General features: G+C 41.3%; 4 protein-coding genes across 6 annotated transcripts; 2 read left to right on the top strand and 2 right to left on the bottom strand.

The window, feature by feature from the left end:
* The first annotated feature begins 5491 nt into the window (after window positions 1-5491).
* On the top strand, window positions 5492-8052 carry LOC123447297 (2'-deoxymugineic-acid 2'-dioxygenase-like). The gene is made up of 4 exons (XM_045123886.1): window positions 5492-5744; window positions 5833-6083; window positions 7183-7504; window positions 7581-8052. The coding sequence occupies exons 1-4, from the start codon at window positions 5559-5561 to the stop codon at window positions 7839-7841; spliced, it is 1020 nt and encodes a 339-aa protein (XP_044979821.1). The 5' UTR covers window positions 5492-5558; the 3' UTR covers window positions 7842-8052.
* A 4694-nt stretch (window positions 8053-12746) lies between these two features.
* On the bottom strand, window positions 12747-19700 carry LOC123449762 (protein ZINC INDUCED FACILITATOR-LIKE 1-like). 2 transcript variants are annotated; one of them, XM_045127083.1, is made up of 17 exons: window positions 19449-19700; window positions 18945-18985; window positions 17589-17649; window positions 17151-17253; window positions 16967-17069; window positions 16804-16857; window positions 16451-16513; window positions 16309-16358; window positions 16154-16229; window positions 15336-15518; window positions 15173-15260; window positions 14296-14381; window positions 14107-14214; window positions 13816-13860; window positions 13648-13736; window positions 13234-13277; window positions 12747-13045 (listed from the first exon to the last, which is right to left on the bottom strand). In XM_045127083.1, the coding sequence occupies exons 1-17, from the start codon at window positions 19630-19632 to the stop codon at window positions 12942-12944; spliced, it is 1482 nt and encodes a 493-aa protein (XP_044983018.1). In that variant the 5' UTR covers window positions 19633-19700; the 3' UTR covers window positions 12747-12941. The 2 variants fall into 2 exon arrangements, with proteins under 2 accessions (XP_044983018.1, XP_044983019.1); XM_045127084.1 differs by lacking the exon at window positions 13648-13736 and having other exon boundaries at window positions 19449-19675.
* Window positions 19701-19798: 98 nt separating this feature from the next.
* LOC123450837 (2'-deoxymugineic-acid 2'-dioxygenase-like) lies at window positions 19799-30520 on the top strand. The gene is made up of 4 exons (XM_045127907.1): window positions 19799-19875; window positions 28474-28551; window positions 29651-29972; window positions 30049-30520. Exons 1-4 carry the CDS (start codon window positions 19799-19801, stop codon window positions 30307-30309), a joined length of 738 nt encoding a protein of 245 aa, XP_044983842.1. The 3' UTR covers window positions 30310-30520.
* A 4714-nt stretch (window positions 30521-35234) lies between these two features.
* LOC123449763 (protein ZINC INDUCED FACILITATOR-LIKE 1-like) lies at window positions 35235-42153 on the bottom strand. Of its 2 annotated transcripts, XM_045127086.1 has the most exons (17): window positions 41917-42153; window positions 41413-41453; window positions 40057-40117; window positions 39619-39721; window positions 39435-39537; window positions 39272-39325; window positions 38919-38981; window positions 38777-38826; window positions 38622-38697; window positions 37804-37986; window positions 37641-37728; window positions 36764-36849; window positions 36575-36682; window positions 36284-36328; window positions 36116-36204; window positions 35702-35745; window positions 35235-35513 (listed from the first exon to the last, which is right to left on the bottom strand). In XM_045127086.1, exons 1-17 carry the CDS (start codon window positions 42098-42100, stop codon window positions 35410-35412), a joined length of 1482 nt encoding a protein of 493 aa, XP_044983021.1. In that variant the 5' UTR covers window positions 42101-42153; the 3' UTR covers window positions 35235-35409. The 2 variants fall into 2 exon arrangements, with proteins under 2 accessions (XP_044983021.1, XP_044983022.1); XM_045127087.1 differs by lacking the exon at window positions 36116-36204 and having other exon boundaries at window positions 41917-42143.
* Window positions 42154-71900: the final 29747 nt, after the last annotated feature.

A 71900-nucleotide genomic window follows, 5' to 3' on the forward strand; every position in this document is an offset into this window, starting at 1 on the left:
CGACCTCGGAGGTCGGGTGTATGTGTTGTACTGTTGGCCCTGTCCGTGGCCACCTCATCCGCCACGCCCACGTCTGCAAACAGAACCCAGTCCGTGGCTGCTAGGGCCGGTATTGAGCCGCCGACGGGGAGCGCCCACATCCCTCGAGAGGTTCCTTGAGCGCGGCAGTGGGCACATGAGGGCGGCCTCTTCCTCTCGCCAGACGCGGTGCGCCTGCTCCCTCTTCACTGCTTTCTCCTTTTCGGCGGCAGAGGATATCTTCACTAGTGTCATCGCTGCAGCGACGACAACCAATAACGAAGAGCAAGGATGAGGAGGTTGGCGTAGGAGACCTTTCCCCTTGACCTTATATGGAGTCTCCAAGTGGGTGTTCAACTCGCGCCTCCTTGCCCGCATTCAACGGGCGGAAGGTTAATGGGGGCGATGATGGCTCGGTGCCACGCGCAGGCTTTATGCTAGCACCGAACGGTTGCTGAGGCATCACGGGGAAGCGGGAGCACCCCGCGCGCCACGTGTTGCGCTTGACACTCACACGGAGGGGCCCGCGCCATCCCGATTCCCCTCACTAGATGAACCGCCCCCATTGCATGCCCGCGGGCTGCTCCGTTGGGCCCGTGGGCCTGAAGAAGCCCAGGAATGTCTGCTTGCAACCTCGCGACGCGTGCCATGGCCGGGGATCTTTCTATCGCCAAGCTGCGAAGACAAGGCCCGCGCGAGGGCACCAGCCTCACGAGGCTCGCACAAGCAACCATCATCACGGGCTTTGTGGCCCCCCCGCAGGGCTGCGCCGAGATGCTTCCCTCGAGGGCTTCGTGGGGTAGGATGGCCAAGGGAACGTGAGGCAACAGCCTAGCCACGTAAGGGCACGTACTAAGAAGCGCTCGGGGGTTGTCGCCCCGAGGCCCCCCGTCGCGCGTCAGAAGTGAGTACTAAGAAGCGCTCGAGACGCTCGTGCTCCTCCTCCTGATCGTAGGCGGTCCGGGCGGTTTCCGGCTCGCACAGAGCCATGTCCACCTCCCGATCGATGATGTCCGCCTCCCTCAGGCCGGGTCCGCCTCGCACCCGGCGTTCCGAGAGGCAGATGTGGAGGATTGGGCCGCGCACCCTAAGGCCTTGTCGTCGCCCCAAAGTGTGTTGCGGGTCCTCCGAGCCTTGTCAAGCCAAGCGCAGAGACGGAGGCTCACCAAGAAGCAGCACACGAGAAGATGGCCCCGGTAGGGTATCCCGGCGCCTCTTGGGTGTTGGCGCCTGGAAATTTCGGTGATTAGATTCGTCGGGCCACACAAGGCACGCAAAAAAAGGAATGGCGACGACGCACTTACTCATCGCTGGCAGCCCAGCGCCGTCCCGTTGGGGTCCGCCGTGGCTCCGAAGGCCCCATGCATGCCTGATCTTGAGGCATCCCTCCTAGTCCCCATGGGAAGAGAAAAAGGAGAAATAAGGCGACCTTTATAGAAGAATGGTGGAGCAGCGCAGGAGGAAGGCAGAAGGGAGAAGCAGTGTGATGGCAGCTCCGCCCCATGGGTGTGGTTGTTTTATAGGCGAGACCGTACTCTGCGAGGCTTCATGAGAAGTGTAGGCCACATGTGCTTCATTGTGCGCCACTTGTCGTGCCTATCCCATGGACGGTTATGGCTCGCGTCGCTCGTTCCCCCAACAGACCGCTTTGCGTGTGTCGAGGGCCCAGGAGCAATCTTACGCGGCAAGGAAGGCGCAAGTGCATGGCTTTCGTCAAGGAAGAGCAATGATGGCTGACGCTGCACAGAGACTTTATGTCATCTCAATCAGGGCGGTTCTCGGAGCGTTGCAGGAAGAAGAAGAGCCCCACGACCTGTCGGGTGCCCCACGTCGAGCCTGGCCCACGCGCGGTTGGGGCACACGGTTGGGGTCATGCATGGCGCAGTCTCGGGGGTTACTATCGGTCCCCTTGGACCGGGGTACCCAGGTCCATCGGCCTGCGGGCCCACGTGCTACATTGGCTTTGTTCGGCCAATCGGCAAGCCTAGCAAAGGAATACCCTCGCGAGGGCGCTCGCCTTGCGAGGCAAGTGTCAGAGGATCGTCGCCAAGGACCACGAGAGGTCACACTCTGCAAGGACGCGTCCTGAGGCCACCCCTAAGGCTCTCGTGGGGCGGGCTCGTCGAAGGCGAGCAAGCAGGGTCTCATGACCCTGTGTCTCCACATGGGTGATGGAGGTGGTGCCAACGGGCACGGACAAGGAGGTTTTCCACTTTTGTGCTAAGGAAATGGGGCCAGCTGGTGGGCTCTGAAAGCAACCCCTAAAGGCTCCCCATTTGGTGCAAGAGGACTAAGGCTGGGGGCTGTCAGGACGAAGGTCATCCTCGAGCCCACCGGTGCGTCACGACGAAGAGCTTTGGCAGGTGAAGACCCATTTTTGTCAGGGTGGACTGCATTCCTGTGCCCTTTCGAAATGGCCATTGTGGCAACCCTTCCCAACAAGTGTTTTCAGGGGAAGAGGAACGAGGCCAATATAGAAGAGAGGTTCGGCCTCCGTAGCAAGGATCACATCGTCTCTAAGAGGGCAAGAACCCTCCTTTGTACTCGTCTTCCACCTCAAGCAATCCAGACAAGCAGGAGAAGGGTTTTACACCACAAATTGGTCTGAACCTAGGTAAACTACTCGTGTGTTCTTGTTCGCCTTCCTTAGCTCGAGCTATAGGAGAGTCGCAGTGAAGTTGAGAGGTAGAACAGGTTATGAGAGTGTGCGCACCCCAGAGTTCGAACCTTTCTGGGTCTGCGGAGCCCTAATTCCGTCAGTTGCCTTGGAATTCTTGACCTGCAAGTCAAGAATGAGGCCCTACTTAGTAAGTGGTTGTTTAAACTTCTTACTTAGGATGGTGTTTGGCAAACCATGCTGCACAACAAGTATCTAGGCCAAAAGGCGGTGTCTCGAGCATATTGGAAACCTGGCGACTCGCACTGTTGGGTTGGCCTAATGGCGCCAAAGAAACATCTCTTTCACTTTGGGTCTTTCGCGGTAAGAGACGGGTCAGAGATTCGTTACTAGCAAGACATCTGACCACGCAATGTCAGTCTCCGAGAACAAAATCCAGCCATGTACAACATTGCTCACGATAAGAATAAAACAATTGTGCAGGTCCTCAGTTCATTCCCCGTCCAATATTTCGTTTAGGCGGGGTTTGATTGGCCTCCGACTTATGTCATGGCATAATCTTTTATCCCTGCGGGATTTGATCAATTTGACACATGGTCGGGATATGTTTCGCTGGAACGTTACTACATCGGGGTCTTCTACACTAGACTCTATGTATCATGTGCTCACGCATTCTGAGGTACCAATGAATAATAACAGAAAATTCTGGAAGTCAAATATTCCACTAAAAGTTAAAATCTTCATGTGTTGTTTTCGTAGGGGATTTATCCTAACCAAAGACAACCTCGCACGAGCAACTGGCTAGGGAGTAAGAAGTATTGTTTTTGTACTGATGAAGAGACAATCAAACATCTCTTCTTCCAAAGCAAGTTTGCACGTTCTACGTGGTCAGTCATCCAAATAGCGTCAAATTTGTTTCCGCCCACAAGTGTAGCCAATATTTTTGGTCACTGGTTGGACGGTATTCCAAATAGGTTCAAAATGCTAATAAGGGTGGGAGTGTATGCCTTACTATGGTCGCTTTAGCTATGTAGAAATAATTTAATTTTCAATAACAAAAATGCTTCTCCTTTGCATGTTATTTTCCGCACTCGCTTAATACGTGGTCTACGCTACAACGAGTGGAGTACCAACCGGTGTTTAACTTGTGTACGCGGTTGAAGCAACTGTCTACATAAGTTTTTACCCAACATAGGTGGCAACATAATCTCCGGATTGATCCATCATCCCTTTTGACATAGGCATAGTATCGGTCTATATGACTCTACTCTCGCGATTTGTCGTTTTTTTTTCCTTTTTGTGAGACTTTACGTGTTCGGCTGTGCGCATCGTAGTTATGCAGAGGCCGGATGTTACTCGTAATGACTTGTATTTGCTTGATGATATATTTAAAGATAATAAAAACACCCTTTATCAAAGAAAAGGAACTAATCAAGTGTCCCCTATCTGCCTGTTACCAAATGACTACATGAATTAGAACCATATAATACATCAAACAATTTTTAATACATGCAGGTAGTTGGCGAGTCTAGCAGCAAGAAGTTTGCCGCTCTGGATAAATGACTATTTTTTTTCTTCAGTAAAAGAAAATGTCTATTTTAGATTGGAATGTCGTCGTCAGCAAACTTTGCCCTGCCATAATTCGTGCTCTTTTTCTACTAGGGTCAACAGCCCATCCCGGTAAAAAAAAAGTGTTGCAGTTCTTTGTTTTGTTTGTTAGATTATAATCGTAACAAGTTAAAGGTAAATGCTTGGAAACGGCGCGCCGGCCGAACGACGCGCCGCTCGTCTCCACACACACGCGCTATCCCCTTCTCAGACAGCCACGTGGCATGCGTTATGGTCATGCAACAATTTTTTCTGAAATTTGCTACATTCGTTCATTAAAAAGTTGCATACATGTTTGGTTTGAACCTCAGTTCGTCGGATTTTTTGCTACAGCCGGTATTGTTTTGCTACAACCGTGTTAACTTTTGCTACAACCGGCATTATTTTTTGCTGCAACCGTTCATTAAAAAAGTTGCATACACGTTCACGTAGATATTTGTCAAAACCGGCGTTTGACTTTTGCTACCACCCACCATCAGCTTCGTTTTTTGCTACGATCACGTAGATAGTGTCTTTGCTACAAATTTTGTTTTTTGTTGCAACCGTTGAAAAATTTGCTGCATCGCGTCGAAATTTTGCTGTATCGAAAAGAAAAATGTTGCATGAAGATCCAACGGTGCGGACGCGCGGGGGTTGGTGGATCATGCGGTCCGCGCGCGGCCGGTCGAAAGTTTCGGTCGGTGCGACGACGCAGAGCACTGCGCCAAGTTAAAGTACTAGTTTGCGTAGGTTTTCCTAGTTGACTGGCGTTAGAATTAGTAACTGTGATCAGGCTTTCCGGGTGATTAATTAGTTTTCGGAAATTTCCTGCATGGCTTGGCATGTGGGCAGCGGAATTTTGTCTGTGGCCTTGTGGCCAGAAAGAATCTTGCGCTTATGCATTGTATTATGCTCGAACGAAGCCACTGCAACTGGATAATACTTAATTAATTATTCCCTCTCAAACCAGCTTGTTGAAAAATTAACTAACCATTTCGTTAGTTAGGACAAATGCTGATCTCTTTACACCAGATAGCCAACCTGTGCTCTGTCTCGGAAGTGATAAAACAAACTTTGTCTTAGTTTAAACCCGGGGGTCTATTTATTTCAAATAAAAGGAATAATCTATCTTGATGGATGATGGCGTGAATCAGGCCTCTAGTTTGGAGTAGCAATTCTGTCTTGGCCTGGAAAGCAAGCATGATCAACGGTGGCAATGCCAACATGATTTGTACACTATATATATAAATCAGATCATGATAACCTCCCCAGTCCCCACAACAGTGTAGTGCACTGCTTTCCGCATCCCATCTTCCATCCTCCCCCTGATTTTACCATGGAGAACATCCTTCATGCAACCCCAGCTCATGTGTCCCTCCCGGAAAGCTTCGTCTTCGCTTCCGACAAGGTCCCGCCGGCCACCAAGGCTGTCGTCTCGCTGCCCATCATCGATCTCTCATGTGGTCGTGATGAGGTCCGCCGTTCGATCCTCGAGGCCGGCAAGGAGCTCGGATTCTTCCAGGCTAGTACAAACCAACCGATCCGTTGTCATCTTTGAATGCATGTTAAAATCAGTCTAAGACTTTTTTTTGGGTTGTCATGTAAAGCAGGTCGTCAACCATGGCGTCTCCAAACAGGTCATGCGGGACATGGAGGGCATGTGCGAGCAGTTCTTCCATTTGCCGGCAGCAGTCAAGGCATCGTTGTACTCGGAAGAGCGACACAAGCCAAACAGGCTCTTCTCCGGTGCTACCTATGACACGGGGGGCGAGAGATACTGGCGGGACTGCCTCCGCCTCGCCTGCCCCTTCCCAGTTGACGACAGCATCAACGAATGGCCCGATACTCCCAAAGGGCTCCGGTAAAGAATGACATATAATATCTACAATCAATATTTATCAAACTGTATCCCCTCAAAAACGGAAAAAAATTGTATGTCACATTCTTGTGGGATGCCAAGTCACCGTCAATTCATGATAGGAAATATTTTTCTTTTCATGAAACTTTCCTTATTTTTAAAAATTCATAAACAACATTACCGGCTTTTGAAAATGCTTTGCTCAACATTGAGAATTTAAAACATTAGAATTTCAATTTTCTACAGTTTATTTTATTTTTAAATTTTGAACTTCTAAAGTTTTGGACTTCAGAAATTTTAGGCGTGTAAACATGTGATATATCTTATTTATTTTCAGAAAAATATGCATTGAGAGAATATCTAGAAAGAAACTTATTGAGCATATTCCCATGGACATGCGTAAACGCGCGATATATCTTGGTTATTCTCTTTTTACAGATCTTACATCTAGGGGCCATATATTTAGCATGCACATTTCTTTAAATATTAGTATGAGAAGGATCGCTCTAGGTTAGCATTTTTCAATTTAATATAGATTTTACACTACTATGAATCATTAGTACTTCACCACATACATATATAATCTTTCATTTGAATATGTATCTGTTTCTATATTTAAAATATTATTATCCACTATGTATCTGAGATGTATATGTCTTAGAAAATTAGGGAAAATGCGCTTTTAAATTATGTCAATGCTAGCCAACGTGAGTTCGTAGCCAAGATTGATATGTGATGCATGCACATCTGTATTTCTTTTACGCATTTATTTGATACATAGAGATTTCTTTTTGGAAAAGATAACACAACAGTTTACATACTTATGTTAACCACATCAACCATACGTTGCATATATTATAGAAAGGAGGGTAATACTAATAGGCACCTCATGCATGCGTACATCTCCTTTTTTCTGGGATGTGAAGTGACATTGGTATAATGGACAAGTTTAGACAAGAATGAGTCTTTTGACCCATAATGCTAGACAAATGTTGATTGAACTCAAAACTAACATGACTTCATGCTTCACGAAATCTTAGTCACACAATTGATGTCACAAGGTTATTTTTATTACTAATTTTGGTGTTGTGGCGCACCATAGGGACGTTATCGAAAAGTTCACCAGCCAAACCAGAGATGTAGGGAAGGAATTGTTGCGCCTCTTGTGTGAGGGTATGGGGATCCGGGCTGACTACTTTGAGGGAGACCTTAGCGGGGGTAATGTGATCCTCAACATCAACCACTATCCATCTTGCCCGAATCCAGACAAAGCGCTTGGACAGCCGCCACATTGTGACCGAAATGTCATCACCCTCCTACTCCCTGGCGCTGTCAATGGCCTCGAGGTCTCCTACAAGGGGGACTGGATCAAGGTTGACCCTGCACCTAACGCATTTGTCGTCAACTTCGGCCAACAACTCGAGGTAATTGATTGTTTGAGCATTGTTTGCTCAGGTAAACATCACCAAGCTGATTGATTGGCTATTCATGTGGACGCAGGTTGTGACAAATGGGTTGTTAAGGAGCATAGAGCATCGTGCGATGACAAACTCGGTGCTTGCACGCACATCGGTGGCTACCTTTATTATGCCTACTCAAGAATGTATTATTGGTCCCGCGAAGGAGTTCCTTAGTGAAGAAAACCCACCGTGCTACCGCACCATCATGTTTCGTGACTTCATGCGCATCTACAATGTTGTCAAGCTTGGGTCATCGCTCAATCTCACAACCAATCTCAAGAACGTTCAGAAGGAGATATAAATCAAATCTACAAGGCTCCTTCAAGATCTGGAATTATCCTATTCCCACTTGTTATGTTTCTTACGTATGCCACAGATCTCAGTTGTGTCCAATTGTTGCTATGCAACAACTACATGCACTTTGATGATTTGTAGCAACAAAAGTAATAAATGCCTGATGAGTATAAGACGTTAATCGTCTTAATGCTCATTTGTTGTGTTTTGTTTGTAAATTATCTTTTTTAACACAGTATAGACGCAAATGTTCATATATATACGCGCATACACTTACCCCTATAAATGCATTCACACGTTCCCCTATGATCATCTTTAAAAGATTGAGCCGGCATATCATCTTAAGATTTATGAAGTCATCATAGTCGTTTCGTCGTCGACGAAAACGTCTCCTCCCACTGAATGCGCATCGCCGGAAATCGTAAAATAAATTCAGAAATACTGCAAGCATCATGATTCAAATCCTGATGGACTGTGGATACCACTGTCACTCTAAGCATCAAACCACATGTTGGTTTTCTATTTGTAAATTATCTTATTTTACAAGAAACTGGGCACCTTCTCGTTCGTGCGTGCTTGCTACTACTAAAGACAACTTAATATCTTATGTTCTTATCTTATACTTTCTCTGTATCTAAATACTTGTAGTTATAGAAAACTAGTCTAGTTCTTCCCAACTATAAATATATATTTACTAATTGAACACATCTCTTAGACCTTTTCATTAATTCACATCATCAAAATTACTTATACCGTTGGATTGTAAAATTTAAACGTAAAGATAAAAGAAAACTTGTGTAGCACCCATCCCAAAGAAAATGTATCGGACACATCCAACGTTAGTGAAACAAAATAAAGAAAGAGCTAAAAAAGCAAGAAAGTATAGATCCGTTCCGTCCTTAAAAACTCCGATGATGATCCACAAAATTACAAGATCCCATGATCAAAAGCGCTCCGTGGCCTACTAGCGTGGCCATGCTGACTCTAGCGATTGTGTGATCTCCTGGTTACCGGGGCCTCGGAAGGCTCCCGGTTATCTACTCCCGTGGGTTGCTTCGCGGAATACCCTCGATTGAGCTATGTGGTCGTCATCGTCGTCTTCGTTTCACGTTCTCCATGCATGATGATGAGGTGTGTGTGGGCGGTGGTAGAGCCCATGTCCTCGTCGGTACACGTGACGCAAGTAGTGTGGCCTTTGCGATGGCTGCGCCCGCCCTCGTCGTCGAGCCTCATCTGTCTTGGCAGCGAGCGTTGGGGTAGTCATTGTTGGGATAGCATGGATCGTGCTCAGGTTGGACTTCTTGACGACTAGCAGCTTCATTGGGGTATGCAAGGAGCTAGGCCTCGTGGGAGTAATTGTTGGTGGAGTTTGGCGTCCTTGTAAGACCATCGCGTTGCTTGCATCGACATGGTCGATGTGGTCGACGCCTCGTCTCGACCGAACGCCGAGTTTGTGGCAGTCGGCGTAGTCAAGGGGTCGTCTCACGGGCTCGTAGAGGAGCGGTGTTGTTGTTGAAGTCGTTGTTGAAGTCATGTCGTGTCGCCTCGCCGTCGCGCCTTACCTTCGTGTGGCGTCGCCTTGCTCAGCTCTGACCTCCAATGAGCGTGACATGGGTGGCATCATGACGGGACGTCATCCTTCTTGATCGGGGCACGGGCATATTGCTGGGATGGCGTCATTTTCATGGATCTACGCCAAGCGGGCGCGGTGCACGGATGTATGCACTAGTAGAAAACGGGGCTATAGCCCAGTTCATTTGGGCCATTTGCCCCGGTTCAAGAACCGGGACTAACAAAGCGGGACTAATGCTAGCCCCGGTTCGGTCCCGAACCGGGGCTAATGGTCCTCCATGTGGCGAGGCTGGGAGCGAGGGGGAGGGATATTAGTCTCGGTTCTTATTACGAACCGGGTCTATTGCTTCACTGTCTTTTTTTAGTATTTTTAGGGTTTAAGGTTTTGCACTAAATTGGATGGGGCTATTTTGCTGCCCCCTATCTTTTCATTTATTTGTTTTGGGCATTTTTTAATTCTTGTTTTGCACTAAATTGGATGGTACATACACAGTAATAGAGGAACAACTATATGCACATCATCGTCACGAATATATTACACCATCTCATCCATCGTGCTTTGCCAAACATATTACAAAATGTAGACACAGGTTACGTGCACATATGCATCTTTTTTACACTTTAATATTGCATCTGAATTGCATCAACGGGCAATAGTATTCTCCCTTCACATCTAGGACCACTGCATCTAAGAATCCGGCAATTTTCTCTTGAATTGCTCGTACACGTTCCTGTGGTAGAAGACCGTCCCGCAACCGTTCGATCTGATTTAAAGAAGGGTTCAATATATATCAATGAAACCGAACACAGTTGACGGTAATAAAATAAAGTTGTGAGTATTGTTTATCGTACTTCATTTTTTTATGTGCCGGTTTTTGCCTATCTCATGGGTCGTCTGGCGAATAAACTCGCAAACATAGTATACACATAAATTGTTCCCATGTTCCTGCCTCAAGCACTTTACGAGAACATAGTTCAATCAAAAACATAATCAAGAATGATAATGTATTGAAACTAGAATAAAGAGATGCACGGATCTAGCTAGTAGTTACTTACATCCATTTGTCTAAATGTAAGCTCTGACTTCCAAACACCCCGAACTTGATGGTGAACCGTTTTCAAGCCCTGCCAAGAAAAGGAAATGAATAAAGAGTTCTATATAAATTACTTGTTATTAGGAAATGAACAAAGTTGCCGATATAGTGTCATAATGATTGAAATTACCTCTCGAGGCATTCTGCATGTTCCCTCAATCAGCGAGGGGTGTGCGTTTCGGGTCCATGACTTTTACTAGTCCCTCGTGAGGTAAAATTATTAATAGAATAAAGTGGAAGATGTGCACGCATAACGAGTCCAGTTCCATATTCTTCTTCTCAGTTATTTTCAATTTTTTCTTCAAGTAATTGTTTTCTTTTTCAACCAAATTTAACTTCTCGACAACAATTTCTATGTCGGATGAAATTTCCGGTTCACATACCTCGTAGATAAAAAAATATATCACGTTGGTCATTATAATTATCATAAACACTAAATAAAACAGATAGTTATAAAAGATATTATATACCACATCCGAATCATAGACAGGACGTGGGCCGACGGAGGCGGATACCAAAACCATCGGACTATATAATAATAAAAAAATAAAAGTAAGTTTTATACAAGTATCTATCTAAATCATACAAGTAATAAAAAAATTCATTTAAAAAGGAGATAAGAACAAGAGGCTCACCATGGTGGTGTTGGCGACGAGATCGGCGAGGGCGATCGACAACAGTGAGGACGGACATGGGACGGCACCCTACACATGTGAAGACTCTAAGAAGTTAATTTAAGCTCAAATTTTGCATCTAAATCAAAAGAACTCCCGCATACACTCTTACACTAAAACCCACAAACTAGTCTACTTCTAGAGCATTTGAAATGAGCTAAACTAGCAGTGAGAGATGAAAGGATGAAGTAGCTAACCTTTAGAACACTTGTGTAGTTGGTGCACCGTCAAACATAGACAAATCTTGAGGAAAATGGAGCTTGGAGATGTCGAGCTTAGAGAGGAGAAAGCTTAAGTGTGGCTCGGGCATTTCATCGAACACCTCATGTGCATGCATAGAAGGGTGGCAAGAGCATGGCATGCACACCTCACACAACCAAAAAACAGAGGAGAGGGTGGGCAGGTATATATAGACATCTCTTTAGTCCCGGTTCCAACCCCAACCGGGACTAATGCTCCGCGTCATGCCACGTGTCAGTCGCTGGATCTTTAGTCCCGGTTTTTGGCACGAGCCGGGACTAATGCATCGAACCAAACCGGGACTTATCCCTGCAAGGCCCTGACAGCTCGAACCGGGACCAATGCGTGGCATTGGTCTCGGTTTTATTTCGACCCGGGGCTAATGTGATTTGGAGCTACGGCTGAAAGCCTCATTTTCTACTAGTGACGACATTGTAGCGAGTTCCAACCCTTCGTCTTTGATGGTGTATGATGCGTTGGTGATCATCGCGGCCAACGTGGCCTTCGGATGGTAGTCTTCTTTCCATCAGCCGGCCAAAAGGTACGTGCACCAGGTACGTGCACTAGTACTCCTTGCATCATTCGTTGTGTTCGATCTTCCTACCTTACCCTTTTACTTTATACTTGTATGTTTTACTTTACGCTGCAATACTATTTGAATTGGTGTATTTGACATGTTATAACTGCTCTAGTTGCCTCTTAAGTAAAACTGAGAAAAGACAAAAAAAAATATCTTGTCAAGTAGTCTAATCACCCCCCCTGACATACTTCCAATCCTACACATACATTCAGTAAGTATTGTTGCAACTATACACACTCAAATATAATAATTCATCTGTATTTTTAATTTTGGTTCTCATGTTATCAACCTAAATTTTCATCAACTAATCCCTACTGCAACACATGTGGTATCCTCTAGTTTTATTTATGTCAAGGTTGTAATGAGTTGAAAGACAAGGCAATGTGGTAGCTTCATTTTGACGGAAAAGGGTGTTGATAGGCATCCGAATTGGTATACCTAAGCATGGGTGGTTTGTGAAGGCTTCCTTCAGTCATGGTATTTTCTTGAGCTTACATGTTTTGCAAAATACTAGTTTTCGTCATTCTTATTTTGTGATTGTCATTTCCATACCCGATAGGATGTTTTCTTGGGTACTTATGCCGAATTTTCTTGCTTTTTGCATAATTATCACACCTCCGCCTTGATTAAATAAAATGAGTAGGTGTTGTTACGGTTTCACATATTTACTTAGGATGGAAAATGTGAACAATTTATGCTTAGTGAAAGTGGGCAAGGGCACGTGATGCGGGCAAGTAAAATAGTCCTCCGTATGGGAAAAAGTTACACGATATCTCACAATTCAAGGTATTACATTAAGGATGGATAGCGGGTATATGTATATTCCTTATTTTTATTATTTTACATGGACTGAGGATTGTATGGGACTTGTACACATTTTTGCAAGCTAAAACATCGTTTTAACTTTTCACATCATCCATTGTTCCACTGCTTTGGGGGTTCGAGAGCTACTTGAAATCATAATGTTTTGGAACTGCTAGGAATGGCTTGAAGGTTAGCACAAGCCCAATTACTTCGACTATATTCAAAATCAGAAATATCATTTGATCCCCTGCATGATTAAAGAAAATCATACATTAGTTTTGGCAATTGCACATACCCATACTTATTAATTAATTACACATGTTGCAGTTGCACATACCCATACTAGTTAATTACATGTTAGTCTTTGCAAGTTATATTTAACAAATAGTTGATGTTGCTAAAGTTAAGAATGTAAATAATAAATTAATAACATACCTGGAAAGAAAGCAGCATGTTGGCGCTTTTGGGCCCATGAGAACCTACATTTGAAATTTCCAAAACAAAATGTTATAGATAATATATGCATACATTACGTGCATATCAACCTAACAAGTATTGATCATATAAAAGATGGTGTTGGTAGGCTTACTAGTGACCGTATGGTTTTGTTTTAGCTTTGTGCTTTATTTATTTTTTACGGGACGCGGTTGTGGACTTTATCGTTCTTAGTATTAATTGCCCATGCGTTACTAAATTTGAGAGTCCACTATGGTGTTTAGTCTGATAAAGGAACTAGTTTTTTGAGAAACTCCATCTAGCTTCTGTAGGGTTCACATGCTATAGGACTTTTACATGTTAGCACATTGATTGAGTTCAAAAGAGATTTGGATGGTTCGCAACGATACTCACAAGACACCTGCTCCAGCTGGAGCAATAGCCTTGAAGAGGGACATTGCAGTCGTAGATATTCCATTTGCAGCACCTCTTTGATTTTGTGACTGTTGTTTCAGTAAAGCGAGTTATCTTACTTCAGAATCAATTAAGAATATAAAATTCACAAATTGGTTTGATACTTACCACAGCACTGTTTTGCAGAATACAAGTACCAGTTAAGATAGTCGTCTGATCAAAAAATAAAAAGATGTAATGTTAGAAAGAATGACACCGTTGCATAAAAAAATAACTTCTATGATGGTATTTCTTTTATAATGATCAATTATATATATATCCAGAACCATAATGTAAACCTTATGGGACTTCTCAATGTTTATAATCCCATTGCTCATAATCAATACATCATGTATGGTGTTTTGTTCGAAAGAAATAAAGTCATGTTTGAGATGAGGAGATGGAATTGTTGGCACTTACGGCAAAAGTACCCTTCATAACGGCAGCGGAATAAATAGCTAGTCCAAGTGTCGTCCCAGATAAGTGTGTCATGAAGGGGTATGTAGCAAGAAGTGGTATGGATAGAACCTACATGGACATGTGGTATTGTTAAGAAAAAGGATAGGTATAAGAGATGTGAGTTTTGTAGAAAATAACTGAGTTACTCACAGCTGCAATACGAGATGAAATGATAGACCCAAGATATTTGTGGACATATCTATACACAAGTATTTGATACAAAAGAAGACCAGCACCTGATATCAAATGTGAAATTAAAAGTCAAGATTTTTTATCATTGTAATACATCACAAATAGTTATTACTACAATTTAACAATTATAACTGTGAGAAATAATGGTCTAGAATGGGCAACGTGTAGTAGTAGAACTAGTTTTGTTCAAAGGGAAGACTACATTTTGGACCCTTAACTTTGCCCAAGTGCATTTTGGAAACTTTCAAACAGCCCACAATGAACCACCGGTACTTAGAAAATAGTTCACTTATGAAACCTTGTCCGGTTTCTGCATGGTTCCATTTTCCTAAACGGTTCCTATGCATATGGCCAGTACATGCCATAATATATATATGCTCTATCACACCCTAGTTCAAAAATAGGAAAATTAAATTAAAAGGAAAAGGTGCCTTGGGCCAAAAAAAAATATACCAACAATTTATTTCCTCTCTCCTGTCATTAGTATAATCCGCTTCATGTGGATACCAAATAAGTGAAAACCACATTGAAGTCAGTGTGGGTCGAAAAGTGAATTGTTCTGTGAACTTATGGTTCCCTTTGGACTGTTTTAAAGTTTTAGGATCAAAAGTAATGTAGTTTTTTTAATTTTCCGTTGAGTATAATTTCTGGTTTGAAGGTGATACATGGCAGAACATTCCATAATTATGAACATCCCAGATCCAATTGTAATATTGTGGTGCACATTTAATAGCAAAAGTAGCTGAACTCAACTCCATAAATTCAAAAGTTAATATGTAAAAGATGTTCAATAATATTATAAGATTATATACACTAGTAGGTTTGTAACTTATACCTGAAGCTGCAAGAACTTGGCCGACATCTTTAGATGAAAAGCTTAGTCCGCCATACTTTTTGTCACTTACAGCCCACAAGGAAAATATCTGATACAAAAACATACATGTTACTTATTTGTTCGTTATTTTTTATGTTGTAAGGAGATTGTGGATACTAGTTACCTCACTATATGCTGTATCATGAAGGGTGAAAACACAATATGCAATTATAGAAGACATCAATGGCCAGTTCTTATATAGACTCTTCTTCTCTGGATGTCGAACTTCTCTATGGGGATCAGTAACTCTTGAATCACCAGACATTTCTACTTCCCTTTCTAAGTTTTTATGCATATGAAGTGTCTCCTGGTAGAAAACATTGGGAATAGGATATATTTTCAGTCACATATTAATGTTATACCATCAGTAAGTAAATGGATCTAGATAACCAAGCAGTAATTTATTACAGATCAGTTGAAAATGGGTTAGAAGATTTCAACAATTTGGTCCTCAAAAAAGGAGAGTTCAACAATTGATACATTTGTTTGCCCTTTGGCTTGCCTTCATTTTATTTTATTCCCTTCTCTAAAAAATAAAACGAAATGCATGCCTAATGTAAAAACCAATATATATTTATTATGGATAACTGTTTTTGCGTCCCGCTTGCTGCTAGACCCCAATTAAGCCATCTAACACTTCAGCAATTCTCAGTTTCTCAGTTTGATCCGAAGTACAAATGTTGCCTTTTCAGGTTTGAGAAATACATGTGACCTATCTGGTGTTGGCTCAGATCTAGATCGTAATGGAAGCTGTTATATATGTTTAGCTTTAAATGTGTGAAACCTTATAATTAAGTGCTTAAAGGACATTATAAGAGTTGGAAACTATAAATAGATGTATCCAAGTTGACCAATAAGAGGAATTCATTTAGATTTTACTTACAAAATTATTATTGAAACAAGGAAATTATAGGGTGTAGTATTAGTGCAGAAATGACATACCGGTAGCCATATGCAGCTTATTAGAACAGCAAATGCGATTAGTGAAATAAAAAGACACGGCAACAAATAGGGAAACCTGAAAAATACATATAGTGTTAGTTATATGAAGTTGACTCGTGATAACTAAATAAAGCTTATTTACACAACATGTATACCTCCCAAAAAGTGACTTCTCGGAAAATAGGCCCGGATATTGCTTTGCAGGCTGACAGGCAAATAAGAATATAAAATGTGTTATAATAGTATATAATATATTCATTAGTTTTTAGTAGTGGGCAATTATGAACACATAGGTACCTGCGCTAAGTATCCTCCAATGGCTGGACCGACAACAAGACCTATGCCCCAACCTGTGCTTACCTGTAGCCAATGAATAAAGTCAACTAGAGCAGCGATGTACGAACTAACCTACTGGTAGATATCTAGACCTGTCAAAAATACTATGTAGTACTCCCTCCGTTCCATAATATAAGTCTTTTTAAAGATTTCATTAGAGGACTACATACGGATGTATATAGACATACTTTAGAGTGTAGATTCACTCATTTTGCTCCGTATGTAGCCCATTAGTGAAATCGCTTATATTTAGGAACGGAGGGAGTATATGGTAAGGATGAAGCATATAAAAGATAGGGTTATTGTTCATTTACAACTGATAATCCTAGAGCATGATGTTCAGGTCGACAGACTTCAACTGAATAAGCCTGCAAAAATCAACAATTAGTCATCATTCATGCACACACATATATTCCCTATGCATGATATTGGTTTTTCTACGACATAACTAACGCTAGATAGGGAAAACTTGGATACCTTTATTGGGGCAAGCATGCCATTTAGAGAACCAAGCAGCATTCTAGTGGCAATAGCCATCCAATACTTTACACTCAGTCCAAACAGAGTGTTAAAGATGACCCTGAAGGAGGATTACCGAGCTTATAAAGCAGCCACATAAATGCTAGTGAGTATATTTATTACAACAGAAAATTTTGCTCACACTGAGAGCATGGAGAATGCAATGATAGGTTTTCTCCCAATACGATCTGCCACCACACCCCAAAACAGCGAGGCAAAACATCTGCCGATCATGTATGATGCACCTATACGACATGGACATCAGCACACCATATCTCTCTTTTCCAGAAGAAGGTTAGAACCCCGAGTCTCTGCATCATTGCGATGCACATAGACATCAACATACCTTAGCTTAATCTAGCTGAGTACTCCCACCGTCTCAAAATTCTTGTCTTAGGTTTTTCTAAAAATGAATATATCCAAATACTAAAACATGACTAGATACATGCATTTATATCTAGACAAATCTAAGACAAGAATTTTGGAACGGAGTATATTTGTTTATATTTGAATGAAGGACTGTAGTAATATGTTGGAATTTTTTACATGCCATTGATTCAATGAGTTTTAACTTTCTTACCAAGAAGACCGGCATACACACCAATGTCTTGTTCGTTCTTTGCCACATGCATGTCTTGTATCTATTATCAGGAAACGTCAAACTTAGTTTGCATATACATAAACAAAAAGGAGTGATCATTGGTTTTCGCCCAAACTTTTTTCACTCGGACCTAAAGAAACCCTTAAAACTATCGATCTTTTAGATGGGACACTTTTTGATACTGCTCTTTAGCATAGTGTTCGTTCATATCTGCATGTGCAGGAGCCCTACGTGGTGACCTCTGTTGCATCTTCCCATGTTCCCCCATGGTTGCCATGGTTGGGTATGTGAGGTTTTCTTTTTGGTTTTGGCCGTCGGACCGCTTGGGCGCGGATTGTTTTAAACCTTGTTTTGTCGGTTTCCTTTCATTTCTGAAATGAAATCAGGGGCATGCCCCTTAATTGTTTTTAAACTTAAAACTATCAATCCTTTACGGTTACTTGTGCATATAGTTTAATGTTATGGCGTTTCCATGGAACTTTTATGTTCAAAATGCTATAAGAATAGGCCATGCATCCAATATATACTCGAAATTAATTCTAATGAGTAGGTTCTATGTTTCAGAGTGAGAGCTATGAGAGTGAAGTGGTAATTCTCATGGCGACTAATAATGGTATTACACATATGGTGGCAAGAGGGAGAAAAGTTCATGCTAAGATATATCTGTATATATAGTCAATCTGTATTTGAGCTACAAAAACGTCTTATATTCTGATACAGAGGGAGTATATAAGATAAAGTGTGAGTTCCACTTTTTACCCTCTAGTTATGCATTTTTTACACCAATTACCCCATGTAATGAAAAATCATCTATATTACCCATTTTTAAAAGCCTAGACCCTGTTTTTCTTATGCATGTTGTTTGGAAAGGTGTGAGGTGATGATTGAGACTCAAAAACATCAGAACAATGACTAGGAATGGGCCAGATGTTAAAGAAAAGGATGGGCACTATGGTCGATAATGAGCACCCTTTAATATTTGCATATTTTGACGCACCACATAGACCTAACATGCCGCTCTGTTGTAGCGAAACATATAGAATGCCAAAATAGGATAAAACCTTGTTAAAATTAATATATAGTGTGTTTCTGATTTTACTTCACTAAATGGGGTAATAAGTGTCATAAATGCACAACTATGGAGTAAAAAGTGGAATTCACTCTAGGATATATCAGTTTCCATTTCAGTAATCTTTCTGCTAAAGTCTGTCTAACAAATATATTACAAAGACTCAAATTCAACAAACTGGGGCCGCAATTTAGTTAGCCAGGTTATGTGAAGAAGATATGGCGGTACGAATTAATAAACTGATCAAAGTGGGATGTTTAGCATACCATGAAGTACAGGAAGGGGAACAGTGATGATATCGGCAGAGCTGCAAATTTAAAATAAGATATTGTCAATTGCCAGAAACATGGCCTATATATATCACCAAATTCTATCCCTGCTATCCTATCATACACTGCTTAATGATTTTAGAAGCAAAAAAAAACTAGAGAATGTGAAACAGTTATGATCTTTTCTAACACATATGGAATTTAAAAATGTATGTATCCATGTCTCTGCATCCTGAGATATAAACAACAAACATATATTAATACCCCACAAAAATAAAAATATTAATAGTATTCGCTCCGTTCCTAAATATAAGTCATTTAAGAGATTCGACTATTGAACTACATACGGACGTATATAGATATATTTTAAAGTGTGGATTTACTCATTTTGTTTCGTATGTAATTTTTGTTGAAATGTCTAAAAAAACTTATATTTAGAAACGGAGCAAGGACTTGGGTAGAGCGACGACTATCCAATCCAGATCTAGAGTAGTGACGCACCGGAGGCAAAAGTGGTGACCCCGACGTAGAAGAACTCCTTGTAGGGCGTGCCCGTGCTGTTCTCCTTCTTGCGCTCCATGGCGCAGCCGGGGCACCCCTCGTAGTACACAGTCTCCGGCGGCGAGGGCGGCGCCGTCGCGTCGTCGTTGTCGTTCCCGTGCCGGTTCCTGGTAGTGTCACCCATTGCTAGCTGGTGCTGTAATTAATAAAATAACTAACTGCCTTGACAGTAGCTTCAGGGTACATGGCACTACGTTGTGATGTTATATAGGTAGCTATAAGCCGTGCAACGAGAGTGCAATGCGTCTCTGTCGCCGTGGGCAGCAAAAAGTTTGCCGCTTTTCGGTGAGATGAGATTTGTTCTCAGCGCGCTGGCCGTCGGTCCCAGGCTGACACGACGGAAACGATGGATTGATCGAGCAGTCAGGTATCTATAGCACGACGAAATAGACTCTTTTTTTGGAAAACTTTAGATTTATATATATTTTTAATCATGGCAGTACAACAAACACATAAATAATAAATATTACATCAAGAGTAGTGGACCACCTAACTACGATTCCAAGCATCGAAACAAGTCAAAGAAGCGCAGTCATCGTAATCGCCCCTCCCTCGACAAAACTTGTTGCAGTGAACAGCCGGAAAGTCATCGTGCTACGGTCACATAGAAACAACGCGTCAAACAGCAACAACCGCCGATGAAAAAAGAACATAGATCGACATATATATCCAACCCGAAGACAAACAAATTTAGACGAACGGAGTAGATACCGAAGACAACCATCAACCGAATCCTGTGAGATTCGTCAAAGATATACCTCCACATGCATGTCGACGATGCCAGACACACCACTTAGATAGGGGCTACACAGAGAGAACCCTATTCCATCTTTAGGGAATCTCCGCCATCTCGCCTTCCTAAGCATCGTGAATAGAACATAAATTCAAATAAAACTAAAAGATCATCTAAAAACAAAGCCCTCCAGCGGCCCTTGTCCGTGATCCTCCGCGCTCCAATGACCCTAAGTCCGCATGAGACGAGGCTGACCGGCCACGAGAGACGAAGGGGTGAGTCAGTCCATATTAACAAAAATAGACACGGTATTATAGTAGCATGCAATAGTGCAAGACAGAGACGCAGAGCAGAGAAAGAGTAAATTTACAGTTGAGCTAGCGATATATATTCACTACTTGTGTTATCACATACAGTATGTATTTTCATTTCGACAGGAATTACTGATGTCACTCTGTTTTTTAAACTAGAATCATCTGCTTTCAATCATGTTGACACCTAAGGAATCTTTGAAAGTAACTCCCTACACCATGTAGGACCGACGAAAAACGTGACACCCATGGTACAAATGACTAATCAATCAATCAGGTGCCATGCACGTAGGAGGCCAGCGCCATGGTTTATTTTCTTTCGTCTAACCTTTGTATCCCAGCTCCATTTTATTTTTTTGCGGGATATCCCAACTCCATTTCTACATCAATGAAAATCAGCGCTCTAGGTTAAAAAAAAACAGCGCTCGCTGCTTTTCACTAAAGAAAAAACTCTGATATTATCACGTCAATAAGCAACCAAAGATTGCTAGCCAACCTTTTCTTTGTGCGCAAAGTACTGATTTCTTTTTTCATGGAAAAGTATGCTAGTTTAGGCTGTTGTGCTAGCTAACGCGGTGGACCAACACATGCATTTTTTCTTTGACGGGAGTGGACAAACACATGCATACATGCATACATGTGCGTACCCGTAGTGATTAGTTATATGGGTACACCCCTCAAAAATAAAAATAAAATGGGTTCATGTACGTACGTGGAGGTGGTATAAGGACTCATTTAGTTGCCGATTTTGTTGACTGATCACATGGAGCAGATTTAAGCTAGCTTGGCTGGGCAGGGCTCGTGTGTGACTACGTACGTCAGCGCTGATGCATAGGGTCGGGAACACAGGTCAAATCAAATCAACTTCATGTTTATTTCTCCGGAGGCAGCGTGAACATTGCCACCCCCAACCATCTATCTCGATCAATACATATATACAACATCCATTGGTACGTACGTATGCTCTTCCCGTCGATATCAAACTGTGAAAGACAAGTGTATATGTGTATGGCTGGCCGGCCGGCCAGCATGCATGCATGCTAATTAATTTGTTTAGAGTTTAATCGAGCTAAACAATGCTACTGATTCCTGCCTGGTGCACATATATGCAGCATGCAGTTTCAAGGCAAAAGGGAAGAAAAAGATGGCATGCCTGATGCTTTGTTTTATTCACCATCAGGTGGCTAGCTAGCGACCGGAGCAGGCGGTACCCACCCCATGGGCATACTACAGGTGGGCTTCATTTTTATGTTTGCTATCAAGTGTTTTTATTTTTGCTACAACTTTCGCTCAGAGCCCCGATAGAGCTAGTATATACTCCCTTTATCCCGAAATACTTGTCATATGAATAAATGTATCTACATGTATTTTAGTTTTACATACATTCATTTTCATTTATTTGTAAACAAATAATTTCGGAAGGAGGGAGTATATTGCTTAATCCAACTATGCCAATATGAATCCAACTATGTCAATATGAATGGACGTGCGTCAAATAAAAAACAAGCACCCATGATAAGCCACTCTTTTTAAAATAAAAAAATGGGTGTTCCGACGGCATGTCTTAAGCTCTTGCTTAGTTCGGGCCGCCCACTGCATGCATGTTTTGTGAGTGACTGCGTGGTCCACCAACTTCCACTTGCTCATGTTTATTATTTTGACAAATTTTAAATCTACTATATTTTTGAACTAAAAGTTCAGTTTATGTTTCATTTGCATTTTTATCTTCCTTGTGATGAATACTTTCAAACAAGCCCACTCTTAAATACATTTGACAAGTTCAATTTTTTACAATATTAAAACTTGATCGTCGTAATATTAAGTTTTGCCAAGTTTTACCAAGATTCCAATGTTTAAACTTAATCATAAATCCCTAAACTCTAAACCGTAAACCCTAAAATATTATAAACTTAATCCTAAAACCCTAAACCATAAACAAAAACTTAATATTATAAATTTTCCTACGCTCACCAAGATCAATCTATGGAGATCAATATCTATGAGAGGGGGAGTGCATCTACATACTCTTGTAGAATGCTAAGTGAAAGTGTTAAGAAATGTGGTTGATATAGTCGAACATCTTCGTGATCCAATCACGATCCGTCCAGCAATCCAATCACGAACGTCCCGATCAAGTGTCGAACGGACGTCGACCTCCGCGTTCAGCATACGTAAAGCTCGATGACGCTTTCACCACCTTGATCCAGCAAGTGTGGATGAAGTGTTTTCTGAGTTCTCGGGCCGCACGACGGCTTGGTGGCGGTGGTGGTGGTGCTATTCCGGCAGAGCTACGTCGAGCACTACCGAATCTGCAAACGGAGGAGAAGACAGGAAGAAAGAGGGCGCAAAGGGCTTGGTGTGTCCTCTTGCCCCCCCCCCCCTCTATATATAGGTGTAGGGGCATGGGGACAGCTCCTCCAAGACCTAGGCCGCATCCAAGGTGGAAGGAGGTGGAATCCGAGTCCTCCTCCTTCCCTTCCATACAAAGGTGGACTTTCCACCTTTCCCAGTTGCATGTGTCTTCAGGGAGTTGTGCGCCTGGCCTAATAAGACCAGGGGGCTCCCCTTAGTGCATGCAAACCCTTGGGACGTGGTGGAACCCTTGGTGGACTTCCCTCAGTTTTCGGAACCTTCTAGAAGCTTCCTGGTACAATACCGGAAAAACCTAAAACTTTTCCGGTAAACAAAATATGACTTCCCATATATAAATATTTACCTCCGGACCATTTTGGAACTCCTAATGAAGTCCGGGATCTCATCCGGGACTTTGAAAAACCTTTGATCACCAATACAATAACTCAACTATATATATATATATATATTGTCACAGAACATTAGGTATGCAGACCCTGCTGGTTCGAGAACTATGCACACATGACCGAGACACATATACGGTCAATAACCAATAGCGGGACCTTGATGCCCATATTGGTTCCTACATGAAATGGCTTAACTTATTTCTACCGGGGTCTCCTTTGCAATGGAAAAAAGCGCGGGAGAGCAACTTCTCATAAAAATCTCACTTAGAAGCGAAGGGGCATACCCTATGAACATTGAAAAAACTAAGGTATGACAATTTGGCAGCAAAATGATAAGGTAAAAACAAATATAGGTCAGGGGTATTATAGACTTTTCATAGGAGCTTATTTGGACCTTATTTTCACATGAGCTAATTTCCACACTAAACTCAAAAGAACTAGCAATTCAAGTGGCTAAATTTTAACCACATATATTCTTCCATGCTTTCTCTATCATAGGTGACTACTAGAAATTTTTGAGCATATCCTTTTGACTGGGTGACAAAAACATTCTTCTCACAAAAGTAAGTTTGCTTCAAAAAATTAAGTATACATGAGCTTGATGGTTTGTATTCAAGTATTGTCAAAAGATAGGTGGAATCGTGATAGAAAGAATACCATGGTGAAACCTGAAGCATGCACATATATAATTTTTTCCCTAACATAATAAGAAATATCAAGATGTTCTTATACAATTTAAACCGAGTACCAAGGTCTTGAAATATTACAAATTCATAGATGCTTATAGTGTACATGTTATAATACACTATAATATTACTATGTACTTCTGACCAAATTTATAGTGATGGTGGAATGCTGCAGATATAGAAGAGTTCTATTTTCACCGACGAGTTAAATTTTGGTATGTCCAAATCTTTAATGTATCGATTCATAATATTAAATGACAGATGCGGTTTGAGTTTTTTATCTATACATTGTAGGTTTCTTAAAGGTGAACAAATTTATTGGGGTTTGGAAGATCTATGGCTGCTGAAGATTTGGAAGACAAACAATTAAGTTGAAGTGAAAATGCAATATGCCTTGTTTGCTGAACCTGGAGATACTGTCAACTTTTACTCTCTCATTTTGGTGGTTGTTTTGCCACATAAGTCATTGTATGCTCATTTTGGTTTTGTGGCACATCTAGAAACATATGTACTTCTCCTTTTTTTGGCACAACGTCCTTTTGTGTTGTTGTTCATGCATGTATTTGTATTTATCAAATGAAGTTTAAGATTTTGGGTTATGCATATACGCAATGTTGATTGACATGTATGTCGTATAAGTTGTATGATCTTCCCTAATGGCTCGAACACACACTGAATAGATATTTAATTAGGTATGTGTGGCTCAAAAGGTTTCCTAGTGAAACACAATGTTATGACATATTAACTCTCGGATGAACATGTTTGTGTCGACAGCTTCACCATCGATAACTATAGTTCCTATGCCAAAACCAACATGTTGATAGAAAAAGATATGTCCACACATACATGTGTCGGGGAAGTTAAGCTGTCGGGAGAAGTTTATCTACCAGGGAAGTTATCCCTCGCAACCGTTCTTGTGGTAGTTGATACGTTCATTTTGCATCATGTTTTCATATTGATATTTATCGCTTCTTTGGCTATTATTTCACTTCACGGTACTATTCTTATGCCTTTTCTTTCTTATTTTGCAAGGTTTACATGAAGAGGGAGAATACCGGCAAATGGAATTCTGGCCTAAAAGTGGAGCAAAGTTGAGATACCTATTCTGCGCAACTCCAAACGCCGTGAAAATCAACGGAGATTTTTTTCCCAATTTATAAAAAATACTGGGATGAAGAAGTGCCAGAGGGGCACCAGGGGGTGCCCACAAGCCTGCACGGCGCGGCCCAAACCCCCCCCCCCCCAGGCCGCGCCATGGGGGCTTGTGGGCAGCCCACAGGCCCACTGGCCCCCCTCTTTTTCTATATAGAGGGTTTCGTCCAGGAAAAAAAATCAGAGAGGAGCTTTTTCGTGGTTTCGTCGCCGCCACGAGACGGAACTTGAGCAGAACCAATCTAGAGCTCCGACGGGACGATCCTGCCGGGGAAACTTCCCTCCCGGAGGCGGAAATCGTCGCCATCGTCATCACCAACACTCCTCTCATCGGAGAGGACTCGTCACCATCAACATCTTCATCAGCACCATCTCATCTCCAAACCCTAGTTCATCACTTGTAACCAATCTCCGTCTCGCGACTCCGATTGGTACTTGTAAGGTTGCTAGTAGTGTTGATTACTCTTTGTAGTTGATGCTAGTTGGATTGTTTGGTGGAAGAGATTATGTTCATATCCTTGATGCTACTCATTACCCCTCTGATCATGATTATGATTATGCTTTGTGAGTAGTTACTTTTGTTCCTGAGGACATGGGATAAGTCATGCTAATAATAGTCATGTGAATTTGGTATCCGTTCGGTATTTTGATATGTTGTATGTTGTTTTTCCTCTAGTGGTGTTATGTGAACGTCGACTACATAACACTTCACCATTATTTGGGCCTAGAGGAAGGCATTGGGAAGTAGTAAGTAGATGATGGGTTGCTAGAGTGACAGAAGCTTAAACCCTAGTTTATGTGTTACTTCGTAAGGGGCTGATTTGGATCCACTAGTTTAATGCTATGGTTAGACTTTGTCTTAATTCTTCTTTCGTAGTTGTGGATGCTTGCGAGAGGGGTTAATCATAAGTGGGATGCTTGTCCAAGTAAGGGCAGTACCCAAGCGCCGGTCCACCCACATATCAAACTATCAAAGTAACGAACGCGAATCATATGAACATGATGAAACTAGCATGACAGAAATTCCCGTGTGTCCTCGGGAGCGTTTTTCCTCCTATAAGAATTTGTCCAGGCTTGTCCCTTGCTACAAAAGGGATTGGGCCACTTTGCTGCACCGTTGCTACTTTTGTTACTTGTTGCTTGCTACGAATCATCTCACCACACAATCACTTGTTACCGACAATTTCAGTGCCTACAGATTTTTCCTTGCTGAAAACCACTTGTCAGATCCTTCTGCTCCTCGTTGGGTTCGACACTCTTACTTATCGAAAGGACTACGATTGATCCCCTATACTTGTGGGTCATCAAGACTCTTTTTTGGCGCCGTTGCCGGGGAGTGAAGCGCCTTTGGTAAGTGGAATTTGGTAAGGAAACATTCATATAGTATGCTGAAATTTGTTGTCACTTGTCACTATGGATACTAATCCTTTGAGGGGCTTGTTCGGAGTATCTTCACCTCGAACGGAAGCACAAAGAGTTGCTCCTCAAGTTGCTGCACCTACTGAAAATATTTGCTTTGAATTTCCTTCGGGTATGCTTGAGAAACTGTTGGCTAATCCTTTTAGAGGAGATGGAACATCACATCCAGACTTGCTTCTAATCTATGTAGATGAGGTTTGTGGTTTATTTAAGCTTGCAGGTGTGCCCGAGGATGAGGTCAATAAGAAGGTCTTTCCTTTATCTTTGAAGGATAAGGCGTTGACATGGTATAGGCTATGTGATGATACTGGACCATGGGACTACAATCGGTTGAAATTGGAATTTCATCAAAAGTTTTATCCTATGCATTTAGTACATCGTGATCGGAATTATATTTATAATTTTTGGCATCGTGACAGAGAAAGCATCCCTCAAGCTTGGGGGAGGCTTAAATCAATGCTATATTCATGCCCCAATCATGAGCTCTCGAGAGAAATTATCATTCAGAACTTCTATGCTCGGCTTTCTCATGATGATCGCACCATGCTTGACACTTCTTGTACCGGCTCTTTTATGAAGAGAAATATTGACTTAAAATGGAATTTATTGGAGAGAATTAAACGCAACTCTGAAGATTGGGAGCTTGAAGAAGGTAAGGAGCCAGGTATGAATTTCACGTTTGATTGCGTTAAATCCTTTGTTGAGACAAACACCTTTAGTGATTTTAGGTCTAAGTATGGACTTGACTCTAAGATAGTAGCTTCATTGTGTGGATCCTTTGCTGCTCATATTGATCTTCCCGAAGAGAAGTGGTTTAAATTCCATCCTCCTTTAGAAGTCAATGTAGTTAAACCCAATCCAGTTGAAGAGAAAGTCATTGCCTATAATGATCCTGTGGTACCCAGTGCTTACATTGAGAAACCACCTTTCCCTGTTAGGATAAAGGATCATTCTAAAGCTTCAACTGTGATACGTAGAGGCTATATTAGAACACCTACACCCCCTGAGAAAATTAGAGTTGAACCTAGCATTGCTATTATCAAAGATCTTCTGTCTAAAGAAGTTGAGGGACATAATATTCACTTCTGTGAAGATGCTGCTAGAATTGCTAAACCTCACGTTAGAGACAAACATAGGCCTGTTGTTGGCATGCATGTGGTTTCTGTTAAGATAGGAGATCATTGTTACCATGGTTTATGTGACGTGGGTGCTAGTGTTATTGCAATACCTCAATCCTTATACGATGAAATCAAAGATGAGATTGCACCTGTTGAGATAGAACCTATAGATGTCACTATTCATCTTGCCAATAGAGATACTATCTGCCCTGTGGGAATTGTTAGGGATGATGAAGTCTTGTGTGGTAAAACGAAGTATCCTGCTGATTTCCTCGTTCTTGCTACCGCACAAGATAGCTTTTGTCCCATCATATTTGGCAGACCCTTTCTCAATACCGTCAATGCTCATATTCATTGTGAGAAGCAAACTGTCACTGTTGGCTTTGAAGGTGTGTCACATGAGTTCAATTTCTCTAAGTTTGGTAGACAACCTCATGAAAAGGAGTTGCCTAGTAGGGATGAAACTATTGCCTTAGCCTCTATTGTCGTGCCTCCTACTGATCCCTTAGAGCAATACTTGCTTGAGCATGAAAATGATATGCATATGGATGAAAGGGATGAAATAGATAGAGTTGTCTTAGAACAATATCCTATCCTTAAGAATAACTTGCCTGTTGAACTGCTTGGGGATCCACCCCCACCAAAGGGTGATCCTGTGTTCGAGCTTAAACAGTTGCCTGATACTCTTAAGTATGCCTATCTTGATGAAAAGGAGATATATCCTGTTATAATTAGTGCTAGCCTCTCGGAGCATGAAGAAAAGAAGTTGCTAAAAACTCTGAGGAAGCACCTGCCTCCGCCTCGCCTGCCCCTTCCCAGTTGACGACAGCATCAACGAATGGCCCGATACTCCCAAAGGGCTCCGGTAAAGAATGACATATAATATCTACAATCAATATTTATCAAACTGTATCCCCTCAAAAACGGAAAAAAATTGTATGTCACATTCTTGTGGGATGCCAAGTCACCGTCAATTCATGATAGGAAATATTTTTCTTTTCATGAAACTTTCCTTATTTTTAAAAATTCATAAACAACATTACCGGCTTTTGAAAATGCTTTGCTCAACATTGAGAATTTAAAACATTAGAATTTCAATTTTCTACAGTTTATTTTATTTTTAAATTTTGAACTTCTAAAGTTTTGGACTTCAGAAATTTTAGGCGTGTAAACATGTGATATATCTTATTTATTTTCAGAAAAATATGCATTGAGAGAATATCTAGAAAGAAACTTATTGAGCATATTCCCATGGACATGCGTAAACGCGCGATATATCTTGGTTATTCTCTTTTTACAGATCTTACATCTAGGGGCCATATATTTAGCATGCACATTTCTTTAAATATTAGTATGAGAAGGATCGCTCTAGGTTAGCATTTTTCAATTTAATATAGATTTTACACTACTATGAATCATTAGTACTTCACCACATACATATATAATCTTTCATTTGAATATGTATCTGTTTCTATATTTAAAATATTATTATCCACTATGTATCTGAGATGTATATGTCTTAGAAAATTAGGGAAAATGCGCTTTTAAATTATGTCAATGCTAGCCAACGTGAGTTCGTAGCCAAGATTGATATGTGATGCATGCACATCTGTATTTCTTTTACGCATTTATTTGATACATAGAGATTTCTTTTTGGAAAAGATAACACAACAGTTTACATACTTATGTTAACCACATCAACCATACGTTGCATATATTATAGAAAGGAGGGTAATACTAATAGGCACCTCATGCATGCGTACATCTCCTTTTTTCTGGGATGTGAAGTGACATTGGTATAATGGACAAGTTTAGACAAGAATGAGTCTTTTGACCCATAATGCTAGACAAATGTTGATTGAACTCAAAACTAACATGACTTCATGCTTCACGAAATCTTAGTCACACAATTGATGTCACAAGGTTATTTTTATTACTAATTTTGGTGTTGTGGCGCACCATAGGGACGTTATCGAAAAGTTCACCAGCCAAACCAGAGATGTAGGGAAGGAATTGTTGCGCCTCTTGTGTGAGGGTATGGGGATCCGGGCTGACTACTTTGAGGGAGACCTTAGCGGGGGTAATGTGATCCTCAACATCAACCACTATCCATCTTGCCCGAATCCAGACAAAGCGCTTGGACAGCCGCCACATTGTGACCGAAATGTCATCACCCTCCTACTCCCTGGCGCTGTCAATGGCCTCGAGGTCTCCTACAAGGGGGACTGGATCAAGGTTGACCCTGCACCTAACGCATTTGTCGTCAACTTCGGCCAACAACTCGAGGTAATTGATTGTTTGAGCATTGTTTGCTCAGGTAAACATCACCAAGCTGATTGATTGGCTATTCATGTGGACGCAGGTTGTGACAAATGGGTTGTTAAGGAGCATAGAGCATCGTGCGATGACAAACTCGGTGCTTGCACGCACATCGGTGGCTACCTTTATTATGCCTACTCAAGAATGTATTATTGGTCCCGCGAAGGAGTTCCTTAGTGAAGAAAACCCACCGTGCTACCGCACCATCATGTTTCGTGACTTCATGCGCATCTACAATGTTGTCAAGCTTGGGTCATCGCTCAATCTCACAACCAATCTCAAGAACGTTCAGAAGGAGATATAAATCAAATCTACAAGGCTCCTTCAAGATCTGGAATTATCCTATTCCCACTTGTTATGTTTCTTACGTATGCCACAGATCTCAGTTGTGTCCAATTGTTGCTATGCAACAACTACATGCACTTTGATGATTTGTAGCAACAAAAGTAATAAATGCCTGATGAGTATAAGACGTTAATCGTCTTAATGCTCATTTGTTGTGTTTTGTTTGTAAATTATCTTTTTTAACACAGTATAGACGCAAATGTTCATATATATACGCGCATACACTTACCCCTATAAATGCATTCACACGTTCCCCTATGATCATCTTTAAAAGATTGAGCCGGCATATCATCTTAAGATTTATGAAGTCATCATAGTCGTTTCGTCGTCGACGAAAACGTCTCCTCCCACTGAATGCGCATCGCCGGAAATCGTAAAATAAATTCAGAAATACTGCAAGCATCATGATTCAAATCCTGATGGACTGTGGATACCACTGTCACTCTAAGCATCAAACCACATGTTGGTTTTCTATTTGTAAATTATCTTATTTTACAAGAAACTGGGCACCTTCTCGTTCGTGCGTGCTTGCTACTACTAAAGACAACTTAATATCTTATGTTCTTATCTTATACTTTCTCTGTATCTAAATACTTGTAGTTATAGAAAACTAGTCTAGTTCTTCCCAACTATAAATATATATTTACTAATTGAACACATCTCTTAGACCTTTTCATTAATTCACATCATCAAAATTACTTATACCGTTGGATTGTAAAATTTAAACGTAAAGATAAAAGAAAACTTGTGTAGCACCCATCCCAAAGAAAATGTATCGGACACATCCAACGTTAGTGAAACAAAATAAAGAAAGAGCTAAAAAAGCAAGAAAGTATAGATCCGTTCCGTCCTTAAAAACTCCGATGATGATCCACAAAATTACAAGATCCCATGATCAAAAGCGCTCCGTGGCCTACTAGCGTGGCCATGCTGACTCTAGCGATTGTGTGATCTCCTGGTTACCGGGGCCTCGGAAGGCTCCCGGTTATCTACTCCCGTGGGTTGCTTCGCGGAATACCCTCGATTGAGCTATGTGGTCGTCATCGTCGTCTTCGTTTCACGTTCTCCATGCATGATGATGAGGTGTGTGTGGGCGGTGGTAGAGCCCATGTCCTCGTCGGTACACGTGACGCAAGTAGTGTGGCCTTTGCGATGGCTGCGCCCGCCCTCGTCGTCGAGCCTCATCTGTCTTGGCAGCGAGCGTTGGGGTAGTCATTGTTGGGATAGCATGGATCGTGCTCAGGTTGGACTTCTTGACGACTAGCAGCTTCATTGGGGTATGCAAGGAGCTAGGCCTCGTGGGAGTAATTGTTGGTGGAGTTTGGCGTCCTTGTAAGACCATCGCGTTGCTTGCATCGACATGGTCGATGTGGTCGACGCCTCGTCTCGACCGAACGCCGAGTTTGTGGCAGTCGGCGTAGTCAAGGGGTCGTCTCACGGGCTCGTAGAGGAGCGGTGTTGTTGTTGAAGTCGTTGTTGAAGTCATGTCGTGTCGCCTCGCCGTCGCGCCTTACCTTCGTGTGGCGTCGCCTTGCTCAGCTCTGACCTCCAATGAGCGTGACATGGGTGGCATCATGACGGGACGTCATCCTTCTTGATCGGGGCACGGGCATATTGCTGGGATGGCGTCATTTTCATGGATCTACGCCAAGCGGGCGCGGTGCACGGATGTATGCACTAGTAGAAAACGGGGCTATAGCCCAGTTCATTTGGGCCATTTGCCCCGGTTCAAGAACCGGGACTAACAAAGCGGGACTAATGCTAGCCCCGGTTCGGTCCCGAACCGGGGCTAATGGTCCTCCATGTGGCGAGGCTGGGAGCGAGGGGGAGGGATATTAGTCTCGGTTCTTATTACGAACCGGGTCTATTGCTTCACTGTCTTTTTTTAGTATTTTTAGGGTTTAAGGTTTTGCACTAAATTGGATGGGGCTATTTTGCTGCCCCCTATCTTTTCATTTATTTGTTTTGGGCATTTTTTAATTCTTGTTTTGCACTAAATTGGATGGTACATACACAGTAATAGAGGAACAACTATATGCACATCATCGTCACGAATATATTACACCATCTCATCCATCGTGCTTTGCCAAACATATTACAAAATGTAGACACAGGTTACGTGCACATATGCATCTTTTTTACACTTTAATATTGCATCTGAATTGCATCAACGGGCAATAGTATTCTCCCTTCACATCTAGGACCACTGCATCTAAGAATCCGGCAATTTTCTCTTGAATTGCTCGTACACGTTCCTGTGGTAGAAGACCGTCCCGCAACCGTTCGATCTGATTTAAAGAAGGGTTCAATATATATCAATGAAACCGAACACAGTTGACGGTAATAAAATAAAGTTGTGAGTATTGTTTATCGTACTTCATTTTTTTATGTGCCGGTTTTTGCCTATCTCATGGGTCGTCTGGCGAATAAACTCGCAAACATAGTATACACATAAATTGTTCCCATGTTCCTGCCTCAAGCACTTTACGAGAACATAGTTCAATCAAAAACATAATCAAGAATGATAATGTATTGAAACTAGAATAAAGAGATGCACGGATCTAGCTAGTAGTTACTTACATCCATTTGTCTAAATGTAAGCTCTGACTTCCAAACACCCCGAACTTGATGGTGAACCGTTTTCAAGCCCTGCCAAGAAAAGGAAATGAATAAAGAGTTCTATATAAATTACTTGTTATTAGGAAATGAACAAAGTTGCCGATATAGTGTCATAATGATTGAAATTACCTCTCGAGGCATTCTGCATGTTCCCTCAATCAGCGAGGGGTGTGCGTTTCGGGTCCATGACTTTTACTAGTCCCTCGTGAGGTAAAATTATTAATAGAATAAAGTGGAAGATGTGCACGCATAACGAGTCCAGTTCCATATTCTTCTTCTCAGTTATTTTCAATTTTTTCTTCAAGTAATTGTTTTCTTTTTCAACCAAATTTAACTTCTCGACAACAATTTCTATGTCGGATGAAATTTCCGGTTCACATACCTCGTAGATAAAAAAATATATCACGTTGGTCATTATAATTATCATAAACACTAAATAAAACAGATAGTTATAAAAGATATTATATACCACATCCGAATCATAGACAGGACGTGGGCCGACGGAGGCGGATACCAAAACCATCGGACTATATAATAATAAAAAAATAAAAGTAAGTTTTATACAAGTATCTATCTAAATCATACAAGTAATAAAAAAATTCATTTAAAAAGGAGATAAGAACAAGAGGCTCACCATGGTGGTGTTGGCGACGAGATCGGCGAGGGCGATCGACAACAGTGAGGACGGACATGGGACGGCACCCTACACATGTGAAGACTCTAAGAAGTTAATTTAAGCTCAAATTTTGCATCTAAATCAAAAGAACTCCCGCATACACTCTTACACTAAAACCCACAAACTAGTCTACTTCTAGAGCATTTGAAATGAGCTAAACTAGCAGTGAGAGATGAAAGGATGAAGTAGCTAACCTTTAGAACACTTGTGTAGTTGGTGCACCGTCAAACATAGACAAATCTTGAGGAAAATGGAGCTTGGAGATGTCGAGCTTAGAGAGGAGAAAGCTTAAGTGTGGCTCGGGCATTTCATCGAACACCTCATGTGCATGCATAGAAGGGTGGCAAGAGCATGGCATGCACACCTCACACAACCAAAAAACAGAGGAGAGGGTGGGCAGGTATATATAGACATCTCTTTAGTCCCGGTTCCAACCCCAACCGGGACTAATGCTCCGCGTCATGCCACGTGTCAGTCGCTGGATCTTTAGTCCCGGTTTTTGGCACGAGCCGGGACTAATGCATCGAACCAAACCGGGACTTATCCCTGCAAGGCCCTGACAGCTCGAACCGGGACCAATGCGTGGCATTGGTCTCGGTTTTATTTCGACCCGGGGCTAATGTGATTTGGAGCTACGGCTGAAAGCCTCATTTTCTACTAGTGACGACATTGTAGCGAGTTCCAACCCTTCGTCTTTGATGGTGTATGATGCGTTGGTGATCATCGCGGCCAACGTGGCCTTCGGATGGTAGTCTTCTTTCCATCAGCCGGCCAAAAGGTACGTGCACCAGGTACGTGCACTAGTACTCCTTGCATCATTCGTTGTGTTCGATCTTCCTACCTTACCCTTTTACTTTATACTTGTATGTTTTACTTTACGCTGCAATACTATTTGAATTGGTGTATTTGACATGTTATAACTGCTCTAGTTGCCTCTTAAGTAAAACTGAGAAAAGACAAAAAAAAATATCTTGTCAAGTAGTCTAATCACCCCCCCTGACATACTTCCAATCCTACACATACATTCAGTAAGTATTGTTGCAACTATACACACTCAAATATAATAATTCATCTGTATTTTTAATTTTGGTTCTCATGTTATCAACCTAAATTTTCATCAACTAATCCCTACTGCAACACATGTGGTATCCTCTAGTTTTATTTATGTCAAGGTTGTAATGAGTTGAAAGACAAGGCAATGTGGTAGCTTCATTTTGACGGAAAAGGGTGTTGATAGGCATCCGAATTGGTATACCTAAGCATGGGTGGTTTGTGAAGGCTTCCTTCAGTCATGGTATTTTCTTGAGCTTACATGTTTTGCAAAATACTAGTTTTCGTCATTCTTATTTTGTGATTGTCATTTCCATACCCGATAGGATGTTTTCTTGGGTACTTATGCCGAATTTTCTTGCTTTTTGCATAATTATCACACCTCCGCCTTGATTAAATAAAATGAGTAGGTGTTGTTACGGTTTCACATATTTACTTAGGATGGAAAATGTGAACAATTTATGCTTAGTGAAAGTGGGCAAGGGCACGTGATGCGGGCAAGTAAAATAGTCCTCCGTATGGGAAAAAGTTACACGATATCTCACAATTCAAGGTATTACATTAAGGATGGATAGCGGGTATATGTATATTCCTTATTTTTATTATTTTACATGGACTGAGGATTGTATGGGACTTGTACACATTTTTGCAAGCTAAAACATCGTTTTAACTTTTCACATCATCCATTGTTCCACTGCTTTGGGGGTTCGAGAGCTACTTGAAATCATAATGTTTTGGAACTGCTAGGAATGGCTTGAAGGTTAGCACAAGCCCAATTACTTCGACTATATTCAAAATCAGAAATATCATTTGATCCCCTGCATGATTAAAGAAAATCATACATTAGTTTTGGCAATTGCACATACCCATACTTATTAATTAATTACACATGTTGCAGTTGCACATACCCATACTAGTTAATTACATGTTAGTCTTTGCAAGTTATATTTAACAAATAGTTGATGTTGCTAAAGTTAAGAATGTAAATAATAAATTAATAACATACCTGGAAAGAAAGCAGCATGTTGGCGCTTTTGGGCCCATGAGAACCTACATTTGAAATTTCCAAAACAAAATGTTATAGATAATATATGCATACATTACGTGCATATCAACCTAACAAGTATTGATCATATAAAAGATGGTGTTGGTAGGCTTACTAGTGACCGTATGGTTTTGTTTTAGCTTTGTGCTTTATTTATTTTTTACGGGACGCGGTTGTGGACTTTATCGTTCTTAGTATTAATTGCCCATGCGTTACTAAATTTGAGAGTCCACTATGGTGTTTAGTCTGATAAAGGAACTAGTTTTTTGAGAAACTCCATCTAGCTTCTGTAGGGTTCACATGCTATAGGACTTTTACATGTTAGCACATTGATTGAGTTCAAAAGAGATTTGGATGGTTCGCAACGATACTCACAAGACACCTGCTCCAGCTGGAGCAATAGCCTTGAAGAGGGACATTGCAGTCGTAGATATTCCATTTGCAGCACCTCTTTGATTTTGTGACTGTTGTTTCAGTAAAGCGAGTTATCTTACTTCAGAATCAATTAAGAATATAAAATTCACAAATTGGTTTGATACTTACCACAGCACTGTTTTGCAGAATACAAGTACCAGTTAAGATAGTCGTCTGATCAAAAAATAAAAAGATGTAATGTTAGAAAGAATGACACCGTTGCATAAAAAAATAACTTCTATGATGGTATTTCTTTTATAATGATCAATTATATATATATCCAGAACCATAATGTAAACCTTATGGGACTTCTCAATGTTTATAATCCCATTGCTCATAATCAATACATCATGTATGGTGTTTTGTTCGAAAGAAATAAAGTCATGTTTGAGATGAGGAGATGGAATTGTTGGCACTTACGGCAAAAGTACCCTTCATAACGGCAGCGGAATAAATAGCTAGTCCAAGTGTCGTCCCAGATAAGTGTGTCATGAAGGGGTATGTAGCAAGAAGTGGTATGGATAGAACCTACATGGACATGTGGTATTGTTAAGAAAAAGGATAGGTATAAGAGATGTGAGTTTTGTAGAAAATAACTGAGTTACTCACAGCTGCAATACGAGATGAAATGATAGACCCAAGATATTTGTGGACATATCTATACACAAGTATTTGATACAAAAGAAGACCAGCACCTGATATCAAATGTGAAATTAAAAGTCAAGATTTTTTATCATTGTAATACATCACAAATAGTTATTACTACAATTTAACAATTATAACTGTGAGAAATAATGGTCTAGAATGGGCAACGTGTAGTAGTAGAACTAGTTTTGTTCAAAGGGAAGACTACATTTTGGACCCTTAACTTTGCCCAAGTGCATTTTGGAAACTTTCAAACAGCCCACAATGAACCACCGGTACTTAGAAAATAGTTCACTTATGAAACCTTGTCCGGTTTCTGCATGGTTCCATTTTCCTAAACGGTTCCTATGCATATGGCCAGTACATGCCATAATATATATATGCTCTATCACACCCTAGTTCAAAAATAGGAAAATTAAATTAAAAGGAAAAGGTGCCTTGGGCCAAAAAAAAATATACCAACAATTTATTTCCTCTCTCCTGTCATTAGTATAATCCGCTTCATGTGGATACCAAATAAGTGAAAACCACATTGAAGTCAGTGTGGGTCGAAAAGTGAATTGTTCTGTGAACTTATGGTTCCCTTTGGACTGTTTTAAAGTTTTAGGATCAAAAGTAATGTAGTTTTTTTAATTTTCCGTTGAGTATAATTTCTGGTTTGAAGGTGATACATGGCAGAACATTCCATAATTATGAACATCCCAGATCCAATTGTAATATTGTGGTGCACATTTAATAGCAAAAGTAGCTGAACTCAACTCCATAAATTCAAAAGTTAATATGTAAAAGATGTTCAATAATATTATAAGATTATATACACTAGTAGGTTTGTAACTTATACCTGAAGCTGCAAGAACTTGGCCGACATCTTTAGATGAAAAGCTTAGTCCGCCATACTTTTTGTCACTTACAGCCCACAAGGAAAATATCTGATACAAAAACATACATGTTACTTATTTGTTCGTTATTTTTTATGTTGTAAGGAGATTGTGGATACTAGTTACCTCACTATATGCTGTATCATGAAGGGTGAAAACACAATATGCAATTATAGAAGACATCAATGGCCAGTTCTTATATAGACTCTTCTTCTCTGGATGTCGAACTTCTCTATGGGGATCAGTAACTCTTGAATCACCAGACATTTCTACTTCCCTTTCTAAGTTTTTATGCATATGAAGTGTCTCCTGGTAGAAAACATTGGGAATAGGATATATTTTCAGTCACATATTAATGTTATACCATCAGTAAGTAAATGGATCTAGATAACCAAGCAGTAATTTATTACAGATCAGTTGAAAATGGGTTAGAAGATTTCAACAATTTGGTCCTCAAAAAAGGAGAGTTCAACAATTGATACATTTGTTTGCCCTTTGGCTTGCCTTCATTTTATTTTATTCCCTTCTCTAAAAAATAAAACGAAATGCATGCCTAATGTAAAAACCAATATATATTTATTATGGATAACTGTTTTTGCGTCCCGCTTGCTGCTAGACCCCAATTAAGCCATCTAACACTTCAGCAATTCTCAGTTTCTCAGTTTGATCCGAAGTACAAATGTTGCCTTTTCAGGTTTGAGAAATACATGTGACCTATCTGGTGTTGGCTCAGATCTAGATCGTAATGGAAGCTGTTATATATGTTTAGCTTTAAATGTGTGAAACCTTATAATTAAGTGCTTAAAGGACATTATAAGAGTTGGAAACTATAAATAGATGTATCCAAGTTGACCAATAAGAGGAATTCATTTAGATTTTACTTACAAAATTATTATTGAAACAAGGAAATTATAGGGTGTAGTATTAGTGCAGAAATGACATACCGGTAGCCATATGCAGCTTATTAGAACAGCAAATGCGATTAGTGAAATAAAAAGACACGGCAACAAATAGGGAAACCTGAAAAATACATATAGTGTTAGTTATATGAAGTTGACTCGTGATAACTAAATAAAGCTTATTTACACAACATGTATACCTCCCAAAAAGTGACTTCTCGGAAAATAGGCCCGGATATTGCTTTGCAGGCTGACAGGCAAATAAGAATATAAAATGTGTTATAATAGTATATAATATATTCATTAGTTTTTAGTAGTGGGCAATTATGAACACATAGGTACCTGCGCTAAGTATCCTCCAATGGCTGGACCGACAACAAGACCTATGCCCCAACCTGTGCTTACCTGTAGCCAATGAATAAAGTCAACTAGAGCAGCGATGTACGAACTAACCTACTGGTAGATATCTAGACCTGTCAAAAATACTATGTAGTACTCCCTCCGTTCCATAATATAAGTCTTTTTAAAGATTTCATTAGAGGACTACATACGGATGTATATAGACATACTTTAGAGTGTAGATTCACTCATTTTGCTCCGTATGTAGCCCATTAGTGAAATCGCTTATATTTAGGAACGGAGGGAGTATATGGTAAGGATGAAGCATATAAAAGATAGGGTTATTGTTCATTTACAACTGATAATCCTAGAGCATGATGTTCAGGTCGACAGACTTCAACTGAATAAGCCTGCAAAAATCAACAATTAGTCATCATTCATGCACACACATATATTCCCTATGCATGATATTGGTTTTTCTACGACATAACTAACGCTAGATAGGGAAAACTTGGATACCTTTATTGGGGCAAGCATGCCATTTAGAGAACCAAGCAGCATTCTAGTGGCAATAGCCATCCAATACTTTACACTCAGTCCAAACAGAGTGTTAAAGATGACCCTGAAGGAGGATTACCGAGCTTATAAAGCAGCCACATAAATGCTAGTGAGTATATTTATTACAACAGAAAATTTTGCTCACACTGAGAGCATGGAGAATGCAATGATAGGTTTTCTCCCAATACGATCTGCCACCACACCCCAAAACAGCGAGGCAAAACATCTGCCGATCATGTATGATGCACCTATACGACATGGACATCAGCACACCATATCTCTCTTTTCCAGAAGAAGGTTAGAACCCCGAGTCTCTGCATCATTGCGATGCACATAGACATCAACATACCTTAGCTTAATCTAGCTGAGTACTCCCACCGTCTCAAAATTCTTGTCTTAGGTTTTTCTAAAAATGAATATATCCAAATACTAAAACATGACTAGATACATGCATTTATATCTAGACAAATCTAAGACAAGAATTTTGGAACGGAGTATATTTGTTTATATTTGAATGAAGGACTGTAGTAATATGTTGGAATTTTTTACATGCCATTGATTCAATGAGTTTTAACTTTCTTACCAAGAAGACCGGCATACACACCAATGTCTTGTTCGTTCTTTGCCACATGCATGTCTTGTATCTATTATCAGGAAACGTCAAACTTAGTTTGCATATACATAAACAAAAAGGAGTGATCATTGGTTTTCGCCCAAACTTTTTTCACTCGGACCTAAAGAAACCCTTAAAACTATCGATCTTTTAGATGGGACACTTTTTGATACTGCTCTTTAGCATAGTGTTCGTTCATATCTGCATGTGCAGGAGCCCTACGTGGTGACCTCTGTTGCATCTTCCCATGTTCCCCCATGGTTGCCATGGTTGGGTATGTGAGGTTTTCTTTTTGGTTTTGGCCGTCGGACCGCTTGGGCGCGGATTGTTTTAAACCTTGTTTTGTCGGTTTCCTTTCATTTCTGAAATGAAATCAGGGGCATGCCCCTTAATTGTTTTTAAACTTAAAACTATCAATCCTTTACGGTTACTTGTGCATATAGTTTAATGTTATGGCGTTTCCATGGAACTTTTATGTTCAAAATGCTATAAGAATAGGCCATGCATCCAATATATACTCGAAATTAATTCTAATGAGTAGGTTCTATGTTTCAGAGTGAGAGCTATGAGAGTGAAGTGGTAATTCTCATGGCGACTAATAATGGTATTACACATATGGTGGCAAGAGGGAGAAAAGTTCATGCTAAGATATATCTGTATATATAGTCAATCTGTATTTGAGCTACAAAAACGTCTTATATTCTGATACAGAGGGAGTATATAAGATAAAGTGTGAGTTCCACTTTTTACCCTCTAGTTATGCATTTTTTACACCAATTACCCCATGTAATGAAAAATCATCTATATTACCCATTTTTAAAAGCCTAGACCCTGTTTTTCTTATGCATGTTGTTTGGAAAGGTGTGAGGTGATGATTGAGACTCAAAAACATCAGAACAATGACTAGGAATGGGCCAGATGTTAAAGAAAAGGATGGGCACTATGGTCGATAATGAGCACCCTTTAATATTTGCATATTTTGACGCACCACATAGACCTAACATGCCGCTCTGTTGTAGCGAAACATATAGAATGCCAAAATAGGATAAAACCTTGTTAAAATTAATATATAGTGTGTTTCTGATTTTACTTCACTAAATGGGGTAATAAGTGTCATAAATGCACAACTATGGAGTAAAAAGTGGAATTCACTCTAGGATATATCAGTTTCCATTTCAGTAATCTTTCTGCTAAAGTCTGTCTAACAAATATATTACAAAGACTCAAATTCAACAAACTGGGGCCGCAATTTAGTTAGCCAGGTTATGTGAAGAAGATATGGCGGTACGAATTAATAAACTGATCAAAGTGGGATGTTTAGCATACCATGAAGTACAGGAAGGGGAACAGTGATGATATCGGCAGAGCTGCAAATTTAAAATAAGATATTGTCAATTGCCAGAAACATGGCCTATATATATCACCAAATTCTATCCCTGCTATCCTATCATACACTGCTTAATGATTTTAGAAGCAAAAAAAAACTAGAGAATGTGAAACAGTTATGATCTTTTCTAACACATATGGAATTTAAAAATGTATGTATCCATGTCTCTGCATCCTGAGATATAAACAACAAACATATATTAATACCCCACAAAAATAAAAATATTAATAGTATTCGCTCCGTTCCTAAATATAAGTCATTTAAGAGATTCGACTATTGAACTACATACGGACGTATATAGATATATTTTAAAGTGTGGATTTACTCATTTTGTTTCGTATGTAATTTTTGTTGAAATGTCTAAAAAAACTTATATTTAGAAACGGAGCAAGGACTTGGGTAGAGCGACGACTATCCAATCCAGATCTAGAGTAGTGACGCACCGGAGGCAAAAGTGGTGACCCCGACGTAGAAGAACTCCTTGTAGGGCGTGCCCGTGCTGTTCTCCTTCTTGCGCTCCATGGCGCAGCCGGGGCACCCCTCGTAGTACACAGTCTCCGGCGGCGAGGGCGGCGCCGTCGCGTCGTCGTTGTCGTTCCCGTGCCGGTTCCTGGTAGTGTCACCCATTGCTAGCTGGTGCTGTAATTAATAAAATAACTAACTGCCTTGACAGTAGCTTCAGGGTACATGGCACTACGTTGTGATGTTATATAGGTAGCTATAAGCCGTGCAACGAGAGTGCAATGCGTCTCTGTCGCCGTGGGCAGCAAAAAGTTTGCCGCTTTTCGGTGAGATGAGATTTGTTCTCAGCGCGCTGGCCGTCGGTCCCAGGCTGACACGACGGAAACGATGGATTGATCGAGCAGTCAGGTATCTATAGCACGACGAAATAGACTCTTTTTTTGGAAAACTTTAGATTTATATATATTTTTAATCATGGCAGTACAACAAACACATAAATAATAAATATTACATCAAGAGTAGTGGACCACCTAACTACGATTCCAAGCATCGAAACAAGTCAAAGAAGCGCAGTCATCGTAATCGCCCCTCCCTCGACAAAACTTGTTGCAGTGAACAGCCGGAAAGTCATCGTGCTACGGTCACATAGAAACAACGCGTCAAACAGCAACAACCGCCGATGAAAAAAGAACATAGATCGACATATATATCCAACCCGAAGACAAACAAATTTAGACGAACGGAGTAGATACCGAAGACAACCATCAACCGAATCCTGTGAGATTCGTCAAAGATATACCTCCACATGCATGTCGACGATGCCAGACACACCACTTAGATAGGGGCTACACAGAGAGAACCCTATTCCATCTTTAGGGAATCTCCGCCATCTCGCCTTCCTAAGCATCGTGAATAGAACATAAATTCAAATAAAACTAAAAGATCATCTAAAAACAAAGCCCTCCAGCGGCCCTTGTCCGTGATCCTCCGCGCTCCAATGACCCTAAGTCCGCATGAGACGAGGCTGACCGGCCACGAGAGACGAAGGGGTGAGTCAGTCCATATTAACAAAAATAGACACGGTATTATAGTAGCATGCAATAGTGCAAGACAGAGACGCAGAGCAGAGAAAGAGTAAATTTACAGTTGAGCTAGCGATATATATTCACTACTTGTGTTATCACATACAGTATGTATTTTCATTTCGACAGGAATTACTGATGTCACTCTGTTTTTTAAACTAGAATCATCTGCTTTCAATCATGTTGACACCTAAGGAATCTTTGAAAGTAACTCCCTACACCATGTAGGACCGACGAAAAACGTGACACCCATGGTACAAATGACTAATCAATCAATCAGGTGCCATGCACGTAGGAGGCCAGCGCCATGGTTTATTTTCTTTCGTCTAACCTTTGTATCCCAGCTCCATTTTATTTTTTTGCGGGATATCCCAACTCCATTTCTACATCAATGAAAATCAGCGCTCTAGGTTAAAAAAAAACAGCGCTCGCTGCTTTTCACTAAAGAAAAAACTCTGATATTATCACGTCAATAAGCAACCAAAGATTGCTAGCCAACCTTTTCTTTGTGCGCAAAGTACTGATTTCTTTTTTCATGGAAAAGTATGCTAGTTTAGGCTGTTGTGCTAGCTAACGCGGTGGACCAACACATGCATTTTTTCTTTGACGGGAGTGGACAAACACATGCATACATGCATACATGTGCGTACCCGTAGTGATTAGTTATATGGGTACACCCCTCAAAAATAAAAATAAAATGGGTTCATGTACGTACGTGGAGGTGGTATAAGGACTCATTTAGTTGCCGATTTTGTTGACTGATCACATGGAGCAGATTTAAGCTAGCTTGGCTGGGCAGGGCTCGTGTGTGACTACGTACGTCAGCGCTGATGCATAGGGTCGGGAACACAGGTCAAATCAAATCAACTTCATGTTTATTTCTCCGGAGGCAGCGTGAACATTGCCACCCCCAACCATCTATCTCGATCAATACATATATACAACATCCATTGGTACGTACGTATGCTCTTCCCGTCGATATCAAACTGTGAAAGACAAGTGTATATGTGTATGGCTGGCCGGCCGGCCAGCATGCATGCATGCTAATTAATTTGTTTAGAGTTTAATCGAGCTAAACAATGCTACTGATTCCTGCCTGGTGCACATATATGCAGCATGCAGTTTCAAGGCAAAAGGGAAGAAAAAGATGGCATGCCTGATGCTTTGTTTTATTCACCATCAGGTGGCTAGCTAGCGACCGGAGCAGGCGGTACCCACCCCATGGGCATACTACAGGTGGGCTTCATTTTTATGTTTGCTATCAAGTGTTTTTATTTTTGCTACAACTTTCGCTCAGAGCCCCGATAGAGCTAGTATATACTCCCTTTATCCCGAAATACTTGTCATATGAATAAATGTATCTACATGTATTTTAGTTTTACATACATTCATTTTCATTTATTTGTAAACAAATAATTTCGGAAGGAGGGAGTATATTGCTTAATCCAACTATGCCAATATGAATCCAACTATGTCAATATGAATGGACGTGCGTCAAATAAAAAACAAGCACCCATGATAAGCCACTCTTTTTAAAATAAAAAAATGGGTGTTCCGACGGCATGTCTTAAGCTCTTGCTTAGTTCGGGCCGCCCACTGCATGCATGTTTTGTGAGTGACTGCGTGGTCCACCAACTTCCACTTGCTCATGTTTATTATTTTGACAAATTTTAAATCTACTATATTTTTGAACTAAAAGTTCAGTTTATGTTTCATTTGCATTTTTATCTTCCTTGTGATGAATACTTTCAAACAAGCCCACTCTTAAATACATTTGACAAGTTCAATTTTTTACAATATTAAAACTTGATCGTCGTAATATTAAGTTTTGCCAAGTTTTACCAAGATTCCAATGTTTAAACTTAATCATAAATCCCTAAACTCTAAACCGTAAACCCTAAAATATTATAAACTTAATCCTAAAACCCTAAACCATAAACAAAAACTTAATATTATAAATTTTCCTACGCTCACCAAGATCAATCTATGGAGATCAATATCTATGAGAGGGGGAGTGCATCTACATACTCTTGTAGAATGCTAAGTGAAAGTGTTAAGAAATGTGGTTGATATAGTCGAACATCTTCGTGATCCAATCACGATCCGTCCAGCAATCCAATCACGAACGTCCCGATCAAGTGTCGAACGGACGTCGACCTCCGCGTTCAGCATACGTAAAGCTCGATGACGCTTTCACCACCTTGATCCAGCAAGTGTGGATGAAGTGTTTTCTGAGTTCTCGGGCCGCACGACGGCTTGGTGGCGGTGGTGGTGGTGCTATTCCGGCAGAGCTACGTCGAGCACTACCGAATCTGCAAACGGAGGAGAAGACAGGAAGAAAGAGGGCGCAAAGGGCTTGGTGTGTCCTCTTGCCCCCCCCCCTCTATATATAGGTGTAGGGGCATGGGGACAGCTCCTCCAAGACCTAGGCCGCATCCAAGGTGGAAGGAGGTGGAATCCGAGTCCTCCTCCTTCCCTTCCATACAAAGGTGGACTTTCCACCTTTCCCAGTTGCATGTGTCTTCAGGGAGTTGTGCGCCTGGCCTAATAAGACCAGGGGGCTCCCCTTAGTGCATGCAAACCCTTGGGACGTGGTGGAACCCTTGGTGGACTTCCCTCAGTTTTCGGAACCTTCTAGAAGCTTCCTGGTACAATACCGGAAAAACCTAAAACTTTTCCGGTAAACAAAATATGACTTCCCATATATAAATATTTACCTCCGGACCATTTTGGAACTCCTAATGAAGTCCGGGATCTCATCCGGGACTTTGAAAAACCTTTGATCACCAATACAATAACTCAACTATATATATATATATATTGTCACAGAACATTAGGTATGCAGACCCTGCTGGTTCGAGAACTATGCACACATGACCGAGACACATATACGGTCAATAACCAATAGCGGGACCTTGATGCCCATATTGGTTCCTACATGAAATGGCTTAACTTATTTCTACCGGGGTCTCCTTTGCAATGGAAAAAAGCGCGGGAGAGCAACTTCTCATAAAAATCTCACTTAGAAGCGAAGGGGCATACCCTATGAACATTGAAAAAACTAAGGTATGACAATTTGGCAGCAAAATGATAAGGTAAAAACAAATATAGGTCAGGGGTATTATAGACTTTTCATAGGAGCTTATTTGGACCTTATTTTCACATGAGCTAATTTCCACACTAAACTCAAAAGAACTAGCAATTCAAGTGGCTAAATTTTAACCACATATATTCTTCCATGCTTTCTCTATCATAGGTGACTACTAGAAATTTTTGAGCATATCCTTTTGACTGGGTGACAAAAACATTCTTCTCACAAAAGTAAGTTTGCTTCAAAAAATTAAGTATACATGAGCTTGATGGTTTGTATTCAAGTATTGTCAAAAGATAGGTGGAATCGTGATAGAAAGAATACCATGGTGAAACCTGAAGCATGCACATATATAATTTTTTCCCTAACATAATAAGAAATATCAAGATGTTCTTATACAATTTAAACCGAGTACCAAGGTCTTGAAATATTACAAATTCATAGATGCTTATAGTGTACATGTTATAATACACTATAATATTACTATGTACTTCTGACCAAATTTATAGTGATGGTGGAATGCTGCAGATATAGAAGAGTTCTATTTTCACCGACGAGTTAAATTTTGGTATGTCCAAATCTTTAATGTATCGATTCATAATATTAAATGACAGATGCGGTTTGAGTTTTTTATCTATACATTGTAGGTTTCTTAAAGGTGAACAAATTTATTGGGGTTTGGAAGATCTATGGCTGCTGAAGATTTGGAAGACAAACAATTAAGTTGAAGTGAAAATGCAATATGCCTTGTTTGCTGAACCTGGAGATACTGTCAACTTTTACTCTCTCATTTTGGTGGTTGTTTTGCCACATAAGTCATTGTATGCTCATTTTGGTTTTGTGGCACATCTAGAAACATATGTACTTCTCCTTTTTTTGGCACAACGTCCTTTTGTGTTGTTGTTCATGCATGTATTTGTATTTATCAAATGAAGTTTAAGATTTTGGGTTATGCATATACGCAATGTTGATTGACATGTATGTCGTATAAGTTGTATGATCTTCCCTAATGGCTCGAACACACACTGAATAGATATTTAATTAGGTATGTGTGGCTCAAAAGGTTTCCTAGTGAAACACAATGTTATGACATATTAACTCTCGGATGAACATGTTTGTGTCGACAGCTTCACCATCGATAACTATAGTTCCTATGCCAAAACCAACATGTTGATAGAAAAAGATATGTCCACACATACATGTGTCGGGGAAGTTAAGCTGTCGGGAGAAGTTTATCTACCAGGGAAGTTATCCCTCGCAACCGTTCTTGTGGTAGTTGATACGTTCATTTTGCATCATGTTTTCATATTGATATTTATCGCTTCTTTGGCTATTATTTCACTTCACGGTACTATTCTTATGCCTTTTCTTTCTTATTTTGCAAGGTTTACATGAAGAGGGAGAATACCGGCAAATGGAATTCTGGCCTAAAAGTGGAGCAAAGTTGAGATACCTATTCTGCGCAACTCCAAACGCCGTGAAAATCAACGGAGATTTTTTTCCCAATTTATAAAAAATACTGGGATGAAGAAGTGCCAGAGGGGCACCAGGGGGTGCCCACAAGCCTGCACGGCGCGGCCCAAACCCCCCCCCCCCCCCCCAGGCCGCGCCATGGGGGCTTGTGGGCAGCCCACAGGCCCACTGGCCCCCCTCTTTTTCTATATAGAGGGTTTCGTCCAGGAAAAAAAATCAGAGAGGAGCTTTTTCGTGGTTTCGTCGCCGCCACGAGACGGAACTTGAGCAGAACCAATCTAGAGCTCCGACGGGACGATCCTGCCGGGGAAACTTCCCTCCCGGAGGCGGAAATCGTCGCCATCGTCATCACCAACACTCCTCTCATCGGAGAGGACTCGTCACCATCAACATCTTCATCAGCACCATCTCATCTCCAAACCCTAGTTCATCACTTGTAACCAATCTCCGTCTCGCGACTCCGATTGGTACTTGTAAGGTTGCTAGTAGTGTTGATTACTCTTTGTAGTTGATGCTAGTTGGATTGTTTGGTGGAAGAGATTATGTTCATATCCTTGATGCTACTCATTACCCCTCTGATCATGATTATGATTATGCTTTGTGAGTAGTTACTTTTGTTCCTGAGGACATGGGATAAGTCATGCTAATAATAGTCATGTGAATTTGGTATCCGTTCGGTATTTTGATATGTTGTATGTTGTTTTTCCTCTAGTGGTGTTATGTGAACGTCGACTACATAACACTTCACCATTATTTGGGCCTAGAGGAAGGCATTGGGAAGTAGTAAGTAGATGATGGGTTGCTAGAGTGACAGAAGCTTAAACCCTAGTTTATGTGTTACTTCGTAAGGGGCTGATTTGGATCCACTAGTTTAATGCTATGGTTAGACTTTGTCTTAATTCTTCTTTCGTAGTTGTGGATGCTTGCGAGAGGGGTTAATCATAAGTGGGATGCTTGTCCAAGTAAGGGCAGTACCCAAGCGCCGGTCCACCCACATATCAAACTATCAAAGTAACGAACGCGAATCATATGAACATGATGAAACTAGCATGACAGAAATTCCCGTGTGTCCTCGGGAGCGTTTTTCCTCCTATAAGAATTTGTCCAGGCTTGTCCCTTGCTACAAAAGGGATTGGGCCACTTTGCTGCACCGTTGCTACTTTTGTTACTTGTTGCTTGCTACGAATCATCTCACCACACAATCACTTGTTACCGACAATTTCAGTGCCTACAGATTTTTCCTTGCTGAAAACCACTTGTCAGATCCTTCTGCTCCTCGTTGGGTTCGACACTCTTACTTATCGAAAGGACTACGATTGATCCCCTATACTTGTGGGTCATCAAGACTCTTTTTTGGCGCCGTTGCCGGGGAGTGAAGCGCCTTTGGTAAGTGGAATTTGGTAAGGAAACATTCATATAGTATGCTGAAATTTGTTGTCACTTGTCACTATGGATACTAATCCTTTGAGGGGCTTGTTCGGAGTATCTTCACCTCGAACGGAAGCACAAAGAGTTGCTCCTCAAGTTGCTGCACCTACTGAAAATATTTGCTTTGAATTTCCTTCGGGTATGCTTGAGAAACTGTTGGCTAATCCTTTTAGAGGAGATGGAACATCACATCCAGACTTGCTTCTAATCTATGTAGATGAGGTTTGTGGTTTATTTAAGCTTGCAGGTGTGCCCGAGGATGAGGTCAATAAGAAGGTCTTTCCTTTATCTTTGAAGGATAAGGCGTTGACATGGTATAGGCTATGTGATGATACTGGACCATGGGACTACAATCGGTTGAAATTGGAATTTCATCAAAAGTTTTATCCTATGCATTTAGTACATCGTGATCGGAATTATATTTATAATTTTTGGCATCGTGACAGAGAAAGCATCCCTCAAGCTTGGGGGAGGCTTAAATCAATGCTATATTCATGCCCCAATCATGAGCTCTCGAGAGAAATTATCATTCAGAACTTCTATGCTCGGCTTTCTCATGATGATCGCACCATGCTTGACACTTCTTGTACCGGCTCTTTTATGAAGAGAAATATTGACTTAAAATGGAATTTATTGGAGAGAATTAAACGCAACTCTGAAGATTGGGAGCTTGAAGAAGGTAAGGAGCCAGGTATGAATTTCACGTTTGATTGCGTTAAATCCTTTGTTGAGACAAACACCTTTAGTGATTTTAGGTCTAAGTATGGACTTGACTCTAAGATAGTAGCTTCATTGTGTGGATCCTTTGCTGCTCATATTGATCTTCCCGAAGAGAAGTGGTTTAAATTCCATCCTCCTTTAGAAGTCAATGTAGTTAAACCCAATCCAGTTGAAGAGAAAGTCATTGCCTATAATGATCCTGTGGTACCCAGTGCTTACATTGAGAAACCACCTTTCCCTGTTAGGATAAAGGATCATTCTAAAGCTTCAACTGTGATACGTAGAGGCTATATTAGAACACCTACACCCCCTGAGAAAATTAGAGTTGAACCTAGCATTGCTATTATCAAAGATCTTCTGTCTAAAGAAGTTGAGGGACATAATATTCACTTCTGTGAAGATGCTGCTAGAATTGCTAAACCTCACGTTAGAGACAAACATAGGCCTGTTGTTGGCATGCATGTGGTTTCTGTTAAGATAGGAGATCATTGTTACCATGGTTTATGTGACGTGGGTGCTAGTGTTATTGCAATACCTCAATCCTTATACGATGAAATCAAAGATGAGATTGCACCTGTTGAGATAGAACCTATAGATGTCACTATTCATCTTGCCAATAGAGATACTATCTGCCCTGTGGGAATTGTTAGGGATGATGAAGTCTTGTGTGGTAAAACGAAGTATCCTGCTGATTTCCTCGTTCTTGCTACCGCACAAGATAGCTTTTGTCCCATCATATTTGGCAGACCCTTTCTCAATACCGTCAATGCTCATATTCATTGTGAGAAGCAAACTGTCACTGTTGGCTTTGAAGGTGTGTCACATGAGTTCAATTTCTCTAAGTTTGGTAGACAACCTCATGAAAAGGAGTTGCCTAGTAGGGATGAAACTATTGCCTTAGCCTCTATTGTCGTGCCTCCTACTGATCCCTTAGAGCAATACTTGCTTGAGCATGAAAATGATATGCATATGGATGAAAGGGATGAAATAGATAGAGTTGTCTTAGAACAATATCCTATCCTTAAGAATAACTTGCCTGTTGAACTGCTTGGGGATCCACCCCCACCAAAGGGTGATCCTGTGTTCGAGCTTAAACAGTTGCCTGATACTCTTAAGTATGCCTATCTTGATGAAAAGGAGATATATCCTGTTATAATTAGTGCTAGCCTCTCGGAGCATGAAGAAAAGAAGTTGCTAAAAACTCTGAGGAAGCACCGCGTTGCTATTGGATATACTCTTGATGATCTTAAGGGCATTAGTCCTACTCTATGCCAGCACAAGATTAAAACTGATCCTGAATTCAAACCAGTTGCTGATCATCAAAGGAGATTAAATCCTAAGATGAAAGAAGTAGTGAGAAAAGAAATATTGAAGCTCCTGGAAGCGGGTATTATCTATCCTGTTTCTCATAGCGATTGGGTGAGTCCGGTGCATTGCGTTCCTAAGAAGGGAGGCATTACCGTTATCCCTAATGATAAGGATGAATTGATCCCACAGAGGATTATTACTGGCTATAGGATGGTGATCGATTTTAGGAAATTGAATAAAGCCATTAGGAAAGATCATTACCCTTTGCCTTTTATCGACCAAATGCTAGAAAGACTGTCCAAACACACACACTTCTGCTTTCTAGACGGTTATTCTGGTTTCTCCCAAATACGAGTTGCACAATCTGATCAGGAGAAAACCACTTTCACCTGCCCTTTCGGTACCTTTGCTTATAGACGTATGCCTTTTGGCTTATGTAATGCACCCGCCACCTTTCAAAGATGTATGATGGCTATATTCTCTGACTTTTGTGAAAAGATTGTTGAGGTTTTCATGGATGACTTCTCCGTTTATGGGTCTTCCTTTGATGATTGCCTCAGCAACCTTGATCGAGTCTTGCAGAGATGTAAAGACATCAATCTTGTCTTGAATTGGGAGAAGTGCCACTTTATGGTTAATGACGGCATCGTCCTAGGACATAAAATTTCTGAAAGAGGTATTGAAGTTGATAAGGCTAAGGTTGATGCAATCGAGAAAATGCCATACCCCACAAATATCAAAGGGATAAGAAGTTTCCTTGGTCATGCTGGTTTCTATAGAAGGTTCATTAAAGACTTCTCTAAGATTTCTAGGCCTCTTACCAATCTCTTGCAAAAGGATATTCCTTTTGTCTTTGACGATGATTGTGAGGAAGCCTTCGAAATACTTAAGAGGGCTTTCATAACTGCACCTATTGTTCAACCTCCTGATTGGAACTTGCCTTTTGAGATCATGTGTGACGCTAGTGATTATGCTGTTGGTGTTGTTCTATGGCAAAGAGTTGATAAGAAGTTGAATGTTATTCACTACGCTAGTAAAACTCTAGACAGTGCCCAGAGAAACTATGCTACTACGGAGAAGGATTTTTAGCAGTCGTCTTTGCATGTGAAAAGTTCAAGTCTTACATAGTTGATTCCAAAGTCACTATTCACACTGACCATGCTGCTATTAAGTACCTCATGGAGAAGAAGGACGCTAAACCTAGACTTATCATATGTGTTCTCTTGCTACAAGAATTTGATTTGCACGTTGTCGACAGAAAGGGTGCTGATAACCCAGTAGCAGATAACTTGTCTAGGTTGGAGAACGTTCTTGATGACCCACAACCTATTGATGATAGCTTTCCTGATGAGCAATTGAATGTCATCAATGCTTCACGTAGTGCACCGTGGTATGCTGATTATGCAAACTATATCGTTGCCAAATATATACCACCTAGTTTCACGTACCAACAAAAGAAGAAATTCTTCTTTGACTTGAGACATTACTTTTGGGATGATCCTTACCTTTATAAGGAAGGAGTAGATGGTGTTATTAGACGTTGTGTACCTGAACATGAACAGGGACAGATCCTACAGAAGTGTCACTCCTAGGCCTACGGAGGACACCATGCGGGAGATAGAACTGCACACAAGGTATTGCAATTAGGTTTCTATTGGCCCACTCTCTTCAAGGATGCCCGTAAGTTTGTCTTGTCTTGTGACGAATGTCAAAGAATAGGTAATATTAGAAAACGTCAGGAAATGCCTATGAACTATTCACTTGTCATTGAACCATTTGATGTTTGGGGCTTTGATTATATGGGACCTTTTCCAAAATCCAATGGGTATACTCACATCTTAGTTGTTGTTGATGACGTCACTAAGTGGGTAGAAGCTATCCCCACTAGTAGTGCTGATCACAATACCTCTATCAAGATGCTGAAAGAAGTTATCTTCCCTAGATTTGGAGTCCCTAGATATCTAATGACCGACGGTGGTTCACACTTCATTCATGGTGCTTTCCGTAAAACGCTTGCTAAGTACGATGTCAACCATAGAATTGCGTCTCCCTATCACCCTCAGTCCAGTGGTCAAGTAGAGCTAAGCAATAGAGAGATTAAACTGATTCTGCAAAAGACTGTAAACAGGTCTAGAAAGAATTGGTCTAAGAAGCTCGATGATGCATTGTGGGCTTATAGAACTGCCTATAAGAATCCCATGGGCATGTCTCCGTACAAAATGGTGTATGGGAAAGCATGTCATTTACCTCTTGAGCTAGAGCATAAAGCTTATTGGGCAATCAAAGAGCTCAACTTTGATTTCAAACTTGCCGGTGAAAAGAGGTTATTTGATATTAGCTCGCTTGATGAGTGGAGAACTCAGGCATATGAGAATGTCAAGTTGTTCAAAGAGAAGGTTAAGAGGTGGCATGATAAGAGGATACAAAAGCGTGAGTTCAATGTAGGTGATTATGTCTTGCTATATAACTCTCGTTTAAGATTCTTTGCAGGCAAGCTTCTCTCTAAATGGGAAGGTCCCTATGTTGTTGAGGAAGTATATCGTTCTGGTGCTATGAAGATCAACAACACGGAAGGTAATTGTCCGAGAGTGGTAAATGGGCAGAGAATCAAGCATTATATCTCAGGTACTCTCATAAATGTTGAAAGCAATATCATCAATACCATAACTCCGGAGGAATACCTAAGGGATGTTTATCAGCCTGTTTCAGACTCCGAAAACGAAGAGGTATGTGATTCGGTAAGAAAACAGAGTCCAAAACTTTTCCAGTAGGAAATTTTCTCCGTTTTGGAATATTTAAAAAAATACAAAAATTGGAAGTAGTCCGGAAAGTGCGCGAGGAGGCGACAAGCCTGCACGGTGCGGGCCCACCCCCTGGCCGCGCCGTGAGGGCTTGTGGCCACCTCGTGCGCCTCCCGAACTCCGTTTTCGTGCAGGGGACTCCTTCTTTAGTTGATGCTTCTTCTTGATCAGCTGAGCCTTGTCCTCCTTCAGACCACCCCTCTCATCGATGAGATCACGTCAATTAGTTGATATCTCTCCTGTTGTAGCTGGTCATTCACCTCCTTTGGGGCCTTGATGATACATTCATTAGCCTCCAAAAGATGTTGGTTTAGCATGTCCACATCATACTCCTCTTCTTCAGCTTGCCCAGACCCCTGTGTAGGCATCCCTATGTATCCCTACAAAGAAATGTTTGCAACATATGGCAAGAGTTTGCAATCATCATGCATGAGTTTTTTGAATAAGAAGTATGTTCTTACTAGGTTGTTGCTCGCTTCAGCGTCGTCAGCACACATAACGACATATCCACTAGATTTGTAGGCGTCATTGTAGGGAGTTCATCGGCACAAACTATAACAAGCCATGTTGAAGAATTCATCCGATTAACCAGTTAACTTGCCAATTAATCCCTACTCGTAGGGTCACTTAGTTGCCAATAAACTGAGAAATCACCCTATTTAGTCATTAAATATTAATCCCCTACTCGCCAGCAAACCAAGCAGCTACCATTTAATAATTTCCTCAACAATGTGACATGTAAACTTGCAAATCAGATTACAACTACAAAATATTAACAAGTCAACCAGGAGTTGTTAAGTTCGAAGTTAGCAAATACAGTAGCTAGTTGTAGAAATAATAGTGCATGCTCAAAAAATATTAACAATTCAAAAATAACAACAAAAGTTCATAAACTTGTTTGTGTTTGCTAGTGTGTGTAGACATGTTCATCGAGAATGTTTTGGAATATATATCAGCAGATGTTTAGCACATGTACTTACCCAAAAGTTAGTTAAAATATGCTAGCAAAAAAATAGTTCAAATACGCACTTACAAAAAATAGTTTTAATATGCATTGAACTGTCCACAATCGTCGTCTAAACTTAGGATGCTTTTCTTCTCTGCCCTTGCCCAAAGTAGACTAGGGATTCCCAAGTAAATACTTTGCACAAAATAGACTACTAGCGGCATCAACCTTGCGCAAAGTGGGCTAGGGATTCCCATGTAAGGGCATCTCAAGCAGCTTGTATAAGTTTCTATATACATAATGGTCTGAAATGATGTGGAGCTGATTTTGGACAGTGTGTGCATTTGGACAACATTGTGCACTAGCTGCTAAACTGAGTGTGCCTACATATTGTACAATGTTTAAATTGAGTATGCCTACATTTTTTGCCAGTAGATTCCGAAAATGACTATATTTTGTTTAGATTGAGTATACATTGCCATATAGACAAGCTGTTGGAGATGCCCTACATGCTTGCCGAATCTATTCACTCTAAACTTAGGATGCATTGGACAAACCATAACTAATCCAACTCAAAACATGACTAATCCAACTCAAACAAGAGCAATAGTAAAACAAACCTAGGAGATTGTAGCCGAGGGAGATGTTGATCACATAGGAGATTATAGCAGAAGTAAGTCGTTGTCATTCCATGCAATGAATAGTTATCGTCGCCTACCTTCGTCGCCATCGTCCAACCCCGAACCAAAATCCTAGCAAAGGGAATCAAAGCGGGCAACCTCAGCGAGGAGAAAATAACGAATTGAGTGGGTGTGGGTAGTACGATAACTTATGGGGGAGCTACACATGTGTATCTCAACACCGGAGATCGTCATAAATGGTCGGAATCACTCGATGACGACTATCAAAAGAAGTGGGTCGAGAGAGACTCGGCATCGTGAGAGAGAGAAGTGGGGGAGGGGCCCGTGGGAGGGGGTCGTAAGGCATGTACTCTATACAGGCCGACCCGTTGTGGATTTTTCCCACCAGTTTTAGAACCTTCCTTCAACCTTTTTTCCTTTTGTTTCTTTCTTTCTTTTAACATTTTATTCTTCGTTTCTTCTTTACTATTTTTATAAATGTTCAATCACTATTTTCGTTTTTTACTTTTCCGTTCTCTATTTTCTCTTTTTTTTACTTTTAGTTATATTTCCTTTTTATATTTTTCATTCTTTTTCTCTTTTTCTTTCTGTCTTTATTTTTTTATTACTTTTCCTTCCCATTTTGTGAACATCCTTCAAATTCGTGAAGATGTTTTGAAATCATGAGTACTTTTTGAAATTTACAATATTTTTTATGGAAATCATTATTTTTTTAAATCATGAACACTTTCAAAATTAATGTATTTTTTACGAATTCATGATCATTTTTTGAAATTCTGAACATTCTTTTGAAACTTTGTAATGATTTTTATATTGAAGAGCATTTTTAAAATTCGTCAACATTTTTAGAATTCCTGAAAAAAATTAATAAAAATATTTTTTGAAATGCATGATATTTTTTCAAATTCACTAATACTGAAAGTTTTTTCAAAATCGTGCATGTTTTGTACATGCAAACATTATTTGCAAAATCAAAAACATTTTTATAATCCTTCTTCATTTTATGATTTCGAGAATATTTTTTGCAAACTGTTTTTTGTTTCAAATTTCGCACGCGTCTGGATTAAGTACCCCAGCCTGGGTGGCCCATCAGGTCAGGGTTAGGTGGCCAGATCTGACTGGTGGGGCGTTAACTACCTGCCACCCGGCGCTCTCATTTCTGACTCCTATAGTACAGAGGAAATTTTATCTATTAAAAAATAGTTTTAAGTGTTTGTCCGCGTTACAAATATCTTGAAATTTTTATTGTAGCTTCCTGACACCATGGCAAAGTCACATAAGAATATTCAAACCTTTTGGAATGCTCTCACATTTTATTCTAAATGAAACTAATGTTTAAGATTTATTCAAAAACCCAAAAGAAATCATTTTAATCCCTCCTAAAATTTTGAAGGGAACACGTAACTAATATGAAGCTATAAACCATTTTTTAAAGGTTTGTGAAAGCATTCTGGACATTTGAAATTTTTCATGGTATTAGCCCTTCTAGAAAATTGGTGACTGTTGATTAAATTCTCATTTCAAAATAAATTAAAGGAAATTTGATGCCGGTGAGATCACAATCAATATTTATGGAAAGTGTTTGACTTGGATTTTACACATGTTGTGGGTAGTCTTTACCTAGAAGGGATTCGTACAGTTGAAGGATGTTAAACAAAAGTTGAAGGTCAACAGCCCCCCCCCCCCCCCCCCCCCGCTCCATTCTTAATAATTTTGCATTGACTTAGAAATGGTATTGTGAAACAATATATGTATTGTTTGAATTTTTTCAAAACTCAACTGAATAGGCATCGGGACTGATAACTCCATATTTTTGCTAACCTCTTTGCTTAGTATTTTTCCTTGTGATTTTTCATTTATTATATGTAATGACAACTTTGGTCGTTATGCTCTCAAATATTATTTTCCTAATCTATAGAAGTAAGAACATGTCCTGCTTTTGATTACCATTCAGATTGTCGTTGTTTGATTGCCATAGAATTACTTCAGTTCTACACATTGGTTTATTTTCAGCTTTGCATAACTGCTAAGTTTTACTTTACTAATCTCCCTTTATTGTCGTAGTTTCTCAACTTAACGTACATATCGTTGTTTTGGAACAGGTTATCTAACTTCCCAAACTATGACCATTATGACATTGCGGTAGAATAGACATGATGCATAATAGGCTTATGGGGTGCCGAGTTTTCAATAATTGAACCAAAATTCATCATGGTGCTACGTTAGGCTTCTCCCTTAACTCATCTTGTCGCATTAAGTCAAATTGCCTCACTATTTTATTTCATTTTGAAACTTATTTTTTGCTAATTGTTGTATAACATTGACTACACTAAATATAGTAGAGGTTGAATAAATTGGCAAACAATTCTGGTACTACCTAATTAAATAGGTAAGTTTTGTTTCTCACCATCATTTAACTTTTCTTATAGCCTTTTTTTTGCACCACATTCCCTGTTAATGCAAGTCACTCTTTATCTTCATTAGATGAAGATAAGAAATAAGCTATGAAGCGGGCAAATTATAAGAATCATTACCATCTCCCAAGGAAATCTCCTATGCCCATTTGATTTATGGTATATTTATTTTTTGTTCGTGCATGACATGTTCTGGATGCACAGATGGTTGGCCAAGATCACTATATTTTGTCAATGGAGACTAATACATATTGATAATTTTATTGGTTTAAAAGAATATTTTTCTATTTATAATATCGGTCATGCATTTTTCAATCTCATGAAATAGTTTTACGTTAGCTGAGAGACGACATGGTTAACAAGTATATTCAAATTATTTATATTTTTTATTTGTCTAATATGTTGAATTTCTCATGCTATAATTTTTACAGCAACGCGTGGGGTATCATCTAGTATATAACTGTGGATAACAGATGTAATATATTTCCCATTGTGCGGAGCTTAACATGTACATGGTAATTATTCATCTCATAATTGATGTGAAAATAGAAAAAATGGAATTATGAGGTCAAGTGTGCTTGAATCTTTGCGTAATCAGTTGAAGAACAATATGTGTTTTCTTTCAGTGCCGATTGCAGCGTGCCAATGTGGAGCAGAGAGAGATAGAGTCCGAGAGAGGGAATGGAGGTTGATGTTGCACCTTACACAATCATATATGGCTAAATAGTTTACAACTAAAAACATTATGACACTAGAAAGACACGATGCCAGATAGAGAGGGTGGCAGGAAGCCGACTGATTCAATGGTAGGAAAAGAGACAATGTCGTTTGATGTATATGTGAGTTCTAAAGATAATGTTTACGCATGATTGATGTTCAACCATTAGAATAATTTGTCTATGTTGTAATGCACAGGTAATTATCTAGTGTTACTAAAAGAATTGTAGCACGACAATATCTACATGGCTAAGAATGGCCATCATTATAACCGTTGGGATCGGCTGGGAGTAAGGTGACTGAATTTAGATTTTGGGTCAGTTAATTTTTTTCCCCTCTCAATAGTGGCAACGCGTACGGCCAGTGGGATCGTTAACCCATTAACACGCGATATTTGCTCTACTAACTTGTCAATCAGACCGATTTTTTTTTTCATTCATGCATGCATCTATTTTACACCGTATGGGACCAAGCAATCAGAGAGATCCAGCTGAGCTGCTACACCATGCACGCAGCTGATGGATGCATGTGAGTGTTCATTTTTTTCTCCACCGGTACATGACTGTTTCTTGTACTCCTCGCAATGGTTGTTGTCAAAATTACCTAGGCTCATGATTGTATTGATTGATTGAGCTTAGCATGCATGTTTCTAAGTCATGTAGATTAATGTACGTATCTTGACGCGTGTCCACCTAAAAGGTACCCGTAGAGGAGACGGTGCACGTGGAATAGCGCGAGCAAGCGCTTAGGCTTTCCATGTAAGTAATGCCCAAACTTGCACACAATTTACATAGAAAATTAAGGTTTTTCTAGTAAACAAGAACACACATATAATAATGATGTTTTATGAAAGATAATTTAAGAATAATGAAGTTTCCTATGAAATAAAAAATGAAAATAATGAAGTTTCCTGAGAAGCAATGAATTAGTGACATTGTCATTACTCTTTAAGAAGAAACACAGCAGTAATAATATAACAAATAATGATAAAAAATCACACAATTTACACATAAATCATATTATTTATAATATACAAGAATAATCATATAATAGTGTAATTTTCATAAGAATGAAAATTTCCTAAGAAGGATAGAATTACTGACATTAGCATTATCCTTAAACAAGAAAGAAAAATAAAAATGAACTAAAAAATCAAAATAATGAAGTTTTCTAGGGAATAATGAATTAGTGTCAATGGTATTACCCATCAAGAAGAGGTAAAATAAAATAAAATTTACAAGAAATCAAAATAATGAAGTTTTCTAGGAAAGGATGAATTATTGGCAATGTTATTGTCCGTTAAGAAGAAATAAAAATGAATAAATATTAAAATAAAAAATAAAAATTATTTTTTACAAATAAAGAATGAATTAGTGGCCTCGGTATTACCCTTTAAGAAAAAAAATGAAGATATTTACACAAAAATTGCACTTTTATAATATGCAAGAATAAACAAATAATAGCACAAAAATTGCAAATGGTGGTGCCCTAAGAATGAATGACCTAGCGTGATTGGTATTTCCCCTTATGAAGAACTAAAATGAAATAAAAACTAATATAAATCAAAATAATAAAATTATCTGAGTAAGAATGAACTCGTGACAATGATATTACTCCTTAAGAAGAAATAAAATAAAAACTAAAATATAATGAAACAAATTGCAGAAAATTTACAAATAAATTGCACTTTTTTTATAATATGCAAGAATAAACAGAGAATAGTGGATATTTTGCGTGAAGGAAGTTTCCTAAGAAGAAAATAGATAATAGAATTGGTGTTAACCTTAAAGAAAAAAATGAATTAAAACTAAAAAAAATCAAAATAATGTTGTTTTCTAAGTAAGACTGAAAATAGTGACATAATTATTACCATTTGAGAAGAAACAAAATATAAATATAAAAGTTGCACCAAACTTTGCATTGAAACTACACTTTTTGTAATAGAAAAATAATACACACATAATAGTACACTTTTCACACTCTAGTATAGTCACACATAATAGGACTTGGATGAAAACATTCACACTCACCGAACATCCGAAACATACCCATAAGGGAAAAATACTAAAAAAACAAACGCACAAACTCATAAAGAACAATCAGAAAAAGCAAAGGGAGAGAGGGGATAGCGGGAGCTCCTATTGGACGCTGTAGGCGACTGTTCGAGAATTGGCACCTACAGCGCCTAGCAGTAGACCGAGGCCATTATGAAAAATCGCTTCCCGTTCGCTTTCGCTCGTGTTGATTTTTCTTTTCCGGCTGTGCTGCGCTATTGGTTCATAAAAAAGACCAGTTCTTGTTTTTGTTACAATTTGGAATATTTGTGTAAATAAAACAAGTTCATTATAGTAACCAACAGGAAAAAAGGGTTCATCAATTATGAAAAAAGAAATTCACAAATTTCAACAAAGTTTATAAATTTTGGACAAATTTCATTGGATTTGAAAAAAAAACAGAAATCTCGGAAAGCGTTCATTAAATTTCAAAAAATGTTAATGAATTTTTAAAAAAAATCTTCGAATTTGAGAGAAAGTTCATCATATTTAAAAAAGATCACCAAATTTAAAATAAATTCATCAGATTTGAAAATAGTTCACCAAAATTAGAAAGGTTCATCAAATATAAAAAATCATCCAATTTTGGTAAAAGTTCATTAAATTGGAATAAAGTTCATAGAAAATTTGAAAAAGTTCATGTATTTTTAAAAAAGTTCATTGAACTGAAAACAAGTTCACAAATATTTACAAAAATACATCAACTTTGAAAACAGTTCATGCATTTTCTTAAAGTAAATCATCAATTTTCAAAAAAAACATCGATATTAAAAAAGTTCATACAATTTTAATAAAAAATTCCTAAAGTTTTAGAAAAAAGTTCATTGATCTAACGAAAAGATTCTTCGTTTGACAAAAAATCATCAAAATTTTAAAAGTTTGCATACTGTTTAAAAACTAAAATGAATAAGAAATAGAAAAAATAGTAAAAAAAGAATCAAAAAATAAAAAAAGAAACCCAAACAAAATTCTGTCCTGAAAAAACGTAAATGCAAAAATAGCCGATTAAGAAGCTTCCAGAATCTTCACAAATCCGGAAAAAGCTCCTTCCCCCTGGAACTTAGATCGGCCGGCCCATTTTCTAAAGCTGCGGATGCTAGTTAACGAAATGCTATTTAACCGACGTCTGCAGCGTCAAATAGGATTTGCCTGGATGGCTGGGTATCAATTTGGTTGTACAGTTAATGGGCCTCAACCCATTAAGGTATTGACTCACCGAACACAGAGGTCAGTTCTAAATTCCCGGCCCAAAACATATCGCCACACAACAGAATAAAAAACACGAATATTAGAGCGGCAATCAGTGGCCAGTAAAATCGACTGGCCCAACTTTCATTTTCAGGCGGGCGTGGAGTATTTGCTCTCGGTCTCAAATACGCACGAATGAATAGTAAAATCAAAAAAAAATCAACAACATTTTAAAAAATTCTGATTTTTTTGTGATGAATTTTGGTAAAAGTTCTAAGTGCTTGCAAATTTTCATTATGAGATCACATTCGAGCAAGGCATGAAAAAAAGATAAAAAATGATACTCCGAAAATGCTATTTTTGGAAGTATTTTGAAACACAGAATTTTTTTTCGCACGCCTTACACGAATATGATCTCATGATGAAAATTTACAAGCACTTAAATCATTTATTAAAGTTTATCACATTTTTTTGTACTTTTCATGCGGTTGCATTTGAGCTCGAGCTTAAAAGGTTACTTCCCCAACTATATTCATCATCCAGGGTGCATAATAAATTATTCCTCATTCGAGATAATTTTACGACCATTTCATAAGTAAATTAAATTTTAAATGCAAATAGATACATTTATATTGATTAATTACGAAAAAATTGACATAAGAAAACAAAAATATATATCATAAGACCAGAAAAATCGTATTTTATGTATAATTTACACTATGTTTTTATGTTTGTAATTTTACGTGACATAAAATATTTTTACGGTGAATATGTATTTTTTATGGTCTCTTTTTACGTATGAGATAAGATTAAAATTTAAGAAACGTTACATTATGGTGTATTAATGTGAAAATAGAGGGGGTGAAGAAAATAACTATTTCTCAGTCAGGGTGACGAATAGCGCGACATATATATATATATATATATATATATATATATAGAGAGAGAGAGAGAGAGAGAGAGAGAGAGAGAAACTCTATTCATCACCCAGGGTGCAGATTAAATTATTCCTCATTCGAGGTAATTTTACGACCATTTCATAAATAAATTAAATTTGAAATGCAAATAGATACGTCTATATTGATTCATTACGAAAAATTTGACATAAAAAAACAAAAATATAGGTCATAAGACCAGAAAAATCACATTTTATGTATAATTTGCACTACATTTTTATGTTTGTAATTTTACGTGAAATAAAATATTGTTTACAGTGACTATGTATTTTTTTACGGTCTCTTTTTACGTATGAGATAAGATTAAAATTTCAGAAACGTAAAATTACGGTGTATTGATGTAAAAATAGAGGGGGTGAAGAATAAATATTCCTCACCCACGGTGACGAATAGCACGACCCTAGGAACTCTATTCATCACCCGGGGTGCAGATTAAATTATTCCTCACTCTATATATCGAGCTTTTTACACCGGACCACACCTTTTCTCTTTAAACATCCACCTCCTGCAAAGGATCCCGCTTCCTTATCCGAACCTATTTTTTTTATATCCGATCCTACATGGTATACGCGGGCATCACCTTGAGGCTATGCATTGTACATGCCCTTATAGTACCCAACAGCGACACGGTCCCGGCCCTGGGGTGTGCCGTGGCGCTTGTCGCCCGCCACTGATGATGTTGGTGGTCATGCCATACCCTGGGAGCCTCCCGATGTGACGGCCTCCAGCCGCTGGTCATCGCAGCGTGGCACGACGGCCTCTTGCGCGCCTCATGTCGCGGCGTCGTCCAGAACCAGATGGTCGTCTTGAATCGCTACCACGGGTAGTCTTCCATATGTTCTGTCTAGGGCATTGGAAAAAAGTTGTGCATGGTGGACCATTTTTTCTGAAGGAAAATATATTAATAACATGAATAAGGATGGCAAGGGTTAGGATATGGGATAGATAGTGTAATACTATATCCATACCTGTGTAGTAAATGGGTATAAAATGTTACCCATCCCCGTACCATGGACAGGAAACAAAGGATAGATCAAACAATATATTTACATTCATCATAGCACATTTAACAAAATAACATTGATCTCAACTCAATCATAGATAGATGAGTACATGATAGTTATCTCAATTCAAATTAACAATTGATCACAACTTTAATAGAGGTTCACAAGCTCACGATACAACTTTAACATAGGCATACTTATGAATCACGGGTAAGGTTTACATGTTAGTATAAACGGATAGGGTATGGGTATATACGAAAAAGGGTCCCCCCGCTTTGTATTACAAAGCAACCAGTTAAAACATTCAATGATAGGTGCTAGGACGGAAACAACAAAGTCACTGATGGGGTTATAGTCCTAGGGTAGGGTCATAGGCCTGCCCTGTAAGTCCTACCCAAGGACTACCCCTCATAAGAGACGAGGCCTTTAGTCAGTTCCGACTGAATTAAGGAGTCCCCATCATCCAGTCGGTAACAGGTCCTCGACCATCCAGTCGGAGACTAGCATTCGGAGAACATCCAACTAACCGACTGGATGCCGCTCGGAACATCGTAACTCCCCTGGAGGGAAACGGTCGTACGTTTCCCGGTGCATTTATTAGCATTTAGGACGTATATTACCTGTAATGTATGCATTCAATCGCCACTACTCCACCCCTGTACCAGAACCGTTGTGGAGGGCAGCGCACTCTATATAAGCCACCCTCCCCCGCTGGTGAAGGGGTTGGCAACTCATTTGTATTCCATATTCCACTCGACAACAAGCTCCCAGAGCACTGAGACGTAGGGCTATTACCTCCACCGCAGAGGGGCCTGAACTCATACAACCTCGCCGTAGCTAAGGCTCTGCCCATCCTTTTCGTACCCTACACATCTACTGTCAGGCTTATACCCACGACAGTTGGCGCCCACCATGGGGCAGGCGTCTAAGCGACTTCCGGCGAGTTTGCGACTACTTCCTTTCGTCATGTCGTCCGGTGGAGATTCGAGCATGGGTCACCAGATCTTCTTCGGCGCTCTCTCCTTCATCGTCGACGATTCGGCGTGGCTTCGGGATGCGCCTCTCGACGTCGAGGCGCTTCCCCGTCGTGGGGCTACGCACTTTCGTGCCGGCGCCCGCGGCATTCTTCTTCTCCAGCAGTCGGCTCCGGTGTCGACCTACACCGCCGTCACGCGCCGCAGCAAGCGGTCCAGCCGTCCACGACTTCAGCGTTGGGTGCAACACGCCCAGGCGCGCCAGAACGCGTCTTCACAAGTGGCGGTTCTAGAGTCTATTGTGGTTGCCCCGCTGTCCCAGCACTCGGGCTCGGTTCCGACTGAGTTCCCTTCCGAGTACGCGGGTCGCGGGCCTGCAGCAGAAGTACACATGGCCAACTCCCATGAATATCCCCGTCAAGCTGGCCGGAACGAGCACGAGATCGGCGAAACGTCCGGCGCGCGTCATCCGCCTCGCCGTTCTGCCAGTTGACACACTCGGCGGAGCAACGTGGAGTTGTTCCGCACACCCCTCCTCAACTTGGTTGCAGCTGCCAAGATAGTCGATTCCCTCCAGCCGACTGATTCAGAGGCTGGTAGGGGAATCGAGCAGATCCGAGCCCTGTTGCACACGGCGCAGCAGCAGAATTTGGCAGTCTCCGAGTCGCATAACAGGATCCATAATAGTTCCGTTCATGCGAATACGCATCGGTCGGTTCACAGCCCTGGTTCCCATCAGCGGCACAGAGGAGGCAGTCGTTCCATAAATCACGAAGATCGCCGCCGTTCACGCACCCCTCCGCGGGGTGGGCCCTACGGGCCCCGACATCATGTTGATCGGCGTTCAGTCGGTGACGCTAACGACCCAAGGCCTGACGCAAGAGGGCATATCGCTCAGCGAAGGGTCGACAGGGGCCGAGCCCACCGCGATGGTTATGATATGGACCGTCCGAGTGGAAGCAGGACCATCGTGTCTGGTCCCGAGTGTTTCAGTCGAGCCATCCGTTCGGCTGACATCCCGCCAAACTTCAGATTGGCAACGGGAATCAGCAAGTTTACAGGAGTGTCCAAGCCAGAAACGTGGCTGGACGACTACCGAGTGGCAGTCCAGATCGGAGGAGGGGACGACCATGTCGCCATGAAACACCTCCCTCTGATGCTCGACGGCTCGGCGCGAGCGTGGCTGAACCAGTTGGCCCCCTCCAGCATCTACAGTTGGGCAGATCTGGCCCGAGTGTTCATCAAGACCTTCGAAGGGACGTGCAAGCGCCCTGCAGGCCTCGTGGAGCTCCAGCATTGCGTCCAGAAGCAGAATGAGCCCCTGTGTGACTTCATTCAGCGTTGGACAACCCTCTACCACACGGTGGAGAACGTCACCGAGCATCAAGCAGTCTGCACCTTCAAGGCAGGCATGCGGTACAGAGATCTGTACCTAAAGTTCGGCCGAACAGGTGACATCTCCATGAGCATGATGATGGAGATAGCAGCTCGCTATGCAAATGGCGAAGAAGAGGACAGCATCCGAAGCGGCAAGCACAAGACAGTCGGTGATGGAGACAGGAATAACACTCGAAAGCAGAAGCAGAAAGCTCCGTCCACCCCGCAGGCAGAAGCTGCAGCCGTGACCAATGCCAAGTTCAAGGACAAAGGGAAGGCGCAGTTTACCCCCAAGAAGAAGCAGTTCAATAATCCCATCCTGGACCAGCCTTGTCCAGTTCATACGAAGATGGACGAAGAAGGCAACCCCATATATCCAAAGCATTCCACTCGACAGTGTCGCCTCCTGATCCAGGGGTTCGGCGAAGGACAACCGAGTGAAAAGGACAACGAACAGGATGAGGAGGATAAGGAGGATCCGTTCCCCCAAGTCCATGCAACTCTCATGATTTTTGCTGACGTCGAGAGCAAGAGTCAACTGAAGTTGGTGAACAGGGAGGTGAACATGGCCACCCCCACCAACCCCAAGTTCCTCAAATGGTCTCAAACTGCGATCACCTTCGACCAGTCGGATCATCCAGCACACGTACCCACCCCGGGGAGACAGGCTCTGGTCGTCGACCCGGTGGTGGAAGGAGTCCGACCGCGCAAAGTCCTCATGGACGGCGGCAGCGGCTTGAACATCATATACGCCGACACACTAAAGGGGATGGGCATTCCGATGTCCAAACTCAGCGAGAGCAGCATGCAGTTCCATGGAGTCGTCCCTGGACGGAAGGCCAAGTCACTCGGCCAGATCGCGTTGGACGTCGTTTTCGGCTCCGACAAGAACTTCCGCAAGGAGAAGCTGACGTTCGAAGTGGTGGACTTCCAGAGCGCTTACCATGCAATTTTGGGCCGCCCAGCGTATGCGCGTTTCATGGCCCGGCCGTGTTACGTATACTTGAAGCTGAAGATGCCAGGCCCGAAAGGCGTGATCACCATCACGGGCAATCGTCAGCGAGCCGAAGAGTGTCTGCAGCAGGGATCAAGAATCGCCGACCAGCAGATGGCCGTCCTTGAGCTCGACGAGTACAAGAAAACAGTCGACCCCGCCGACATGATGCGCTCGAAGAAACCAGCTTCAGAGTCTGCATTCCAGTCGACGGGAGAGACGAAGAAGGTCAGCATCCACCCGACGGACGACACTGCTGCCCCGACGAACATCTCCACCACCCTCGATCCTAAATAGGAAGCCGAGCTCACCCAATTCCTCCGTGAGAACTGGGACATCTTCGCATGGAAACCCTCTGACATGCCAGGTGTACCCAGGGAGTTGGCTGAGCACCGACTGCATGTGGATCCCGCCGCTCGTCCCGTCCGAGAGCGCCTGCGCCGGTCCGCCGCGCACAAGAGGAAGGCAATCGGGGAAGAGGTGGCCAAGTTACTGGCAGCCAACTTCATTCGCGAGGTTCACCACTCCGAGTGGCTCGCCAATGTTGTAATGGTGCCCAAGAAGGATAAGTCGCTCCGAATGTGCATCGACTTCAAGCATCTCAATAAGGTCTGCCCGAAAGACCATTTTCCGCTCCCCCGCATAGATCAAATTGTCGATTCGACTGCGGGTTGCGAGCGTCTGTCATTTCTTGATGCCTATTCGGGCTATCATCAGATCCGTCTGTATGGTCCCGATGAGTTAAAAACATCCTTCATCACCCCATTCGGGTGCTTTTGCTACATCACTATGCCATTCGGTTTGAAGAATGCAGGAGCTACCTTTATGCGCATGATCCAAAAATGTCTCCTCGACCAGATCGGTCGGAATGTGGAGGCGTATATGGATGATATCGTAGTCAAGTCACGCAAAGGTTCCGACCTGCTGACTGACTTGGCAGAAACATTTGCCAACCTTCGTAGGTACGATATCAAGCTCAACCCCGCCAAATGTTCATTCGGTGTTCCCAGCGGAAAGTTACTCGGTTTCTTCGTTTCCGAACGAGGGATCGATGTCAACCCCGAAAAGATCGGGACCATCGTCCGAATGGAGAGGCCGGTCAGAATACACGATGTTCAACGGCTCACATGTTGCCTAGCGGCTTTGAGCAGGTTCATCAGTCGACTCGGCGAGAAAGCACTTCCTCTGTACCGACTCATGAAGAAATCAGATTCTTTCGAGTGGACAGACGAAGCCCAAGTCGCATTCGACGACCTCAAAGTCCTACTTTCCACCCAGCCGGTTCTTACTGCTCCGCTCAGTAAAGAGCCCCTTCTTCTGTATATAGCGGCTACAAATCAAGTCGTCAGTACTGTTCTTACAGTCGAACGAGAAGAAGAAGGCAAAGCATACAAAGTTCAGAGGCCAGTGTACTACGTCTTTGAAGTCCTGACTCCTTCCAAGCAGAGGTATCCCCACTATCAAAAACTTATCTACGGGGTCTACATGACTGCGAAGAAGGTGGCCCATTATTTCCAAGACCACTCGGTGTCTGTCGTTTCTGATGCTCCATTGTCGGAAATTCTCCACAATCGAGACGCGTCAGGCCGAGTGGCGAAGTGGGCAATGGAGATGTTGTACTGCGATATCAAGTTCGAGGCCAAGAAAGCTATTAAGTCTCAAGCTCTGGCTGACTTCATAGCAGAATGGGTAGAACAACAGCAACCGACCCACATCTACTCGGCCCATTGGACAATGTTCTTCGATGGGTCCAAGATGTTGAATGGCTCCGGCACTGGCGTTGTGATCATATCGCCAAAGGGAGACAAACTCAAGTACGTGCTACAGATACACTTTGATTCCTCCAACAACGAGGCAAAGTATGAAGCTCTCCTCTACGGGTTGCGTATGGCCATCTCACTCGGCGTCCGTCGCCTGATGGTCTACGGCGATTCGGATTTGGTGGTCAATCAAGTGATGAAAGAGTGGGACGTCAGGAACCCCACCATGACCACATACTGCAATGCAGTGAGGAAGCTTGAGAAGAAGTTTGAAGGTCTAGAATTTCACCATGTTCTGAGACTGAAGAACCAAGCAGCTGATGAGTTGGCAAAACTCGGATCCACTCGGAGACCAGTCCCGAGTGACGTCTGCCTCGAGCACCTCCACCTTCCCTCAATCAAAGAAGATCCTTTTACAGAGGAACCAGCACAACCAAAGAGTTCAACAGATCCGACTAAAGTCGATGTACCTGCTGTGGTTGATATGGTCATGGAGATTCTTGTTGTCATCCCCGATTGGACTGTGCCGATCATTGCATATATCCTGAGGCAGGAACTACCAGAAGACGAAGTCCAGGCCAGGCAGATAGTCCGCAGGTCGAAGTCATTCACTGTCATTGATGGCCAATTGTACAAGGAAAGCGTTTCAGGCGTTCTTCAACGATGCATCTCCCCAGAGGAGGGGCAGCTGATCCTGGAGGATATTCACTCGGGGACTTGCGGTCATCACGCTCTTCGAGAGCAATTGTCGCCAAGGCATTCAGGGCTGGTTTCTTCTGGCTGCAGGCTAACGAGGTGGCTAAAGATATGGTTGACCGATGTGAAGGCTGCCAGTTCTACTCCAACAAGTCCCACAAGCCGACATCTGCGTTGAAGACAATCCCTCTTGTGTGGCCGTTTGCAGTATGGGGATTAGATACGGTCGGTCCATTCAGGACAGGCCAAGGTGGATACACACATCTGTTGGTGGCAATCGGCAAGTTCACAAAATGGATTGAAGCCAAGCCCATCAAGAAGCTCGACGCCCTAACAGCCATCAAGTTTGTTAGGGACATCATCTCCAGATTCGGTGTGCCTCACAGCATAATCACGGACAACGGAACAAACTTCGACTCGGACAGATTCAAAGGTTTCTGCGCAAGCCAAGGTATCCGAGTAAATTTTGCTTCCGTAGCACATCCTCAATCCAATGGACAAGCAAAGCGGGCGAATGGACTTATTCTGCAAGGTTTGAAGCCCCGACTCCTGCGAGAGGTGGTACATGCCGCTGGCGCATGGGTCACCGAGTTACCTTCAGTGCTTTGGGGTCTCCGCACAACCCCGAACAGATCTACAGGACGATCATCGTTCTTCCTCGTTTATGGAGCAGAAGCAGTCCTTCTGAGTGACTTGCTTCACAACGCTCCACGAGTCGAACTCTTCTCCGAAGTTGAAGCAGAACAAGCAAGGCAAGATGGAGTGGACCTTCTAGAGGAGGAGCGCGAGATGGCACTGACTCGTTCAACCATTTATCAACAAGATCTACGGTGTTTTCACGCGCGACATGTCAGGAGTCGTACGTTCCAAGCAGGCGACCTGGTGCTCCGAGTAGATCAGCAAAGACCTCACAAGTTGGCTCCTGCCTGGGAAGGACCCTTCATCATCTCAAAGGTGCTGAACAACGGAGCATACAAACTCTACAACATCGACAAGGAGATAGACGAGCCACGAGCATGGAACGGAGATCTCCTGAAGCGTTTCTACATGTGACCGTCGACTGAAGCAATGTAAAGAACAAGTATTGGTGAAATAATATAAAGCAGATTGAGTTTTTTGCAGGTTCAAAGTTCTTCCGCGGTCACAGACTCCGGTCTCAAAAAAAAAACTTAGCTGCGATCCAGAATCGCCTAAGTATTAACTTTCTCCGAGTGTGCACTTAACGTCACACTCGGGGACTTAGCTGCGATCCAGAATCGCCTAAGTATTAACTTTCTCCGAGTGTGCACTTAACGTCACACTTGGGGACTTAGCTGCGATCCAGAATCGCCTAAGTATTAACTCTCTCCGAGGGTGCACTTAACGTCACACTCGGGGACTTAGTTGCGATCCAGAATCGCCTAAGTTTTAACTTTCTTCGAGTGTGCACTTAAGGCCACACTCGGGGACTTAGCTGCGATCCAGAATCGCCTAAAACACCCACATACCTTCGATTGTATCCTACAGGTACACTCGGGAACTCAACAGACCCTCATTGAGGCTCATGTGGATGTCAAAACAACTGACAACTACATGAGTTGCAGACCCCCATTGAGGCTCATGTGGATGTCAAAACAAATGACAACTACATGAGTTGCAGACCCCCATTGAGGCTCATGTGGATGTCAAACAACTGACAACTACATGAGTTGCAGACCCTCATTGAGGCTCATGTGGATGTCAAAACAACTGACAACTACATGAGTTGCAGACTCTCATTGAGGCTCATGCGGATGTCAAAAAAACTGACAACTACATGAGTTGCAGACCCTCATTGAGGCTCATGCGGATGTCAAAAAAACTGACAACTACATGAGTTGCAGACCCTCATTGAGGCTCATGCGGATGTCAAAACAACTGACAACTACATCAGTACCAACTCGCCCCGAGTGCGACCTGATAGTCGCACTCGACAACCTAGCTGCGATCCTGCATCGCCCAAGTACTCTTTGACCTCCGAGTACGTCCTACCGATCCACTCGGTGATCCTACCGATCCACTCGGCGATAATACGGATCCAATCGGAAATTCCACAGACCCTCAATGAGGCCCATGCAGATGCCAACACAACTGACATGTTCCGAATGTTTGCCTTTGGCTTCACCAAGGAACGCCAAACAAAACTCGAGTCAAAATTGCAACAGAAGAGCAAAGGATTCGATTTAAAATTCAAACAAAGATACTGGCTCGGTGTGGATCAAGCTTACCCACACCGAAACAAGAATGTGACGGCCAACAGCAGTGGCCAAAGTTTCTTACAAAGCAACACTCGGCATACCGAGGATAAGTTTTCTTACGCGTC

The sequence above is a fragment of the Hordeum vulgare genome, chromosome 4H, assembly GCF_904849725.1.
Source record: "Hordeum vulgare subsp. vulgare chromosome 4H, MorexV3_pseudomolecules_assembly, whole genome shotgun sequence".
In the NCBI taxonomy this organism is placed as follows: Eukaryota; Viridiplantae; Streptophyta; class Magnoliopsida; order Poales; family Poaceae; genus Hordeum; species Hordeum vulgare.

Bases quoted from the DNA above. Each gene is read 5' to 3' on its own strand.
- LOC123447297 (XM_045123886.1), top strand. From the start codon at position 5,559: ATGGAGAACATCCTTCATGCAACCCCAGCTCATGTGTCCCTCCCGGAA. The intron at 5,745-5,832 runs GCTAGTACAAAC...CATGTAAAGCAG, and splicing joins AGGAGCTCGGATTCTTCCAG to GTCGTCAACCATGGCGTCTC. The intron at 7,505-7,580 runs GTAATTGATTGT...ATGTGGACGCAG, and splicing joins ACTTCGGCCAACAACTCGAG to GTTGTGACAAATGGGTTGTT.
- LOC123449762 (XM_045127083.1), bottom strand. From the start codon at position 19,632: ATGGGTGACACTACCAGGAACCGGCACGGGAACGACAACGACGACGCG. The intron at 14,215-14,295 runs GTGAGTAACTCA...ATGTCCATGTAG, and splicing joins TTTCATCTCGTATTGCAGCT to GTTCTATCCATACCACTTCT. The intron at 13,046-13,233 runs GTATGTTATTAA...TTAATCATGCAG, and splicing joins ACATGCTGCTTTCTTTCCAG to GGGATCAAATGATATTTCTG.
- LOC123450837 (XM_045127907.1), top strand. From the start codon at position 19,799: ATGAGATTTGTTCTCAGCGCGCTGGCCGTCGGTCCCAGGCTGACACGA. The intron at 19,876-28,473 runs GTATCTATAGCA...ACTCTGAGGAAG, and splicing joins TGGATTGATCGAGCAGTCAG to CACCTGCCTCCGCCTCGCCT. The intron at 28,552-29,650 runs GTAAAGAATGAC...GGCGCACCATAG, and splicing joins GATACTCCCAAAGGGCTCCG to GGACGTTATCGAAAAGTTCA.
- LOC123449763 (XM_045127086.1), bottom strand. From the start codon at position 42,100: ATGGGTGACACTACCAGGAACCGGCACGGGAACGACAACGACGACGCG. The intron at 40,118-41,412 runs GTATGCTAAACA...TCCTGATAATAG, and splicing joins TCCCCTTCCTGTACTTCATG to ATACAAGACATGCATGTGGC. The intron at 37,729-37,803 runs GTAACTAGTATC...TTTTTGTATCAG, and splicing joins ATGATACAGCATATAGTGAG to ATATTTTCCTTGTGGGCTGT.